This window comes from Lissotriton vulgaris, chromosome 1_1 (assembly GCF_964263255.1).
Source record: "Lissotriton vulgaris chromosome 1_1, aLisVul1.2, whole genome shotgun sequence".
NCBI lineage: Eukaryota > Metazoa > Chordata > Amphibia > Caudata > Salamandridae > Lissotriton > Lissotriton vulgaris.
In genome coordinates this window covers 1,104,370,310-1,104,442,398 of record NC_141685.1, presented here as the reverse complement: position 1 = coordinate 1,104,442,398, position 72,089 = coordinate 1,104,370,310, and positions in this window count along the sequence as shown.

Below are 72,089 nucleotides of genomic sequence, written 5' to 3'. Positions count from 1 at the left end.
ATACGAATTGATACATTAAGCAAAATGAAATCTGTGCTTTTACAGACAACAGTGCCTATAACGTCATCTAAAGAGACGTATGATCTTCTAGTCGCAAGGACGGCTACTGAGGTCCATGACCTTTTATCAACAAATTGCCCCGTGCATTTCGTACAAATGCTCGAGCAACTCTTTAACATGTCTAGTGCCACGAGCATCCCAGGCATATTTAAGACAGTCTTTACGGGACTGCTAACACCCTTCCAGGCAATTTTGGGAATCTTTCCTAATTTTGTGCACTCCATCTTTGGTGGTATTCCACTATTTTTTGGACTCATCGCAGGGATTCTATTTTTGACCATCCTGCTACGTTATGGCAAGCCTCGGCTCAGACATAGCTCCCATGGGAATGGAAGAGACAATCCTAGCAATGCGCTACAGGGACAGGATAACTAACGTCCTCGGATTGGCCAGGCTGAGAGATCTAAACATGACCTGGTTCCTTTCATTCAGACCAATATGGCACAATTGCATTTTACCTGTGCTACGGTGTATGCTTTGCGGCGATGAATGCGTGTTGGACATCTGTCTTTCACTTCCATCAGCAGTACCAATGGACGTCGATACTTTGCTAAGTCCAATAACGGCTCACGCATTGTGTTGTCCCCAGCGGCTACCAATCCTGATGACGGCATTCGTGGAGACTCCTGTACTACAGCCAAGTGGTAACAGTGGAGCGAGTGACAAAAGCAACATCATCCAGGTACAACGTTCTGTGAGCATTGCTGATCCTGTCTTCGATGACAGCAATCATTCTCACACCTGCCAAGTTTCAGCGCTATCTAATTTGGTTGAACTATCACCTGATTTTGTAGACCAATTCTTTGCGAGCCTGTCTGATACGATGTTCTCACCCACTGAGAAACAATAACTTTTGAGAAGCTTTCCGACACACAGCGTTCCCATGAACTCTGAATTCGGCCTTCAGTTTTGATCAACAAAAAACTGCCAGGAGCTTTGGTAAACTGATTTTTTCTTTGAATTGGACAATTCTTTAATATTGACCCTTTCCTTTTTGGCACGAACAATTCTTTGCTTAACGTAAAAACTATTCTTAGAGAACAGAAGCTTCACACTTCTATTTCTAAACACATCTAGAGACATAACAACATAACACCAGCCTCTAGCACACATATTATTACAATGCATTTTTATGTGATGATTTATCTCGCATTTCTTCTGTCAGAGATACTTCATGTGTAATTCTTTATGCATAATCGTTCATTGATTTCATATGCAATAATTTTTGAATGATTACTATGCTTTTAAAACTACATACAGTACCTATATTCCATGTATTACAAGTACGCCTATTTCGAATGCATTTTTGTATTTTGGGGTGGGCTATGTTACACAATGTTACACATGCATCTAATTGCTTAGTTTTAGTAATTTTGATGGACATGAATTCGTGGAGTGGGTGTCATGTGCTTATCTAGGTTCCTGATCGATACTGTGACCTTATGCCCCTATTCGGCTATAAAGCCCTTTGTTCCCTATATTGGCATAACCGTTCAAGTACGATTTTCTGTAAAGTCATCTCTGGCCTCACACGAGCAGAGCCACAGAGCCACATTCCAGCATGACTCTCTGCTACTTCCTTTGCGACCAATTAGTGCAATGACAGAGCAGCAGTCACTATCTGATATTCCTAGATAACACTCCGAGTTCTTCAACAAGATAAAAACTTAGCAAACCTGGAAATCCCCGCTTGCTATGTTTTGATTAGTAATAGAACTCTAATGAGCAACTGATAGCTGCCACTTCCTAGTGACATCTTTAATTGACGTCTTATGTCCAGCAAACTTGCGTCAAACCCGGCACCTGTCAGGTATAAATATTACCAACGTTGCCTTAAGCAAGGAGCGAACATGTTGCTGATGCCAGCTGCCTGCATGACCCCGTGTTGGTAAAAACTAGCACTCTGTCGCTGCAGCCTGCTATCCTGTGGTGGTGAAGCTACTGATTACCATTATCGCCGCTACAGCGCGACCTATGGTGCAGTACGCTTGAGGAGCCGTGCAGCCGTCCTCTGCGAAGACATCCAGCCCAGCTGCCCGCGGACGCTGTCACCCCTCCTTCCTCCAGACGCGCTGAGAGAAGCCGCTGCATTTCTCGTGCAGAGAAATCCAGTCCCGGCGCTTCCAGTTTACCCTCGCAGGTGACTGGGATATCGAGAGAGACCCCTGAAGGAGATACCAATCCTCCATCATTCTATTCAGAGGTATGGTGTTGACTAAACCCTTAGACGAGAATTCTTGAAACAAACCTTGGCAAAACCAACTTAACTTAAGCTACTTACTTACTCCCCTTCTCACGTGTTAGGCCTAGGTCAGGCACACTGGGGTAGGCTTAGTTAGAAGCACCAGTTGAGTATGTTAGCCTAATGTATATATGACTGTATAAATGTTTTATTACTTTTAAACCATTGTATGGCTAAGAAACCATATCAATGCTTTTACAGTTCTATTTCGCAATTCTTATCTTACTGTACGTACTTTTTATAATAACAGTTATTGCAATTGTGGCAATACATTTCTCTTGTACGAAAAGAAAGACTGTTCAATAAATGTTACCCTTTATTGATACACGCCCGTCTCTCTATTCTCTACATACTGTGAAAGTAAACTGCACTAGACTGACTGAGTGAAATCTATGTCTATTGTTTCACACGACCCTAGAGATCGACTCTTGATCTGAGGAGCAAAGTTGTCATGTTGCACGGTTGTTGGAAAGCTGAATCCCTTCTTGTCTGTGCCAAGGAAGCTGATCACTTCCTATGCAGAGAAGAAAGTTTCCAGTGACCTCTGAGCTAGTTGGTAACACAACCCAATTAAGTTTAGCATAGTCAGTGGAGGCCTGGAATATAGCCAGTTCCACGTCGATACTACTGTTTATGTTATTCCAATGCGCAGGGCCTAGTGGGAAACTAGGAACTACACTACAACAGGGGTATTTTTAGGGTTCAGGGTCAGTTTTCAGTTCATGGGTACAGGGGTACTTTTAGGGTTCAGGGTCAGTTTTCAGTTCATGGGTAAAGTGGTATTTTTAGGGTTCAGGGTCAGTTTTCAGTTTTTGGGTAAAGGGGTATTTTTAGGGTTCAGGGTCAGTTTTCAGTTTTTGGGTAAAGTGGTATTTTTAGGGTTCAGGGTCAGTTTTCAGTTTTTGGGTAAAGGGGTATTTTTAGGGTTCAGGGTCAGTTTTCAGTTTTTGGGTAAAGTGGTATTTTTAGGGTTCAGGGTCAGTTTTGAGTTTTTGGGTAAAGGGGTATTTTTAGGGTTCAGGGTCAGTTTTCAGTTTTTGGGTGAAGGGGTATTTTTAGGGTTCAGGGTCAGTTTTCAGTTTTTGGGTAAAGGGGTATTTTTAGGGTTCAGGGTCAGTTTTGGGTTTTTGGGGTACAGTCGTACAGGGTAAAAATAAAATAAATTTTTAAATTAAATTTAAATGAAATTAAAAAATATAAAATTACATTAAATTATTAAGTTTTTAATTTATTTTAAATGTATATGTATTAGTTTTAATTTTTAAATTATGTTTTAATATTTTTATTTAATATTTGTAACATTATATGTATTTTATAATTATTTTTACATTATTATTAATACATTTAAAAAAACGATATTTTTAATTTCGATATTTTTGTACTACGATATTATTTTTTCGATATTTTTGTACTTACCTTGTTATGGATAGGATTCCTATATTTTTGACTTCGATATTTTTGTTCCGATATTTTTGTATTTCGATATTTTTGATTTCGATATTTTGTCAGACATTCACATGAAAGATTGTAACAGTACTTTGTGGGAGCATTTCCCAAATGTTTGCCATAACTCTTTTCCCCAAAGTTCTTTGGAATGCAATTCCCAATTATGAGAATGCCAAGTTGGTAACCAAACCGCCAGTCCATTAACAGTGGACCAGGAATCAGTAAAAAGATGACATGTACCAGGTAACTCTTGTTTTAAAACTTGGTAAACAGCATATAATTCAGCAAATTGACTACTCTTTCCTTCACCAGTTGTACTCAGCAATTTTTGTGTGATGGGATTATAGGACACTGCCTTCCAATGTCTTTTCTCTCCTATGTACCTCGCTGAACCATCAGTAAACCACACATGGTTTCTGTCCTCCGCGGACAGATCATCAAATGGCTTACCCCACTTAATAGGGGATTCCTGTACTACAGGTACGGAGCAATCACTCCCAGTCTCAAGCGATGGCGCCAGCGCCACTTGCTCATGTAATGATGCCACACCTTTCGGTCCCACACGTGCCCTGTCTTGTATGTACCATTTCCACTTAATCACACTCGCCTCTTGAGCATGTCCAATTCGATGAGTTTTCGGCGAACTCAAAACCCACTGCATCATAGGAATCTCAGGTCTCAAATTCACATCATGCCCCAAAGTCAATTGCTCGGTATTTACCAGAGCCCAATAACATGCAAGTAGTTGTTTCTCAAAAGGTGTATAACGCTCACCAGCATCAGGTAACTTTTTAGTCCAAAAACCTAATGGTACTTTATTTCTGCCTTGTTTTTGCCAAAAACTCCAATTTGCATAAATAGCTTGCACGGACACATTCAAATCCACATCACCATCACGCACAGGCCACAAATCCAAAGCGTACTGAATCGCTTCTTTCGCCAAGTCAAATGCATCCTGTTGCGGTTTACTCCATTCAAACACATTCTTTTTACGAGTAACTTTGTATAAAGGGGCCAATATCTGACTCAAATGTGGGATATGTTGACGCCAAAAGCCAAATAAGCCAATAACGCTTTGAGCTTCTTTTCTGTTTCTTGGAACTGCAAAATCAAGAATTTTCTGTTTTACTTGTGGAATCACCTCTCTATGACCTTCATGCCAATTAATGCCTAAAAATTTCACATTTTGGGATGGACCTTGCAATTTATCGGGATTGATTTCCCAACCTTTTTCACATAAGTGATCAATAATTTGATCTAACTGGGTTTGAACTTGATCTTGTGTCTCACCTTGAATTAAAATATTGTCAATATAGTGACACATCTGAATTTGCGGATGTACGGGTACTTCAGACAAATGTTCCGCCACCAGCCGGTGACAAATCGTAGGACTGTGTACATAGCCTTGGGGAAGACTTCTAAACGTCATTTGACGTCCATTCCATGTAAAACTGAATTGTTCCTGACACTCAGGGGCACTCGGGATTGAAAAGAAAGCATTGGCAATATCAATAGACGCATACCATGTTACTGGATGCTTTTGAATTCTCTCAATTAAAGTAATTATGTCTGGTACTGCAACAGTCAAAGGGGGTGTATGTTTATTCAATTCACGGTAATCAACAGTCATGCGCCAGGAATTATCACTCTTACGTACGGGCCAAACGGGATTGTTCCAAGCAGAAGTAACCGGAGTTATAACTCCTGCATCCACCAAATCTTGAATTGTAGCACTAATTTCTTCATGGCCACCTGGGATACAATATTGCTTTTGGGAAACGACCTGTGTAGCCTGGGGAATTCTTATAGGGGGCATTCTTAAGCGACCAACTCGTACAGGTCTGGATTAAGCATGAGCAGATTTTGCGGATTGGCAATCCGCGAATTTGCGGATTTGCGAACTCGCAATCCGCAAAATCCGCGAATTCCCGCGAATTTGCGGATTTTTTTTTTTTGTGTGTTCGCAATTGTTTCTGCCAGTTCGCGAGGATTTGGTACTAGTTCGCAATTGCGAACTTACTTGTCGGCTCGCAACGGTCGCGACTATGTTGTTTCTACGTCTGGTTCATCATCACAGCCTCCCAGCACCCTCTGTTTTACCACTGGCACCCTCTCTTTGACCCATGCCACCCTCTGTTACATCAATGCCACCCTCTGGTTCATCATCACTGTAGAAGATGGGGGGAAAAGCAAGCCCACCTGCCCTGCTTGAACTGACATGAATTAATTTGGGGTTAGTTTATTAACAGCACCTGCCCTGCCCCAACTGACAATAATGAATTAGGGGCTAATTAATGTGTCACTGAAAGAATTTAAAGTTCCAGCCTGGCACCTGCTTGTCTGCTCCTTTAGCTGTAAATCAGGACCTTTGTGGCATACAGTTAAGGTCAGAGCAGGGTCACACAATATAGTTGCAAGCAGGCAACCGAATTCTGGAGGGCCCCCTCAGGAAGCACTACAAAGAATCGTTACAAATCATGAGGTTGACCTTTTGCACCTGCTCATTGCTTTTGCTTTTGCTGAAATCGTTTTTCGGTTTTTTTCGCGCTATTCGCGGGGCGCGGCGTCGTGCGAAACCGACCGCGGAAGCCGCCAATTCGTGCGAATGAGCATTTTATTTTTTTGCGGCTTGTTGTTTCGCGAGTTTTTTTGCAGTATTCGCGAGCCGCTTGCAGCGCAACACGCGAATTTACCCCAAGGTCGAGTACGGGCGCGGCCATTTTGTTTCCGTGACGTATTTCCGTTTCCGCCCGCTATGTATAATCTCGCGCAGTAAGCGCATTGCGAGTAGAGGTTCGCACGAGATCGCGCGGGAAATCTACAGGTTCGCACGAGATCGCGAGGAAAATCTCGCGCGAACTTTCTTTCGCGCTCGTGAACGGGCGCCGGCCATCTTGTTTTTCATTCATTTCCTGTGTCTGGGCATGGTGTTTAATCCTCTTGGTATCTTTGCCATCCTTTGCTTGTTTTCAGTTTTTTTTTACGATTTTGCTTCTTATCTATCCCTCTCTTTTCCTAGCTGTATATTTTTGTCTTTTCTGCTATTTTTCTTTACTTTTAAACTACTTTTTTAAACTCTTTTCTTTTCTTCTTCCCTATCCTATTCTTTCTTAATTTTCTACTTCTTCCTACCTTACCTGCCCAGACCATGGTCAAGCCAGGCGCCGTGAAGCTGCCCAGGCACTTGAGGGCCGCAGCGGCGGCGGGGAGTAGTGCTGGACCCAGTGGCAGGACAGCATGCGGGAGATTGAGGGGGGAGCAGGTGACGCGACGGGAGATATTCAGCCCGGAGGAAGTGGGCGCGCTGGTCTACTTCGTCCAGCGCCGCCTGCCCAGGACCATCGCGGGAGGCGGCAGGATCGCGGCCGGCGGCTACAACATGCGGGAGCACCGGAAGCGGTGGGAGAAGGTGTGCTGGGCCATATCCCACCTCTACGGGGTCCAGCGCACCTACAGCCAGGTCACCCATCGCTGGACGGACCTCCTGGACCGCGAGCGCGACCTGCTGGACCAGCTCGGCTTGGAGATCCCCGGGCTTGGTGAGTAGTAGTAGCCATTTAATCACTCACTACTATGATGTTTTCTCCTGCTCTGTGTTGTTGTATTGCAAATATTTGTTTTTTACATGGAGCAAGCCAATAATGCCGCTGATGACGATTACATTGTAGTTAAATTATATTTCAAAATCTTCTGTGCATTACAGGTGCACTGCTCTCCTTCTCAGTGGCGTTGCTACTATGCTTATTTGTTTTCTATTTCGTGGTCTCATTGGCCTGAGTAACTATTATGTATGAGTGTACTTTACAGAACTGCGTAATGCTAGACACTAGGGGGCAGATTACATTTACAAGCCCCTTGCGCCACGTTTACGTTGCCTTGCGTGCCGCATCCCTGCGAGTCATTTACAGCATGACGCATCTAGGGAGATGCGTAACGTTATAAGGCCTGCACCACAATGGGTGCGTTCCTAGTACGCAGGGTGGGCGGTCCAGCGGCTGTGCGCCTCGCAAAATTGCCTGCGTGAAATGTACAAGATTTAACGCAGGCACTTCTGCGACGCTGCTACGTCAATTCAATTCCTTATGTCTGCTCGAAGCAGGCGAAAGGACTGACACAGCATGTTAAGTATTGGGTGGCCCTGAGCATTACTGGAGTTGCATTGCGTTGGCGACGTGACTCCAGCGATGCGCCGCTCTTACGTGACGAGATGCGTCACGCAAGTGCCTACCCTTGCGCCAGGGCGCGCCGCATTGTAAATGAGGCACATCTGCCGTGTCGCAAGGGTAGTTTTGCGTGACGCATTTGATCTGGCGCATCTCTGGAGATGGGCCAGAACGCGTAAGTAAGTATGCCCCTAAGGGGCAGAATTGCAATTACCGTCGCATCCCTGCAAAGTAGCAGGGATGCGCCATTAATTGTGCGGCCCGCTACCACCACCAAACATGGTGCGCCGTATTTGCAATGCGGCGCACCATGGGCCCAAAACGTCACCGAAGCTTTACTGCTGGAGTTGCGTCGCAACGATGGCGCAGCTCCATCAATGCTCTGGGGTACCCTATCTCCCCAATGCTGGGTCAAGCCGTACGTCAGCTTCAAGCAGGTGCAGGGTTTGTGTGACGCATCATTGTCCTAAAGGTGACTGATTGATATTTTGTAGATTTCCCTCAGCCACTATTAGGATGTGTTCCAGCGCAGGAATGCCCTCCCTTGCGCCGGAACGCCCCCTGATGGCGCAGGGCTTTATAACGGGATGCATCTCCCAAATGCGTCACGTTGTTATAATATTATACGCCGCACCATGGCGCCCTTTTTTGTTTAGCTGCTGCGTCACAAAAGTCACGCAAGAACGGCGCAAAAGAGCCGCAAGGGCTTAAATCTGCCCCTTCCTTTGTAACCCTGACAATAAGAAAAATAGTGGCGGTGGATTGATAGTTTGACTATTTAAATGACTGGTAATGTAGCAGGCAACTGTTAGTGTTGTCACTGATCTGACTGAAATCACAATGGAGTTTGTCTGTCACTTTGCGTCTTGCCTGCGGACTGCTGCCTGCCAGTCCTAGGTGAACGTTTCAGTACTTTGTTTAGTGAGTTACGTGACTTTCGAAGTCACAGGTCCGCAAATAAATGAAAAGTAACCATAATCAATATAATTTCGCGGAAATATTTTGTTATTGTTCTTTTGAAATGTTTGATTTGGTTGACATTGACAAGCAACAATCATCCATGTTTTCTGTTCTTTCTTTCATGTTGTACGTCAGCTCCCCCCAGGGGCGAGAGGAGGACACAGGAGCAGCAGGCGGCGGATGCTGTTCAACAGGGCCAGGATCGGGCAGGCGAGGGCTCCTCTGCTGGCCCCAGTAAGTTTTCATTTTAGACTAGTACCTATTTTTCCTAGCGTTCCTCATTTGACTTTTTTCAAAATTGTCTTTGCTCTTCTTGTAGACTGTATCTAAATTCTCATCCTGCCTCTACTATGACTCCCTGTGGTATTACTAGATTATTCTTATTAGTCTGTCTGTGTAGCTAACTAAGATTGCACGGTTGGCGAAACTCCCATGATTCTAGTCAGCAATAGCTCTATCAACTTAGTGCAGTCCTCTGGGATTGTCCATAATGTCTTTTGAAGTGTTCTATCTGGACTCATGCTTGCAAAAATTGCAAAACCTTTCGCTCAGTCACTCTAGTCTGGACCAAAAAACACAGATTGTATTTAAGTTTAAAAGGTTTATTAAAAGTAAACACATTTATTAAAATGAAGTCATAATAAAACTAAACGTTTAACTGATAATGGAAAAGTGGTTAGTGCTGACGATTAATTGAAGACATTTCTTGTGGTCGAGCCGAGCTCTCACCTGGTTTCAACTTGATCTTGTTGTTAGAAGTCCATCTTCTGTCTGTGTGGAGAAAAATGGTGCGTGTTAAAAAAACAGCCTTCATCAGTTGTGCCAAAAAGTGCAGCAAGACAACCTTCCCTGGAAAAAGGGACATTTTTTTTTACTTTAACGTAGACAGTCACAAATTACATTGTTTTCACATGTCTTCATTCCTAGACCAAATACTAGTGACTAGTGAGTGCTTTATTCTAACATTCTTAAATGTACTTTGTAGGTGGAACATCTGGTGGCGGGGCCAGTGTGGAGGTGGTGGTGCTCGACACGGAGGCGGAGGGCGATTCTTCAGGGGAGGAGGCGGCGGCGGCGGCTGTGAGAGTTGAGAGGGTGGTGGTGGCGGCCAGAGGTAAGCTCTTATATATTCCTTACTTATTGAGATTGAAGACTAGCTGGGAAGGCAAGAATATGAGATGCATGGCTGGGTGAATGATGAAGCAATGATGGGTGGAAGGACAACAGCCTGGGTGGGTGACACAGAAACTGTATGTGTCCATATACCTGGATCATGCTACTATCTGACTCTTAGATAGCATATGTGTATCTAGAGCAGGGGTACTCCTAGTACGGCCCGCGGGCCGGTGGTGGCCCGGCAAGCCTTCCTTGGCGGTGCGCAGACCTTGCAGACAATCACTGCTCCCCCGGCCCCCACAGAGCAGAGGCTTTTTTGTATTTCACCTGTTAGCGCCCCTGCATCTCCACTCTGACAATCACTGCTCCCCCTGCCCCCACAGAGCAGAGTGGAGATGCAAGGCCACAAAGAGGTGAAATAGAACAAAGCCTCTGCTCTGTGGGGCCAGGCAAGCAGTGATTGTCAGGGTGGAGAAGCAGGGGCGCTAAAACAAACAAAGCCTCAATAATATGTTAATGGTCTTTTAAAGACCTGTTAAGTACTTTGGTGTTGTTGTCTGTGTGTGCGCGTTGAGGAAGCGGTCTCAACCCGGGCTGAAGGCTGACACAGATAGACACACACACAGTGAGATGACAGAGGGGGAGGGAGAGGGAGGGCAGGAGGGAGAGAGAGATGGAGGGAGGGCAGGAGGGAGAGCAGGAGGGAGAGAGATGTATGTAAATGCTGGGTCTGGTGGCTCAGTGGATGAGGGCATCTGCTGCAGGGACCTGTGTGCAACCTCATGGTCACAAGTTATCGTTTTGCTTTAGCCCCGCCCCCTCTGACTCCGCCCCCACCAGTGCGGCCCTCGGCCCCAAACTACACTGTAAATGTAGCCCCTGAGAGAAAGTTTGTGAGTACCCATGATCTAGAGAGAGTAGACGGTCAGTGGATGAACTAAGTGTAACTTTGAAGAGCATGTAACACTGCACCCGCACGTCCGTTCCGGTGTAGGAAAGGCAAGGAAAAGAACTTTTAATTTTGTCCAAATACTACCACAAATAGTAGCAGTAGTTTGTATTGCAAGCACTGCATAGATCCGGTTATTATGGTGGCCACTCCCTACCTCTCTTAATAAGTTTAGTAGTACTCAGTCATTCATGTGTGGATGTATCACTGGTCACTCAATAAAAAGCAAAGCACCTAAAGTCATCCCATATATAAGCAAAAACATCCCATGTGAAGTGATAGATAATCAGATTATTTATCTTCTTCAATTTTCCATTTCTAGTACTCATTTCCACTGTAGGGTGAAAGTTAAATTAATTAAGCAGTATCCCTTGAGTTGTAACAGAGTATTCTCAGTGCCACCCATAATAGAAAAGTAAGAGCTTCACCACCTGCATGTACTGGACGGGTACAGTAACGCAACGGCAACGCAAGTCTAGGTCACTCCTCATGGCGTGCGTCTCTTTTTCTCGGGTGCAAGTTTACTGCGCTGGCATTATGCCGGCTTGCAGAAAATAACGTACCAATTTTCCAAAACAAGAGATAAGAAGAAGAATAAGACTGGTGTACTTTCATAGTCGACTCCAATGGAAGTCCACAGTGCTCGTAGAATTTGTTCCTTAAACTCCCACTAATGTTAGAGCAAGGATGAAGAAGTGTGAGGTTAGATAGATACTGGCCTCAATAGTTATGTAATGCGCTTGCAAGTAGCTAGTTGTACTGCAACACAAATTTCTGCTGAATGATTGAGTTAATCTTAAAGAGCATTGGTTACAGACTATGTCTTTCTTTCTTCATATAGGTTCTCCTTCCAAACGAACAAGGAGGAAGGAGCTGGCTAGAGCGGCCCGGCAACGGAGGATCGAGGCCACTGTTGCGGAATATCGGCGGCTGGTGGCCCTGGAGGACGTGGAAAGTGTGCAGTCGACAACTACAACAACGTCGTCTGCATCGGCCTCCGTGGCCCCACGGGCTGCCACCCAGCACAGTGGTCCACCCAGACTGAGCCGGGCTGCCAAAGGCAAACGCCACCGCCGAGCAGCAAGGCCAACAGCTGCCTCTCACAGGCATTGCACCTGCAAGGCAGTGAAGGCACGCCTGCGCCGCACTACCCTGATGGTGTCCCGCCTTCAGCAGGAGCTCGCCTTGCTCCGCGAGGAGCATGATGCCCTGGCCCAAAAAAGTTAACAGCATCCACCCATAGTGTCCCTTGCCCCTTTTTTAGAGACTTTTGGGGGGTGGGAATTGGGAGTTGGGTTTTTGGGGACTTTTGAAGGACAATCGTTGGGGTTAGGGAGGGTCTTGCGGGAGATTATTTTGTTAGGGATATAAATATACTTTTTCAAACTTTATCTGAGCATACCTGTTTTTTACTGCTTGCCTGGTGGGTGGGGGTTTAACGTTGACTGTTTTCCTGAAAGTTTAGTTCCATTTTCTTCCTTTAAGTGTAAATGCCCAAATGTTTTCAACACTAAGTGCCTCTCACAGACTAAGTGAAGTGAATCCAAGAGTCCTAGGACTTTAGTAGTACTACCTTCAGTCTCTCGTCTCTCGTACTAATACTCCATTATACCCCCAAACCACCAAACGCTTATCTTACCTGTAATTTGTGTTTGAAAGTAGGGCTAGACCCAGGGCTGGCTCCACGGGAAACACTGAATAACGTTGGCAATCTTGGTCGGATAAAATTTCCTCATAGCGGTGGTACTAGTGGTGTGACACAGTGGCAGTTGCATGCCTATGAAAAAAAAGAAAATGAAATCTGGTTTGTCCTCCTGAGCAATTCAACGGTACAACTGAGAATATAGCAGGTGACAGAAGTACAGTAGAGCAGTGCCACATTGTAGCCTAACAAATGGTAAAGTATAACTACTAATTCGGTTGAAGTTCTTTCACATTAGCAATGGTTCTTTGTCAAGCAGAGTAACAATATATCCTCGGATTTCTTCACCAGCCTGTTGCTATCACCTTATCCTCCCCACCCAGCAAGTGTGTGGATTTATTGCTGTAATAATAATTTAGTCACACATCAATCAAAACCACACAGCCCGGGGGAAGAGGGTTAGGGTTTGAAAAATGGATGGGTACGGGGGTTTTTGGGAAAGGTTTTGGGAGACAAGAAAAAATAGCACAGCATAGACAAACTATTGTGAACATAAACAAATCTTTGGGTACAAACCTATCCATCAATCTTTGAAAGTGCATGCACTACTGCATGCATGTCAGTGAAAAGTAAGTAGTACATTCGACAACTGTGGAAAGAAAGAATGCGACAGTACAGGGCCTGTGTGGAATTATTGATAACGATATTCAAGATAACGTCTCTGTAGCCAGATACCCGAGAGCCTTGCTGGTCACTATAAATCCATTCACAACAACACTCAATGGGGTTGGTCTGGAAGGTGTCAGGTTTACTCCCCGTGATCCAGTCGATGCAAATATGGTTCCACCTCCAAATGTCACCAACACCCAGAAGTGTAAACACAGGGTGTTCGAGCCATTAGGCGGGGGAGAAAAATAACAAACTAAAATAAAAAATGTGGGATGGGTAAAGGTAGGGTCAGCAGGGAAAGGATACCTGTAACAGAAGACAAGACAGGCATCAGTGAAGTGCTGTCCTAACATACAAGGGTACTCTCATATAGTCTCACTAAATAACCAAGGAAGTAGACAAGTACCTGAGCACCAAGAAAACATGACCTTGGATAGGAAATACTATAGCCCTTCTGCCACAATCTGTGAGGAAGGCCTAAGAAACACATAAACATATAGTTAACGAACACACTCCTGTCGCACCAAACACACTCGCGTTATACTAAGACATCAAACCCACTACTCACAACATACCACAAACTTGGTAGAGGACTCAATGTACAAAGGGGGTTCCAAATAGTCAAAGCAAAGATGTATGGTCCAACAAAAAGGAAGAGGGAAACGGTAGTGTGTAGGAAGCAAGAACTACAACACTGCGCTCTCTAAGTAATGACCCAGTAGAGAATCTTTGGTGAAGGTCAAACAGAAAAACGTAGTTGCGACCACCACTGAATTCTGCCAACAACACACCCCACGGTGCACTACACAAAGAGAACTGGGGTAGCCTGTAGTTACCTCACTACATGCCCAGTTATGGAGGTCCTTTGAAATACACAGTTATACAACGGAGACGCGTAGTTGTCCTTACTACCACGCTCCGTTTTAATAGTACAAAAACGATCCCCGATGTGAACGCTAACACGTGGTATAGACCGCCACTGTGCTCCGCCACACACAATTCAACCAAACAGGAATTCATCAAAGGTAGAATTCTGTTAGAAAACAGTCACAGAACCTCCCTTAACAATCCGTTCAGGCAGTAATCAGCTGACCGCACGGGCGGCCGAAGAGTTTAGAGCGGCTTTACCTGAAGACGCGTGAAGTCCGTCTACCGCCAAGGACAGAACACGGAAGCGCTCCCCACTGAGCCTCAGGGGGGGGGGGGGGGAGGTGATAGTCCACAGGAGACACGATAGAAAAGCATGCAGAGCGTCCGCTCTCATGCCGGTGCAGAACAGAAACCAGAATAACGCGCAACAGGAAGCGCGCCTGTTCCCCAGATAAACTTCCTGCAAGTCTCCCGCCTACTCATGGGAAATGTAGTTTCATAGTACGGTAGGCGCTTAGGGGCTGCGTAACCTGACAGAAGGTATAGTAGATAGAAAAGGAGAAATTGCTTTTTTTCTAGGTGTCCCCTCACTCACCAGGGTTGCCCCTTGGCGACATGCTTCATCATTGGGGCCATCCCAGTCCTCTACGGCCTGGGGCGTGCTGTGACTTGCGAATTACGTAGGAGCACTTACAAATGACTATGTGTGGTGCAGATGTGATAGTGGAGTGGACTAAGTGATGTGTTAAGGGATCAATTTAGAAGCCTAGAGAGAGCCAAGAAATGCAGTCACAGTCAGAGAAAAAGGCAAGGGATACTGTATCTATGTGGTTGTAGTGGTCCTGTTGGAAGTGGTAAGTAAGTTGCCTGCAGAAAAAAAATCCTCCTATTAGCGGCACTCCTCCATTGCAGCCGACGCTTCGTCCATCGATGTTGGTCACCAGAAGACACCCTGTAAAAAAAAGCACAGCATAGACAAACAATTGAACATAAACAATTCTTTGGGTACAAACCTATCCATCAATCTTTGAAAGTGCATGCACTACTGCATGCATGTCAGTGAAAAGTAAGTAGTACATTCGACAACTGTGGAAGAAAGAATGCAACAGTAAAGGGCCTATGTGTAAATTATTGATAACGATATTCAACATAAGGTCTCTGTAGCCAGATACCCGAGAGCCTTGCTGGTCACTATAAATCCATTCACAACAACACTCAGTGGGGTTGGTCTGGAAGGTATAGTAGATAGAAAAGGAGAAATTGCTTTTTTTCTAGGTGTCCCCTCACTCACCAGGGTTGCCCCTTGGTGACATGCTTCATCATTGGGGCCATCCCAGTCCTCTACGGCCTGGGGCGTGCTGCGACTTGCGAATTACGTAGGAGCACTTACAAATGACTATGTGTGGTGCAGATGTGATAGTGGAGTGGACTAAGTGATGTGTTAAGGGATCAATGTAGAAGCCGAGAGAGAGCCAAGAAATGCAGTCACAGTCAGAGAAAAAGGCAAGGGATACTGTATCTATGTGGTTGTAGTGGTCCTGTTGGAAGTGGTAAGTAAGTTGCCTGCAGAAAAAAAATCCTCCTATTAGCGGCACACCTCCATTGCAGCCGACGCTTCGTCCATCGATGTTGGTCACCAGAAGACACCCTGTCCACTGCCTGCCTGATGCTGAATTGTGGCTCGCTACTGTGAAGCCTGACTCCATCCTTTTTTCCCCATTGCAGAGACTGAAACCCGGCCTGTAATTATTCAACGAAAAACAGGAAGTGATATAATATTACAACACCACTGATAAATAAATATAAGGTATGTAGGCTGTGGAGTGCAAAAAGTCACAATTTGATTTTCCTAGTAGACAGTACAATATTTTTGAAAGTGCGTACTCTGAGTCACCTTTTGAAGGATAAATAAGTATGGGCAAATTAATGTAGCGGATCTTGCCCCTCAAGCTAGGTGTACTGTAAACTGTGTTTTAGAACAAAATTAGATCTTCCTAGCAGTGCTCCCACCCAGACCCTTACTAAAGCCAGTCGCAAAAATGTAGAAGACCCCCAATCAAATCTCAAAAAACGAGGCCTAGCAGAAAACTGGTGACAAAACTTACTTTGAAAGTAAAAGTAGGCCGAAGTACCCCCTTCCTAATTACCCATTACCCACCGTGGATTGCATTCAAACCACTTGCAAGCAACCAAGCAAAAGTAGCCATAGCCAGCATCGCTCCAAGACTCGAAATCCCCCCCACTCAAACACATGCAATAGAAATACTGCTAACCCTAACGAACCCTAAGTTAAGAATAGTGGCAAAGGCTTTCTTTAACTATGCCAAATCCCCCCTTTCCCACCATGGATTTTCTTCAAATGACTTGCAACCAAAATTACACATTCTCACGAGTGCTCTAAGACCCCAGAACTCAGTTGGAAAAATCTAGAACACCCCGAAACACATGCAATCCTGCTGCTAGGGCTAACCCTAACGAACCCTAAGTTACAAAAAGTGCCAAAACTAAAGGCTTTTCCGCGCTGATTTTGTCCCAACCACTTCTACCCGGTATTAGACCTTCCCAGGAATGCCCTAAGACCCGGCAACCCACCAGCCAAGAAGCGTAACACCCCCAAACAGGCCAAAAGCAAAATCTCATACTTGCAATATTTCTGGGCCTTCGGTCCAAACGCGCTGCGTAGCTAGGCCATAAGTCGGGGTTGGCACGACGGATTTCCTGAAAAGCAAATGCAATCAAGATTAGAGTGTCCCAGCAGTGCTCCCAGACCACGAAACTCACCCACAAACACCAGGAAGCCCCCCAAACAGGCCCCCGAAAACGCTACATAGAGCAAAATGTCAGAAATAGCCAAAAAAAAATCGGCCTGGATTTTGTCCCAACCACTTCTACCCGGTATTAGACCTTCCCAGGAATGCCCCAAGACCCGTCAACCCACCCGCCAAGAAGCATAACACCCCCAAACAGGCCAAAAGCAAAATCTCATACTTGCAATATTTCTGGGCCTTCGGTCCAAACGCGCTGCGTAGCTAGGCCATAAGTCGGGGTTGGCACGACGGATTTCCTGAAAAGCAAATGCAATCAAGATTAGAGTGTCCCAGCAATGCTCCCAGACCACGAAACTCACCCACAAACAGACGGAACCCCCCCTAAGAGCACCTCAAAGGCAAGCAAGTCATCAAAAACACAAAAAAAATTCCGCCTGGGATTTGGTCCAAAACACTTTTATCCGGTATTAGAGTTTCCCAGCAATGGCCCCAGAGCCGTCAACCCAGGAGAAAACGAGTAGAAGACCCCCAAACAGCCAAAGAGCAAAAGTACAAAAATGGGGACTTAGTCAATTTTTCACAAATTTCCCAAATCACTCCGCGCGCGCTCTGCAGCTAGGCCCTAAGTCCCCTCTGGCACCATGGATTTGCTTCAAACCTCTTGCAAAGTAAAGTATATATAGCCAGCAGTGCTCCCAGACCACGAAACTCACCCACAAACACCAGGAAGCCCCCCAAACAGGCCCCCGAAAACGCTACATAGAGCAAAATGTCAGAAATAGCCAAAAAAAAAATCGGCCTGGATTTTGTCCCAACCACTTCTACCCGGTATTAGACCTTCCCAGGAATGCCCCAAGACCCGTCAACCCACCCGCCAAGAAGCATAACACCCCCAAACAGGCCAAAAGCAAAATCTCATACTTGCAATATTTCTGGGCCTTCGGTCCAAACGCGCTGCGTAGCTAGGCCATAAGTCGGGGTTGGCACGACGGATTTCCTGAAAAGCAAATGCAATCAATATTAGAGTGTCCCAGCAATGCTCCCAGACCACGAAACTCACCCACAAACAGACGGAACCCCCCCTAAGAGCACCTCAAAGGCAAGCAAGTCATCAAAAACACAAAACATTTTCCGCCTCGGATTTGGTCCAAACCACTTTTAGTGCTTCCCAGCAATGGCCCCAGACCCGTCAACTCACCTGCAAAGAGGTAGAACAACACCCCCACAAGTGCTGAGTCTTTCTTCATTGGGCGTAAACCAGCCCTCTGCTTTGATGGAAATAGGAGTCTGGAGGAGGAGGATAGAGGAGCATGTTCTTCTGAACTTGTGAACCTGAGGATGCAGACTGCGGCACCTTCAAATAAATTAGCAAACAAGTGAAGACAGTTCTGCTGATGGGCTTGTTTTTGTGATTATCTGATTAAAGTTTGAATTATATTAACTGTGCACAACAAAGAAAGACAGACACACAGGAATAAAAGTGAATAAGGATGAAAAAGAAAGTTATTGATTCGTTGTCTCATTTTCAGGGCTCGAAGTCGGTATCACGGTCCAGGAATAAGAATAAGGCTTCGTCATCATACTCTGCGAATTCAGACAGGGAGAGCTCAGTGTCACCTGACAGAGTAGAAATTCCCTCATCTATGTTGCTGGCCACCTCCTCTTCATCCGGCACGCTCTCTCGTACTCTGAAATCTGGTGGTATGAGGTGCTGATTCATCTTGATCATTGTTAACCTCTCCACATTTTTGGGCGAGAGGCGGCTCCGTTTGGGAGTTACAATCCCACCAGCCGCACTGAAAACCCGTTCAGAAGACACGCTTGCGAGTGGGCAAGACAAGTAGTTTAAAGCCAGGTTGGTGAGCTGTGGCCACAATTCTTTTTTCCCATGCCAATACGCCAATGGGTCAGAATTAACATAGACCTCTGTTGAGTCATTCAGATAGTCCTTCACCATCGACTCAAGGTCCTCATCCAAGGTTCCTCCACTTTGCTTAGCTCTTGCTGTGCCTCTGACCTTTTGAGAACCAAACCCACGCAGAGCTAGCCAATCCTCTTCAGCCTCCAATGTTTCTGTTGTCTTTCGTGCAGATGATCCGGTTGCCGGTGTCTTTAACGGCTGAGAGGTCACTTGTGCCACAGCCACAGGTGCAGAAGTGGATTGTTTTGACTGGGGATGGCCTGCTGATGTACTGCCATTTCCTTCAATTTCCAGCCGTTCTGTTTCAAACTTCTTGGCTGACAAGGCTAGCCAACGTTTGTACTTTAGAACATGTTCATCATCAAAAGGAAAGAATGCTTGGCCTGCCAGCGCCTTTTTGTAGCGTGGATCCAGAATAGTAGCACAAATGTAATGCTGTTCTGAGTGGATCTTTTTAAGACGTTCATCACCTTGTAGGAGCTCTAATAATTGCTCGGCCAGAAGCAAAGAGTCTTGGTTTTTATCTTTTCTAAACACAGAACACACCTCCTTCAGTTGGTCCTCCAGCATGTACAACAATGGGATAGCTTTTCCCAAATTAGAGTCCTCCTTGCTGACTGCACGCGTGAAGAACTCAAAAGGACGAAGCATGCGTGTCAGGCTTTCAACTATGTTCCATTGCGGCCCACCCATCCTCAGCTCCTCTGCACCCTCTTTAAGGAAATATTGATCGAGTTCCGTATACTGCTCATACAGACGCTCAAGCATGTAGAAGGTTGAGTTCCAACGTGTTACCACCTCCTGGATGAGTGCTTTCACTGGCATTTGATGTTGATATAGCAGGCTCCTCAGCTGCTTCCGGGCCTTAAAAGAATGGCTGAAATGCTTGCACATTTTTCGGCAGGTGTCCAATACACCGTACGCTGCACTGCCTTTATTACCCAAGAATTTTTGGACAACCAGGTTTATACAGTGCGCCAAACAGGGCACTCTGAAATAGTAACCGTCCCTCATGGCCTTAACTATATTGGAGCCATTGTCCGTGGAAACATAATCAACCTTGCGTTTTAGTGGGGACAGACAGTTAAGGACCTTTGTGTTAAAGACATCCAAAATGTTTTCTGCTGTGTGACGTTTCTCCAAACCAAACATGGCTAGTGTTGCATATTTCCGAGCACCTTTAAAAACAATGTTAGTGTCAACACCTGAGTTTAGCTTTGCTTTAGCCCCTGAAAAAGAGACCCAGTGTGCAGTGATGCACATGTAATCAGCGCCTGCGCCACTGGTCCACATGTCTGTTGTCAGATGTATAGTGTGAACAGCACTCTTCTGCAAAGCTGCCCCAATCACCTTCAGAACATCTTCATGTAGTGCTGGAACCGCAACTCGGGCAAAATAGAACCGGCTAGGAACCTTCCATTTAGGGCAGAGCGCTGTCACTAATCCTAGAAAACCAACCCCTTCTACAAAAGAAAAAGGGAGAAGGTCCAGAGCTAGCATTTTAGCCAGCTTAGTGTTATACAGACGGGTCATTGGGTGGTTGCGTTCATATTGCGCTTCTGTAAACAACATCTTTTTAATGTTGCCCTGGACCAATGATTTACGGGATGATGATGATCTCTTCGACCCAGTTACGCTCGCTGATGAACTTTTCCGCATTGATGTCTCACTCTCTCCCACACTCTTAGTGTGGCTCCCATGGGGTGTGCTGCTGACATGGGAACTGGGTGTAAGTGAAGTGTTTGAATCGTCTTCTTCTACCTCCTCGTCATCAGCAGATGAAAAATCAACGTTTTCATTACGTGCAATTCCGGCTTTCTTGACCGCCTCTAGGTGCGGAAACCATTGGACAGCGTGCCTTCTCTCAAGATGACCTCTCTGGCCTCCGGTACCATAGTTAGAACCAAGCTTACCACGACTAACTCGAAGCTTACAAAGGCTACAAATGGCTACGTTTTCCTTTTTTGGGCAAACACTAAAGAAGTCCCAAACTGGAGACTTGAAATGTCTTTGGGGGCCGGAGGAGGCGGCGATACTGGTGGTGGTGGTCCTGCTGCTAATGCCAGATGAAGTGGAGGATGTGGATTGCCGAACTTCAGTACGTTTTGCACTTTCACCACCACGAATTGAGGTCGAGGACGAGGTGGGTACCTTCTTGCGAAGAAATATGGAAGCGGTAGGTTTTGGTGTACTACTTAACTCCAAATCTAATGATTCCATTTCCATTGCCTCCTCGCCGACATCATCATCACGCTCAGCAGCTTCTCGGGATAGGGTCAAAATGTCTCTTTGCTGCATGCCCGGTGGGGCTGCAGTGACCTTTGTGATGACTGGCTCATCGTCATCGTGAGAGGCTTCATCACCAGCAGTATCTGTCACTTCTTGTTGAGCCTCATCACACTCCATAGGTTTGAGTTTTTGGACGACCTTCCTTTTACGCTTAGGTACTGGTGTCAGATCATGGTGTGCCTCACTGTCAGACCGCAGTTGTGGTTCCCAGGACGGATCACTTGCATCTGAAGGAGGTGGGCTTGAAGAAGATGTAGACACCCCCCTTGATCTTTTCCTTGCTAGGGATGTGGAAGACAATGAATGATCATCAGGAGGAGTGGCTTCCAATGATACCTCGGCTTCATTGTCGATTTCCTGATGTGCCCCTACTTCGGGAGGAACAACTATTGTGGGCACTTGTGAACCTTCATGCACCTTTGCTTGCGCATCTCCTTTTGCTGCCTCTCCTTCCACATGTACTTGGGCGTGTACTTGCACATGGTGTTGTTGTTGCGGCTGTGGTTGTTCAACACTTGTCAGATGAGTTACAACAACCTGTGTTGATTCAGGGACATTGCTGCTACTTTCTTGCAATGAGCCAACATCACTGGTCGATGGTGATTGGAGAAGTACACTGACTGCCTCTGAAGCACTCAAGGGCTTTGACTTAAGTTGGCGTGGTGGTGGAGGCACTGAACCCAATGGAGCAGGGGTGCTGCTCCCAGCTTGGTCCCCAGCAGATCCTGCTGCTGCAGGCGTACTTTTTTTTTTGCTCCCAAAAAAAGTGGCGGGTGGCACACCAGCCTCCTTGGTAACTTGCTTCTTCTGCTCCTTACTAGCAACTTTCTTGCTAGAGGAGCTACGGAGAACTTTCTTTGGGGGCGGGGCCATCTTCTTCAGAGCAGGTCAGACAGCAGGCCGCAGTTGCACGAATTGTAGAGTTGTCTGAGGCCAGACGTGACGTCGCGTGACGTTATGCTGCACACACACACCGCTGCAGGACTTCTTCCAGGCACTGGTGGTTCTCTTGAGTCTTGTGCACCTAAAAAAAATGGAAGACAGAGGAACATCAGTTCAGTTATAGAGCACAAAAAAATCGAAAAACACTGCAAAATCAGCACAATCCCAATCCATCCATGCGCTCCATAATGTTTAAATTCAAGACAACCCACAGAAAGACTAGGCCCATGCAAGACTCACTACCCCTGGGCATAAATAAAGGTTGAAAAGTAGGCAAAATGGTTGGAGGCCTAACAACAAAGCCTGCATTTAAAATGGCCACTTGCCTGCCAGCACATGGCCAGTGCCTGTAGCTGCACTCAAAATGGCCACCAGCCACATGGCATGTCCCTCCCCATGAACACCCCCAAAAATCGAAAAACACTGCAAAATCCCATTCAATCCATGGCCTCCATGATGTTTAAATTCAAGACAACCCACAGAAATACTAGGCCCATGCAAGACTCACTACCCCTGGGCATAAATAAAGGTTGAAAAGTAGGCAAAATGGTTGGAGGCCTAACAACAAAGCCTGCATTCAAAATGGCCACTTGCCTGCCAGCACATGGCCAGTGCCTGTAGCTGCACTCAAAATGGCCACCAGCCACATGGCATGTCCCTCCCCATGAACACCCCCAAAAATCGAAAAACACTGCAAAATCAGCACAATCCCATTCCATCCATGGCCTCCATGATGTTTAAATTCAAGACAGCCCACAGAAAGACTAGGCCCATGCTAGACTCAAATACCCCTGGTGAAAAGGCCACAAGTACAGGCCCAAAAAACGAAAATCACTGAAAAATCTGCACAATCCCATTCCATCCATGGCCTCCATGATGTTTAAATTCAAGACAACCCACAGAAAGACTAGGCCCATGCAAGACTCACTACCCCTGGGCATAAATAAAGGTTGAAAAGTAGGCAAAATGGTTGGAGGCCTAACAACAAAGCCTGCATTTAAAATGGCCACTTGCCTGCCAGCACATGGCCAGTGCCTGTAGCTGCACTCAAAATGGCCACCAGCCACATGGCATGTCCCTCCCCATGAACACCCCCAAAAATCGAAAAACACTGCAAAATCAGCACAATCCCATTCAATCCATGGCCTCCATGATGTTTAAATTCAAGACAACCCACAGAAATACTAGGCCCATGCAAGACTCACTACCCCTGGGCATAAATAAAGGTTGAAAAGTAGGCAAAATGGTTGGAGGCCTAACAACAAAGCCTGCATTCAAAAAGGCCACTTGCCTGCCAGCACATGGCCAGTGCCTGTAGCTGCACTCAAAATGGCCACCAGCCACATGGCATGTCCCTCCCCATGAACACCCCCAAAAATCGAAAAACACTGCAAAATCAGCACAATCCCATTCCATCCATGGCCTCCATGATGTTTAAATTCAAGACAGCCCACAGAAAGACTAGGCCCATGCTAGACTCAAATACCCCCGGTGAAAAGGCCACAAGTACAGGCCCAAAAAACGAAAATCACTGAAAAATCTGCACAATCCCATTCCATCCATGGCCTCCATGATGTTTAAATTCAAGACAACCCACAGAAAGACTAGGCCCATGCAAGACTCACTACCCCTGGGCATAAATAAAGGTTGAAAAGTAGGCAAAATGGTTGGAGGCCTAACAACAAAGCCTGCATTCAAAATGGCCACTTGCCTGCCAGCACATGGCCAGTGCCGGTAGCTGCACTCAAAATGGCCACCAGCCACATGGCATGTCCCTCCCCATGAACACCCCCAAAAATCGAAAAACACTGCAAAATCAGCACAATCCCATTCCATCCATGGCCTCCATGATGTTTAAATTCAAGACAGCCCACAGAAAGACTAGGCCCATGCTAGACTCAAATACCCCTGGTGAAAAGGCCACAAGTACAGGCCCAAAAAACGAAAATCACTGAAAAATCTGCACAATCCCATTCCATCCATGGCCTCCATGATGTTTAAATTCAAGACAACCCACAGAAAGACTAGGCCCATGCAAGACTCACTACCCCTGGGCATAAATAAAGGTTGAAAAGTAGGCAAAATGGTTGGAGGCCTAACAACAAAGCCTGCATTCAAAATGGCCACTTGCCTGCCAGCACATGGCCAGTGCCTGTAGCTGCACTCAAAATGGCCACCAGCCACATGGCATGTCCCTCCCCATGAACACCCCCAAAAATCGAAAAACACTGCAAAATCAGCACAATCCCATTCCATCCATGCCCTCCATGATGTTTAAATTCAAGACAGCCCACAGAAAGACTAGGCCCATGCTAGACTCAAATACCCCTGGTGAAAAGGCCACAAGTACAGGCCCAAAAAACGAAAATCACTGAAAAATCTGCACAATCCCATTCCATCCATGCCCTCCATGATGTTTAAATTCAAGACAGCCCACAGAAAGACTAGGCCCATGCACCACTCACTACCCCTGGTCAAGGCCCCAACAACAGGTCAAAAATCGAAAAACACAGAAAAATCAGCACAATCCCAATTCATCTATGGCCTCCATGATGTTTAAGTTCAAGACAACCCACAGAAAGAATCAGTCCACCCACCACTGAGTACCCCTGGGCAAAAGGCCCCAAAACAGCCCAAAAATCGAAAATTCCAAAATTTTAGTTGCAGCAACTGTAATGCCCCAAACAAACTTACTTGTAAAATTTCTAATCCAACAGTGATCCAAAGAAAGTCAAAAAGGCCTCAAATCCAAAGATCCAGCAGCATCCACAAAAAGTAATCCTTCCAGCTCCACATCCAAATGAAAAGTGACCAGGAGATGGACAAAGCACTGGGAGGAGCCTGCTGAACAGGAACAGGAAGTTGAAGACTATGGGGCACTTCCTTCCTCCCACCCCCCTGCCCCCCTCCCCAAAATGGACTCCTCGCTAAAAAAGTGCAGGCAAATGTCAAACTAAGGAGTTATTCACATAAAAATCATCATTTCTAGAAGGTTTATGCTGCTTGCTGGTGGATTTCTTGTGCAGAATTGCAAATTTATATTTTCGCTCGCCGCATCTCAAATCTCGCAATTGCGAAGTACCGCGAGACGTGATCTCGCTGTACTCGCGTTGACAAACTATCGCTGGCAAGCCGCGATGACGTAATCGCGCTCGCCAATTCCCGCGGGATCACACAGCAAGATCCAAAATGGCGCAGCACTCGCAAACTATCGAAAAAAACAACTCGGCAAACGATGATAAACGCCGCGCGCCGCAAAAATTGTATCACCAACGCCGCGCGCCGCCAAAAAAATCCGCTGCGTGCGAATTTGCGGATTTTGCGGGAAATCCGCAAATCTCGCGGATTGCGGATTTCCCGAAAATCCGCAAAATCCGCGAGCGTAACGGATTTTCCGCCCATGCTTAGTCTGGATGATATATAACTTTTACTTCCAAATTGATAACAGCCGTCATCTAAATGCAATACCATTCCTTTCAAAATATCAATTCCAATTATGTATTCCAAAAGTGGCACAACTAAAACAGAATATTCTTTTCGAGGAATTCTACCTATTCTCATTTCAAGTGTAGTTTGCACTGCCGGGGTTTCCTTTCCACCTAAACCAGTAATTGTGAAAAATTGACCTTTAAATTTCTTTGATTTTCCATGAATTAGAGTGGCCTCCGCTCCTGTATCTACCAATGCTCGGGCCCTTTGGATATTACGATGTTTCCAAAAAATTTCAATACCTACAATAGGTCTATTGTCTTTGTGAGCCCACCTGCGTACTGGAGCTTGACCTATTTCCTAGTCATTTTTATTGCGTTCTGATAACCAAGACAAAGCATGGTAAATGCTCTCATATTTCTTGGACGATAAAATGTCATGTTCATATCCATCCCCATTACGAAATGGATTCCTCTCATCTGCATGGTACTGTGAATTTCGATCGGAAAGTCTGTGTCGATCCTCTCTTCTACTCATCTCAGGGGACTGATCCCTTTCATCCCTATATCTGCTGTTAACACGGTCATCTCTCCCCCTTTCTCTTTCCCCCTCTCGCTCTCTCTCTTTTTCACGTCGAGGGGACACATCACGTTCATGCAGTCTACCATCACGACGATTAGAATCATCATGACGCCTATCGTCACCACTATCATCAGAATATTCACGATCACATTCATTCTTTCGCACACGTCGGGCACCCTCCTTCTGATCCAGACCACGCGTGCGAAATAAGTCCCACAAGCGATTATTAGGTTCACCATCAATGTCTTCCTTTTTCACGCCATCAGCCAACAGGGCAAGAAACATATCACGTCTAGTGAACTTATAATCCCCAGCAGTACAACCCTCAGGTCTGGACTGCCTTTCAGGTTTAAACCAGTCGCGCAACTCACCAAGCTGACGGACAGATTCAAGCACCATAGACAAAGCATTGCCAGTCTGATTGATCAACAAAGTCATCATAACTTGCTTACAAGCAACAGGGGAAGAACGGATAATGCAATTACGCACAGAAGATGTTAACAAACAATCCAATAATCTGTCAGCTGTACTCAGAAAAATTGCAGTTTTCATCACCTCCTCTTTCAGCCGTTGCGCCCATCGCGCAAGGTGTACCACGGCTTATTCACAGGCCAATCAGATTCAGTAGGGTATTTGTGATTACAGCCATCAGTCGCTAACTGGAGCAGACTAGTTTGACCAACACCATTGTAATTCCGAAAATGATCTTGTACAGTAGAATCGGAACTCAAAGAACAACATTTCAAGGCATCTCCTGCATCTAACATGATACCTGCAGCGCCTAACTCATAAAGGCGTACCATCCATGTAAGCAAGGCCTCACCAGGCCATTGCCGAAATCGTTGCAAAACGTCACTAACTTCCTGTTGTGTAAAATCTTCCAAACTATCCAAAGGAATACCATTTGGATTACCAGGAGCTTGTTGTAATTTTCGTCGAAAAACTGGATGCGCAGAAACCTCAGGACGAGCATCAGAAGAAGCTCGATCCATAGACTTAGAGGAACAATCAGAATGAGAAACGTCATTAGAATGGGAAGAGCGACCACGGTCGCCGGAATCATCATGTTTGTCACAAGAAGTAGATTTACAATCACGTCCGGAGCAAGAAAATTCACGCCTGTCAGACTCCTCAGCCGAGGAACCAGAATCATTCGAGCCCCAGATATTACCATCCCATTCATCAGGATTCTAGTCCAGTCCGGCTTTCGCCACGACCAGACGCACCTTCCGTTTACAAACACGACCACGACGATTCTTATATTTGTATTTCGCAATTCGAGCAGCAGCCCTTTCGGCTATTGTCTGATAAGTTTCAAGTTTGTCGGTAAGCAATTTATTTTGACATCGCAAAAGAGTATGAGCATTTTGCACTTAAACAAACTTCTCTTCCATATCCACATATTGTTTCTGCAATTTTAAAAACTTCTAATGTACAATCCTGTACGCAGTTAAAATAATCCAACCTCTGCGTCCCAAAATAGGAAGCTCCTCACCCTTCACTACCGGCGCTTTCTGCAAACAAGCAATCACATTAGCCGGCTCCACCATCTCCAAACAAGAACTCCAATTTTCACTCAAACCAGTAGAATCGGCCCACTCACGGGCCAAAGCCTCGTAAGACGTCGATTCCCAGCCGGGAATTTCAAGAGGCAATTTGAAAGTAGATTTAGACCTTCGCAAAAACATTTTGACAACTCAAAAAGATATATACAACTATAAACAAATAATATACAAAATAAACTTCGTATGAGCCGAGTGCAAACCAACAAGATAGAAACAATACAGCGCACACAGGCTTCGTAAACAGTTCGTGACGCCAGATGTAACGACCGGATTCTCGGACCAGATAGAATCAGCTCACCAAGACACCAAGACACCACTAACCCAGCCGAAATGTAACCACCTCCCTCCTTAGGACCTATTTACAACAGGTATCTATGTTTCCTACCCAACGATGGGGAATTAGCAATATACATGCTTAGATCTTCTAAAATACCACACTCATACAATATCGTCTCGCGGTCACATGGGCCCAGACTAATCAACCCTGGGGCAGTTCTGATTACTTACCATTACACACTGGCTACAACCAGTGCTCTCTCAAGCCACAATCCTGTGGGTATACACACCAGTTTCCCCCCTGGTGCTCTCTCTCTGTCATACAAGCCACAATCCTGTGGGTATACACACCAGTTTCCCCCCTGGTACTCTCATTAACGCCGCCTTACAACTACGATCACTTTCCTATGAATACCGTTAGCTCTCCATGTTGGGGAATCTCTCGCTATCCACTAGAGGTACAATACTACAATATTATGGGTCACACAAGAATGGCCGAATTACACGATGTACAACTTATTCTCTATTTCAAGGGCTCCTCTCTCCCTCATTGTTCAGTTACCATTTACCTGGACTGGGGTAGCATCTGTTCATGTCACAGCATCTGACTAGAAGAAAGGTTAACTTTACTATATGAGAATAAAATTTACGCACTGGTTTACTAAGAACTGGGGTATCTTTATTATGACAATATCAACAATAACAATATAATACTATACTATAACATATAGCCTGAAAAGGAAAAGGAAAGGTTAGAATGTGTGTGCACGCTAATAAGAAAGGGTCGACGTCACCTTATTAATATGAAGTCTGGACTCAGCAGACATCTGGGTTCCCTTCTCGTCTGTGCCTTGGCTCGTCTTAGGGTCACACCTCTGCAGTCACGGATACACGTCTGCACCGCTATGCTATGTCTCCTCCGCTTCCCTCCAGGTCACTGGAACCTTCCTCTTATCAGCTGCTTTCTCTCTGGCTGTTCTGCACTACTCCTCTCCCCTCTCAATCACGGACTGCCTTCACTTCCCAGCCTCGATCTTATAACTCAGTTTCTACCACTCTGGTATTCGTTCCCTCAACTAACTGCTTCACTCTGTATGCTCTGATCTTAATGTCAAAGCTCGCCAGCTGCTCCAACTAAAATAACTTCAATCTTTCTAAGAGAGTATCAGCTTCTCGGTCTTTCTCGGACTCCAAAATGGCGACTGTCTGCCTTGAAATAATTAATTGCATTGATGCTAACGACTAGCTGCCGCCTACAGACTGACTGACTCACTGCCTCATGCTTTCGCTAATATGGAAGCTTGTCCCTTCATGGAAAGTTACGGCCAGTAACCTGCCGCCCACCAAATTCTTGTACCTCCCCGTACCAAGGACACGTTCTCAGCTGGCCGGCCTGATGTTATGTCTTTGACACGAAGAAAAATACAGTCTAACATAACATAACATAACATTTCGATAAGTACCAGCCTGAGCTGGTTCTCTCCAAGCGAACAACACCTCATAACTAAAACATTACATTTGACATAGAAGCATCTCAAGCTGCCGGGGCAGAAAGAAAGATGGAGTCTCTCCCGTTTGAGGCCTACAAGGCTCGAAATAAGCATAACTCCATGGAAAGTGTACTAGCACTCTTATAAAAGAACGGATTATCACTAATACTAAGGAATCTATCCCTTAACATAGATTTATAAGCCCTGATCTAAGGAAAAGGGTACGGGATTGTGTCAACCGCCTTGTGAATAGGCGCTATTTACGGTTCTAATCCTTCTATTACAATGATAGCAGACTAAAGTCACCTCCAATCACCTTCCCTCAAGAAAGGGCCGAAAAAGTCGGTCATAACAGGAGCAGCCGCAATTCACTGGAGAGTTGCGGCGGAGCCTGTGAGTATTGCAAATCCCGAGAATAGCCATTCAAATCTTCTTAGGCGTGTTATACATAACTTAGTGTCACCGGGGCTTCTGTATAAGCACTATAAAATACTGTATAGCACTCTTTTGGTTTCCACTCCCCGTATTCCGTACTGTATATATATAAATATCCTTCCCCCCCTTCTATCCCTCACAAACACCCTCCCTTTCTTTATACTCTTATCCTCCCAGACTGTCTTCCCGTACCCTACCTCCCCCATGCTCGCTTTTTATTCCCTCACCTCCCGGGTTACGGTGACGGTAAAACCACCCTCAGAGTCCGGTTGGACTAAGGGCTCCTTTCTTGTTTCCTTTTCCCCTACGACCTCCGAGGAAAACACCAGGATAATCCCACAGAGATACGGCATCCCGGAACCTTCACAGGGAGAAGACCAGAGACCCCATCCATTGGAGCCTAAAATATTGTTTAATCAGCCTATCCTGATATTTTGTCTGTACTGAATGAAATAAAAATATACAGACATTGCACACTACATTCGGCCTCCAAGCTTGTTATTCCAGCCCGCTATACCCACAAGATCACAGGGGGTTACCTGGGTTTTTGGCCCCCTGCTTGGCGGCCATCTATGGAAACCCAACAAACCTACACTTTTCTGAACACTATACATCCAGGATATTCCAGGGAGGTATGGCTTGGGTGGATCCCCCAAAGTCTTTTTACCCCGAATCCCCTGCAAACGTCAAATTAAGCTGAAAAAATCACTTTTTCCTCACATTTTTGTGTGGGAAAGTTGTGGTATCACAGGGCTGAAACAAATGTCCTACCACACAGCGTTCCCTCAGGTCTCTCAATAAAAATGGGGCCTCACTCATGTCGGAGGGTCAAGTACTTGCGACAGGCAAGGCCCCAAAACATATTGAGGCAACATCTAAATTGCCTATCACAAGACCTGGTTTTGCAAGTGGGTTCACCTGGGTTTTTGGCCCCGTGCTCGGCGGCCACCTAGGGAAACTTACCAAACCCATACTTTTCTGAACACTAGACACCTGGGGGATTCTAGCGAGGTATGGCTTGCGTGGCTCTCCCAAAGTTTTCTTACCCAGAATACCCTGCAAACCCTACATTTAGCTGAAAAAATCATTCATTCCACATATTTTTGTGTGGGAAAGTTGTGACATCACAGGGCTGACACAAATTTCCTACCACCCATCTTTCCCCCAAGTCTCCCGATAAAAATGGTGCCTCACTTGTGTGGGAGGCCCAAGTACCTGCCAAAGGCAAGGGACCAAAACGTATTGAGGCAACATCAAAATTGCCTATCACAAAGCAACCTGGTTTTTCAAGGGGGTTCATCTGGGCTTTGGTACCAGTGCTCAGCGCCAACCTAGGGAAACCTACCAACCCACACATTTTTGAAAACTAGACACCCCGAGGATTCCAGAGCGGTATGGTTTGCATGGATCCCCCAACATTTTCTTACCCAGAAACCTCAAATTTAGCTGAAAAAAACACTTTTTTCCACACATTTTTGTGTGGGAAAGTTGTGGCATCACTGTTCTGACAACCATTTCCTACCACCCAGCATTCCCCCAGGTCTCCCAATAAAAACGGTGTCTCACTCATGTCAGATCCTTGGCGGCCATCTATGGAAACCCACCAAACCTACACTTTTCTGAATACTATACACCCCGGGGATTACAGGGAGGTATGGCTTGCGTAGATCCCCCAACGTTTTCTTATCCAGAATCCCCTGCAGACCTCAAATTTAGCCGAAAAATTTATTTTTCAAAACATTTTTTGTGAGGGAAAGTTGTGGCATCACAGGGCTGACACAAATTTTCTACCACCCAGCATTCCCCCAGGTCTCCTGATGAAAATGGTGCTTCACTCGTGTGGGACGCCCAAGTACTCACGACAGGCAAGGGCTCAAAACGTATTGAGGGGATATCAAAATTGTTTATCACAAAACGACCTGGTTTTAGAAGGGTGTTCATCTGGGCTTTGGTACCCGTACTCAGCGACAACCTAGGGAAACCTACCAACCCACACATTTCTTAAAACTAGACACCCCGAGGATTCAAGGGCGGTATGGTTTGCGTGGATCCCCCAACATTTTCTTACCCAGAAACCCCTGGAAACCTCAAATTTAGCTGAAAAAAACACTTTTTTCCACACATTTTTGTGTGGGAAAGTTGTGGCATCACTGAGCTGACAACCATTTCCTACCACGCAGCATTCACCCAGGTCTCTCAATAAAAATGGTGTCTCACTCATGTCAAATCCCCAAATACCCGCGACAGGCAAGGGCCCAAAAAATATTGGGGTGACATCAAAATTGCCTATCATCAAAACAACCTGGTTTTGCAAGGGAGGTACTTTGTTTTTGGGCCCCGTGCTTAGTGGCCAGCTAGGGAAACCTACCAAACCCAGACATTTCTGAAAATTAGACATCCAGAGGATTCCAGGGAGGTATGGCTTGAGTGGATCCCCTATCATTTTGTTACCCAGAATCCACTGCAAACCTCAAATTTAGCTGAAAATATAACTTTTTCACACATTTTTGTGTGCGAAAGTTGTGGCATCACCGGGCTGACACAAATTTCCTACCACCCAGCGTTACCCCAGGTCTCCCAATAAAAATGGTGCCTCAATTGTGTGGGAGGCCCAAGTACCCGCGACAGGCAAGGGCCCAAAACGTATTGAGGCCACATTAAAATTGCCTATAACAAAATGACCTTGGTTTGCAAGGTTGTTCTCCTGGGTTTTTGGCCCCATGCTCGGAGGCCACCTAGGGAAATGTTAGAATTGGGGGTCTCTGGTTGGCACAGGTAATTACTTGTGACAAGCAGGGACCCTCTCCTCTAGTCAGGATAAGGGGATTACCCTCTTAAAATAACCCCTGCTCACCCTCTAGGTAGCTTGGCGCAAGCAGACAAGACTTATTCTCAGAGGCGTTATAGGTAAAGCTTTTGTGAACACACACAGTAACACCACAGATGGATACCACACTAGGTTTGTATCAAAAATAATTATCTTTTATGTAAAGGCTTAGCACAAGACCAAATAACGAAAAAAAGGAATGCCCACAATACTTTGTAGTCACCAAGAGTTCTTAAACAATGCGTAATTGAGAGTCCTGTGGGCTTCGCACTGTCTGTCTGGCTCGCCCGGTGATGAAACGTACCTAGCAAGAGTCAAACAGGCGCAGGGAACGCTCCGGTCCGGTGCGCACACAAGTGCAGCGCGAGTCTCACAGTACCTTAGATCGTTGTGTCCTACACGGACGATGCGGGGGAAAACAGAAGCGTTGCAGGCAGCGATGTCCTCCTTTTACGGTGCAATCTCCGGCTCGTAGACGTTCTGGGTGCGGATTGTAGACTTCAGAGTCATGTTGTGCGAGGGGATGGTGCCTTGTGCTGTGCGATTGAGTTCCGGTGCGGCGTACGAGCTGTAACTTGAAAGTTGGTGCTCGGGTAATCCTTTGAGCACGGTGCGAAGCGGGCTGTACGCTGCGGTGGTGCGAGACGTACCCAGCCGCTCTACGTGCCGCAGCCTTTCCACATCAGCAGCAGGGTGCGTGTTGAGCAGTGCCGTTCGAAGGGGGGGGAGCGAGGTGCGGTGCGAGGTCCTTCCTTCACGTTGCGAGCTACGGCTCGTGGGGGCCACAAAATCGCATTGTTCGGGCCGGACAAGATCTTCCTTTACGTTGCGAGCTACGGCTCGTGGGGGGCCACAATGTCGCGGTGTTCGGGGCGGACAGTTGGGCACGGGCTTCCCTAGTGTACGCGTCGACCTTACGAGGCGCACGCTTCTCTCTGCTTCAGCACTACGGGGAGAACGGCGTTTTTCAGCAGCTCCTTTCAAGGCGGGTGAAGTCCACTGGTCCTGGGACTTCCTTCAGGGGGTAAGCTCACTCACAAGCCCTTGGAGATCTTTTTAAAGCACAAGTTGAGCAAAAGTCTTTTCCAGTCTTTTCCTCTCCTTCAGTAGTAAGGCAACCACTGCAGGCCAATCCCCCAGGTCAGGGACAGTACTCCTCGTTACTGCTTTCACAGTTCCTTCTCGTCGGGCAGAGGTTCTTCTTGTTTCAGAAGGATCTAATTTCTTGGGAGCAGGGTCCCAATACTAAATCCTTTGTTCCTCTGGGGTAGAGGGGCCTGTGCCCAGCCAAACCCAGTTCTTGAGCACTTTGTTGACAGGACTCTAACTTTTCATTCAGGGAGCAGGCTAGAGACATCAGACACTCCACAGGGGGTGGAGCCAGCATTGTGGTGGAAAGGCACAGTCCTATTCAGAGCCCAGGTGTACTCCTCTGACCCATCTGGATGTAAATCTCTCTATTCACCACCAGGCTACTTAGCCCTGCCCTCTGGAATTCCCCAGCCCTGTCACTCACAGAACCCAGACAGTTACACATCCTAGCAGAGGTGGGTTGAAATGGTTAGGCAAGCAAATACCTACTTTCTAAAAGCGGCATTTGCAAACACAGAATATTAAAATAAACTTTACTAAAAGATGTATTTTATTATTCTAAGTTCAGGCATACTAAACTCAAATTTCTATCATGTTCCCTGAGTCTGTTAGAATAATAGAATGTAACAATTCTAACAGTCCATTCTGGCCTATGGGAACAGGTAGCCTTGCAATAGTGAAAAACAAAATGGCTGCAATTCACTATTAGGACATGCCACACACATCAGGGCTTGTCCTACCTTATACTTACAATGCACCCTGCCCTTGGGCCTACCATAGGGGTGACTAATATGAAGTCAAGGGAAGGTTTTAGGGACTGGCAAGTGGGTGCACTTGCTCAGTCAGCATGACAGTACCAGACTGCACGCAGGTTCTGCAATGGCAGACCTTAGACACATTTTACAAGGCTGCTTCTGTGGGTGGCACTACCAGTGCTGCAAGCCCACTAGCAGCATTTGGATTTACAAGCCCTGGGCACTCCTGGTGCACTTTACTGGGGTCTGACAGTAAACCAAATAAGCCAATCATGGAATCTAATCAACATATACATTTTATACAGGGAGCACTTGCACTGTGGCACTGGTTGGCAGTGGCACAGTGCTCCGAGCAGCTAACACCAGAAAAACACATAAGGCACAGTAACAAAAAGTGGAAGGGAGACCAACGCCAAGGTGCCAGGTCTAACACCTGTCCCCTCCAGCTGAAATGTGGGGAGAACTACCCTACCCCAGGGAGGTCTCATCACTAAGGCAGAAAAATCTGGACAGACCTTCAGCATTGGAGTGATCTGTACCAGGGCGATGTTCCACCGTGAAATCCATACCCTGTAGGGAAATGGCCCACCTCAACAGCTTTGGATTCTCACCCCTCATCTGCATCAACCATCTGAGGGGCGTGTGGTCTGTCTGAACCCGGAAGTGAGTCCCAAACAGGTAGGGACTTAGCTTCTTCAGTGCCCAGACCACAGCCAACGCCTCATGCTCAATTGCACTCCACCTCTGTTCCCGTGGAAGTAACCTCCTACTGATGAAGGCTACAGGTGGGTCAAAGCCCTCCTCAGTCATCTGTGAGAGAACTGCCCCTACACCATGCTCTGAAGCATCTGTCTGCACAAGGAACTCTTTGGAGAAGTTGGGTGCCAGGAGCACGTGCGCCGTGCACATGGCAGTTTTCAGGGTCTCAAAAGCTTTCTGACAAGTGTCAGTCCAAATCATTTTCTTTGGCTGCTTCTTGGAAGTCAGCTCTGTCAAGGGTGCAACAATGATGCCATACCCCTTGACAAACCTCCAGTAGTACCCGGTGAGTCCTAAGAAGGACCTCACCTCTGTCTGGGTTTTGGGGGGGTTCCCAAGCCAGGATGGTTTCAATCTTGGGCTATAGGGGCACCACCTGGCCGCTCCCAACTTGGTGTCCCAAGCACACCACAGAACCCTGCCCGATCTGGAACTTACTCGCCTTGATCGTGAGGCCTGCCTTGCGCAGTGCCATCAACACTTCCCAGAGGTGGCGCAGATGCTCCTCCCATGTGACACTGAACACTGCGATGTCATCCAGGTAGGCAGCACTGAACTCATGACGTCCAACCAACACCTGGTTGACAAACCTCTGAAAGGTCTGTGGTGAAATGGTCTGGAATCTGTATGGATCCACACAATTCCACCCACCCTGTGTTCCCCAAAGTCTTCTGAGAAAAAGGGTTCCTCACTTGTGTGGGTATGCCTAGTGCCCCTGACAAGAAACAGACCTAAATGCAAGGTGGACACACCACATTCTGAGAGTGAAATATAACCCTTTTTTTGCAAAGTGCCTAGCTGTCGTTTTTTAACCCTAGCTCTGCCGGCACCTAGGGAAACCTAGCAAACCTATATACTTTTTAGAATTAGACACCCAGGGGAATCCAGGATGGGGAGACTTGACTGTCTCTCACCAGGATCTGTTACCCAGAATCCCTTGCACACCTACAAAATTATTTAAAAAAAACAAATTTTCGTCAAATTTCTGTGATGAAAAGTACTGGAATCTACATGAATCCACAAAATTCGACAAACCCTGTGTTCCCCAAAGTCTTCAGAGAAAAAGGGTACCTCACTTGTGTTGGTAGGCCTTGTGCCCATGACAGGAAAAGGCCCAAAATGCAAGGTGGACACACCACATTTTCAGAGTGAAAAATGACCCTTTTTTTGCAAAGTGCCTAGCTGTAGTTTTTTTATCCCTGGCTCTGCCGGCACCTAGGGAAACCTAGCAAACCTATAATTTTTTTTAAGCTAGACACCCAGGGGAATCCAGATTGGGGTGACTTGACTGGCTCTCATCAGGTTCTGTAACACAGAATCCCTTGAAAACCTAAGATATTGTCCAGAAAAACAAATTTTCCTCACATTTCTGTGGTGGAAATTTCTGGAATCTGTGTGGATCCACAAAATTCCACCCATGCAGCATTCACCAACGTCTTCTGAGACAAACGGTACCACACTTGTGTGGGTAGGTCTAGTGACCGCGACAGGAAATGGCCCAAAATGCAAGGAGGACACACCACATTTTCAGAGTGAAATATGACCCATTTTCTGCAAAGTGCCTAGCTGTAGTTTTTGAACCCTAGCTCTGCTGGCACTTATGGAAACCAAGCAAACCTATACATTTTTAAAAACTATACACCCAGGTTAATCCAGGATGGGGTGACTTGAATGGCTTTCACCAGGTTCTGTTACCCTTATTCGCTTGAAAACCTTTAAACATTGTCAAAAAACCACATATTCCTCATATTTCTGTGGTGGACAGTTCTGGAATCTGTGTGGATCGACAAAATTCCACCCGCCCTGTGTTTCCCAAAGGCTTCCAAGAAATAAGGTAGCTCACTTGTGTGGGTAGGCCTAGTGCCCTTGACAGGAAATGGCCAAAAATGTCCTACGCCGCTTAGCTCCACCTGACTGCGCCCGTGCTGTCCTCCAGCTTCTGCCGAGTTCTAAGCCTGCCCGGTAAGACTTGGTCTGCCTGTACTTTCTCTCAGATGTGTTTTCTCAACCACTGTTGTTTAGCTGTTTTTGTAAAGTGTGCCTCCTGCCCTGTACTGTTCTCCTGTAAATTGTGCTCCCTGCTTGTATCTTGCCCTTCACCCGTGCCCCCTCGACGATCCCGCTTCCCACCGCTGCGTCCCCACCCCCGCTCCCATTCGTCAGTCACCCCACACCCAGCTGCTCCTCCCTCCCAACTCCCCTTCTTATGGTGGCTGCTACGCAAAACTAGGATGCCAGCACCCTCCACACACTCAACACCAGCCGAGAAACACGCCTGCTACCGGGTCACCCCGAAGTGCACCCAAGGACCCTTCACCTGCCAGAGCTGCAGCTTCACCAGCATCTGGCCAGTCAAACCGCCAACCAAGGAACCCAACTACCTCACATGCATCCTTCTCAACACCCGCTCTGCCCACAAACACGCCGTCGAACTCTGGGACCTTCTCGACTCCACCACCCCGGATGTCGCCTTCCTGACAGAGACCTGGTTGAACCCCTTCTCAGCACCTGACATCGCCAATGCCATCCCGGAAGGCTACAAGATCACCCGCAAGGACCGCACCAACTGGTAGGAGGAGGAATCGCCATTGTCCACAGGAACACTCTCAGACTCTCCAACAACACCTACGACATCCTCAGCATCGCTGAACACATGCACTTCCAGATCCACATCGACCCCAACACCACCCTCAGAGGAACCCTCGTCTACCGACCCCCGGACCCTGACCGCAGTTCAGCGACTCCATCGCCGACTTCATCAGCAAGCCAGCCCTCGCCTCCACAGACTAAATCCTCCTAGGAGACCTTAACTTCCACCTTGAGAACAACAACAACGCCAACTCCACTACCCTGATCAACAACCTTGCCAACCTCAGACTCAGACAGCTCTTGACAACACCCACCCACGCCGCCGCCGCCACACGCTCGACCCCATCTTCACCGCAAGCCCCCACGTCTCCTTCAACCACATTACCGAACCCTACTGGACAGATCACCACTGCATCCAATTCACCTTCAGGAAGCCCACCACGCACCACTGCACTCAACAGGAGCCTCAACGCTGCTGGAGTAAAGTCACCGAAGACCAGCTAAGCGCTACCCTCATTCAGAACCCGCCCTTCGACTCCACCAATCCCGACACCGCCGCCCGCAACCTCAGACAATAGATTGACGACTGCACCAACACCCTCGCCCCGCTCAAGACACCCTCTAACAGTCGCACCAGGAAGAAAGCAACCTGGTTCACCAAAGACCTCCAGGCCTCCAAAAGAACATGCCGAAAATTGGACAAGAACTGGCTCCGCGAACGATCACCGGACAGCAACACAGCCCACAAGAACGCCACCCACAGACACCATCAGCTTTTCAGAGCCACCAAGAGGGCCTCCTTCAAGGACCGCCTAGATAACAACGCACACAACAGCAAAGAGCTCTTCAACATTGGGAAGGAACTCTCCAACCCTTGCTCAAAACAAATGACATCCCGCCTTCACAAGACCTGTGCGACACACTGGCCACCTTCTTCCACCACAAGATCGCCAACATCTACGACAGCTTCAGTGCCATGACCACCCCGACAATCACCACCCTGCGACCACCAGCAGCACCAACTGCCTGCTATCCTGGACCAGCGTCTATGACGAGGCCACTAGCAAGATCATGAACACCATTTACTCCGGATCACCATTAGACCCATGCCCACACCACATCTTCAATAAAGCCAGCACAGCTATCGCACCCCATCTCCGGAGAGTAATCTACATCTCCTTCGAGACAGCAACCTTTCAGGAGAGCTGGAAGCACGCCGAGATCAATGCCCTACTCAAGAAACCCAAGGCGGACCCCAAAGACCTCAATAACTTTCGACCCATCTCCCTGCTTCCATTCCCAGCAAAGGTCACTGAAAAAATCGTCAACAAATAACTGATTCACTACCTCGAGGAGAACAACATCCTTGACCCATCCCAATCCGGTTTTCGCAGCAACCACAGCACCAAGACCGCCCTCATCGCCGCCACTGATGACATCAGGAGCCTGCTTGACAACGGAGAAACAGCTGCCCTCATCCTCCTGGACCTGTCAGCCGCCTTTGACATGGTCTGCCACAGCACACTACGTACACGTTTACATGACACCGGAATCCAAGGGAAGGCCTTGGACTGGACCGCATCGTTCCTCTCCAGCAGAACTCAGAGCGTACGCCCCCCCCTTCGGCTCCAAAGCCACCGAGATCATCTGCGGCGTATCCCAGGGCTCTTCCCTCAGCCCGACACTGTTCAACATCTACATGGCACCCCTGGCCCACGTCGCCCGACAGCACGACCTCAACATCATCTCCTAGGCTGACAACACCCAGCTGATCAGCTCCCTCACCAAAGACCTCCACACCGCCAAAATCAACCTCCACAAAGGAATGAAGGACGTCGCGGACTGGATGATGAACAGCCGACTGAAGCTGAACTCAGACAAGACAGAGGTCCTCATCCTTTGCCCCACCCCCTCAGCTGGTGGCCAACATCACTAGAAACAGCACCAACACCCACCGACCACGGACGCAATCTAGGGGTCATCCTATATGCCACCCTCTCAATGACTAAAAAGGTCAAAGTCGTCTCCTCATTGGGCTTCAACACCCTCTGAATGCTCCACAGGATCTTCAGGTGGATCCCCACCGAAACAAGAAAAACAGTCACCCATGCCTTCAGCGCCAGCAGGCTGGACTACGGAAATGCCCTCTACTCAGGAACGTCGGCCAAGCTCCTGAGACGACTGCAACGCATCCAAAACGCCTCAGCACGCCTGATCCTCGACATCCCCCGCCACAACCACATCACCCCCAACCTGAGAGACCTGCACTGGCTCCCCGTCAACAAGAGGGTCATCTTCAGGCTCCTCCTCCATGCACACAAAGCTCTCCACAACACCGCCCAGCATACCTCAACAGATAGCTCAGCTTCTACATCCCCACCCACCAGCTCCGCTCCGCAGGCCTCACCCTCACCACAGTCCCTCGTATCCGAAGAACGACCACCGGCGGCAGATCCTTCTCCCACTTAACTGCCAAGGCCTGGAACACCCTCCCCACTAAACTACGGCAGACCCAAGACCTACTGGCCTTCAGAAGACTCCTCAAGACCTGGCTCTTCGATCAGTAGCTTCTCCCGCTCACCCCACCCCCGCCCCCAGCGCGGGTATGTAGTGCTCTCTGTAAATGTCCTGATTCATTGATTGATTGAACGCAAGGTGGACAGACACACGACATTTTCAGAGTGAAAAATGCCTAGCTGTAATTATGAACCCTAGCCCTGCCCACACCTAGGGAAACCTAGCAAACCTATAAATTTTTTAAAGCTAGACACCTAGGGGAATCCATTATGGAGTGCTCTATAAATGTCCTGATTCATTGATTGATTGAGCGCAAGGTGGACACACCACATTTTCAGAGTGAAAAATGTAAAATGACCCTTTTTTTGAAAAGTGCCTAGCTGTAATTATGAACCCTAGCCCTGCCCGCACCCAGGGAAACCTAGCAAACCTATATATTTTTTAAAGCTAGACACCTAGGGGAATCCATCATGGGGTGCCTTGACTGGTTCTCACCAGGTTCTGTTACCCAGACTCCCTTGCAAACCTACAAAATTGTCAAAAAGACACATTTTCCTCACATTTCTGTGGTAGAAAGTTCTGGAATGTGTGTGGATCCACAAAATTCTACCCACCCTGCGGTCTCCAAAGTCTTCTGAGAAAAATAGTACCTCACTTGTGTGGGTAGGCCTAGTGCCCATAGCAGGAAATTGCCCAAAACACAAGGTGGACGGACCACATTTTCAGAGTGAAAAAATTCCCTTTTCTTGCAAAGTGCCTAGCTGTAGCTTTTTTAACCCTAGCTCTGCCGACACCTAGGGAATCCTAGCAAACCCATACAATTTGGAAAACTAGACAAGTAGGGGATGCCAGGGAGGTATGACTTGTGCGGATCCCCAAATGTTTTCTTACCCAGAACCCCCTGCAAACCTCAGATTTAGCTGATAAATTACTTTTTCCACACATTTTTATGTGGAAAGGTTGTGGCATCACTGGGCTGACTAAAATGCCCTACCACCCAGCATTTCCCCGGATCTCCCAATACAAATGGTGCATCACTCATGTGGGAGGCCCAAGTACCCGCGACAGGCAAGGGCCCAAAACAACCTTGTTTTGCAAGGGGGGTCACCGGGGTTTTTGGCCTTGTGATCGGCAGTCAGCTACGGAAACCTACCAAACCCAAACATTTCTAAAAACTAGATACCCGGGGGATCTCAGGGAGGTATGGCTTGCATGGATCCCCCAACGTTTCCTTCACCAGAATCCCCTGCAAACTTCAAATTGTGCTGAAAAATCACTTTTCTCCCACATTTTGTTTAGGAAAGTTGTAGTATCACCGGGCCGAAACAAATTTCCTACCACCCAGCATTCCCCCAGGTCTCCCGATAAAAATGGAGCCTCACTCATGTGGGAGGTCTCAGTACCCACGGCAGCTAAGGACCCAAAACGCATTGAGGCAACATCAAAATTGTTTATCACAAAATGACCTTGTTTTGCAAGGGGGGCGTGATCCGGTGACCTCACCTGCCTGTCCGAGGTGGCAACCCGACGAGTTGCGCCCTTCCTCGAACAAGGATCACGAAGCGTCCCTAACACCCAGAACTCCACCCCTCTGTCCTTTCTTCCAGGAACCAATCCCGGACGAAGACCCACCGGAAAAACATCTGGTTGACCCCGGAAGTACCTCCCTGATCCCGGATCCCGGACCCGGAAAAGACGGACGCGGAGAGAAGAACGTTGTCGGAGCAGAGAACTCGTGGCAGGAGGCTCAGACTGAAGTGGAACCAGAGACAGTGACCAGAGAAGAGGAAGACGTATGGAGTGAGGACTGGTGGAGTCCGCAGGAGGTGGCTGGGGAGCGGCCGCAACTCACTGGAGAGTTGGGGCGGAGCCTGTGAGTATTGCAAATCCCAAGAATAGCCATTCAAAGCACCTTAGGCACATTGTGCATAACTTAGTGTCACCAGGGCTTCTGTATAAGCACTAAAAATACTGTATAGCACTCTTTTGGTTTCCACACCCTGCATTCCGTACCGTTGTATATATATAAATATCCTTCCCCCCCTCCTATCCCTCACAAACACCCTCCCGATCTCTACACTCTTATCCTCCCAGACTGTCTTCTCATACCCTACCTCACCCACGCTCGCTTTTCAGTCCCTCACCTCCCGGGTTACGGTGACGGTAAAACCACCCTCCGAGTCCGGTCGGACTAACGGCTCCTTTCTTGTTTCCTTTTCCCCTACGACCTCCGAGGACAACGCCAGGATAACCCCACAGAGATACGGCGTCCTGGAACCTTCACAGGAAGAAGACCAGAGACCCGATCCATTGGAGCCTAAAATATTGTTTCATCAGCGTATCCTGATATTCCGTCTGTACTGAATGAAATAAAAATATACAAAAAAGATTTTGTCTCACTTGCACTCCGTATCTCCTTAAGTTTAAAGTTGTTGCGTGTCCCAGGGCGTACCCTCCTTCAGAATACTTTGACAACAGTAACAGTAGATGCGTAACCCTCAACTGGGTTACGTCCCCTGGTCACAGCGAAAACCCATGTACTGGGCTGTAATTGTTCCACAAATTATATTCCAAAATAAGTTCAAATTCTCTTCTTAAATCTTTGTATTTATTTTTTCATTATTTCAAAACATTGTGTCTTCAAAATCAAAAATCAATGATCCAGCCTCGTGAAAATTATTCAGTGAGCGTCCAATGCATTTCGGCCATATGCTGGCCTTCATCAGGGACTGGATTCTAAAAGTAAATATGAGGATGTGTCAGGGACTACTATGCATTGATCACAATTGTATATAAGACGATCAGCGACAAGAATAGATTAAACCGATAGGAGCCACCAAGTGAATCAATAAAGTCCAAAAATACACCGCAAAAATACATCATTTAGAATGGTCTCGTATGAACTAAGGGCACCTCGGTGTGAAATGAAGAAGTACATGCAAAGTGAAACGTAAGCGCGGAGTGCAGAGTAAGCCACCACCAGAGAAGCATACCCGTGGTTAAAGAAACGAATGCTATCGGGTAAAGATGTCACGTAAACAATTAACCGCTATAACGTGGAACCAACCCTGCGCGTGCAAGATCAGGGGGAAACAGTCTCTCCGCTTACCGGAAAAGTTACGAAAATGCACCCATACGTTGCTTCAGAAACGGGTTCCTGTTGTGTGCTTGAAAACCCGCGTTCAAATGTTAGTAAAAGGTAAACATAAACAACAGACCAAGTCCCTCTAAAGATAGTAGAGATAAAGAAAAGGTGAAAACGATGGGAAGAAAAGAGTCGCCATGACGGAAAAGGGTTACACAGAGAACCAAAATGTATGGTAATAAAGTGAAATGAAACAAGACTGTATGGTGACAAAACGTCATTAACTCCTAGGTGACTAAACATGTTCAAGTAAATAGAAAGATGTATATAAATACCTAGTTAACCAAAATCTCTATAAATAAATAAAGGGGTCAATAAATGCTAGCATGGTAGTAGACAGGAAACAGTCGTGTGTAAAGAAAAAAAAACATTCAAAATAAGTATCACATGATCGTTCTCATAGGTAAGAGAAAACAGGCAATTATAAGAAAACATGCAAGATGTGATTCAGAATATCATAGGTAACATTTGAATTCAATTCTCTCATTCATTCCAGTAGGCTTCAGTGTTTCAAGTTTGAACATCCAGTAATTTTCTCTACGTAGCAAGTTGTTATGGTTGTCAACGCCCTCGCGTTTCTGGACAATTTCTAGGATGGTAAATCTAAGTTGGCTTACTTTGTGCGAAGCTTCGCAAAAGTGAGTTGCAACAGTAGATTTAGTCTGTTTGTTGCGAATGTTAGACTTATGCTCGTTAAGTCTCACCTTCATCTTTCTCTCAGTCTTACCCACATAGCCTTGTCCGCAGGGGCATTTTAAAAGGTATATAACGTTCATGGAATCACAGGTTGCTGAAACGCGTAATTTAATCCTGTAACCCTTGCTAGGATGAGTGATGACATTTCCTCTGATAATGTTATTGCAATGACTGCAGTTGTGACAGGGTAATGTGCCATTGAAAACTTTCTCAGGATTACTCGTACCAGATTTGATCATGTTACCCAAATTAGTACCTCTCTGGTAAGCAAAAAGGGGCATTTCATTAAAGATCTTGTTGAAATCAACCTCTTGGGCTAATATAGCCCAATGCTTGGTGATAATGTTTTTAAAGGCTTTGCTTTTTGTAGAATATTTCGATACCACCACAGTTCTTGTGTTCTCTTTTTTCGGAACTTGAATCAACAGATCTTTCCTGTCTTTTTGGGTGCATCTTAATTTCGCTTCATCCAATATTTTTTGGGGATATCCTCTTTTTTTAAATCTCTCTTCCATTTCTTGGATTCTGATCTCTGATGTTACTGGAGATGAAACAATCCTTTTCACTCGCAACATTTGCGAGTAAGGTAAGTGAGTTTTCAATGGGTTGTTATGAAAACTATTGTAGTGCAACAGGTTGTTGCGGTCTGTATGTTTGCGGTAAAGATCAGTTTCGAAAAGTAACCCATTCCTGCGTATTTCTACATCAAGAAATGTAATTTTGTTGGCATCTATTTCTGATGTAAATTGTATGCGTTCATCGCGTGTGTTGAGTTCGATAATGGCGTTCTTTAGTTCAGGTTCTGAACCTGACCAAATCACGAACATGTCGTTGATATACCTCAATATCATTTTTGCCTTGGACTTCCATGGTTCTCTGTTAAGGATATATTCAGTTTCAAAGTATTCCATATACAAATTCGCGTAGACCGGGGCCGCCGAATTTCCCATGGCCGTCCCGGTTAACTGCAAATAGTATTTGCCTTTCCATTCAAAGTAGCTATGAAAAAGAGTAAAGTGAAGTAGTTCCATGAGGAACACTTTAAAGTCAGAGTCCATTTCTGCGTTGAGCAATATATGTTCTATCGCCTCAATGCCATCCTGGTGAGGAATGGAAGTATACAAGGATTTGACATCCATGCTACATAACAAGATTTCTTCATTTTCTTCCAATTGGACCATGTCCAGTCTTTCCAGGAAATGGGTTGTGTCTTTCACAAATGTTCTCATCCTCATCACACTTGATTGTAAATGTCTATCTAGCAGTTGACCAATGGGCTGGTGTATGCTTCCAACAGTCGATACAATGGGTCGAAAGGGGGGATGAACCAAGTCTTTATGAATCTTCGGCAACATGTGTATTGCCGGACTCCTCGGATGGTTCATGATGAGAAACTTCTTAGTTTTTTCATTTATGGTACCATCAGTGAAGGCTTTGTCAATGATGCCGTTTATGATCTTTGCAAACTGGTCTGTCGGATTATAATCCAAGAGCAAGTATGTGTGAGTGTCCCCCAAATGTCTTTCCACCTCCTGCTCATAGTGAGAGGTATTCATTACCACAATTGCTCATCCCTTCTCAGCTTTCTGACAAATGATATGTGGATTATTCGCAATGTTCCGAAGTATCTGGATCTGCTTCTGTGTCAAGTTGGGTTGTCTTGTTTTATTCCTAAAGCTTAGTTTTGACAACTCTGCTCTCACTAGGTTTTCAAAGGAATCCAATGTTTTATGTGTTATGGGTGCCTCATAAGTACTGTGTGGTGTCAGTCCCAATAGCTGATCTTCTTTCATATCTCTTCTTTCTGTAACCACGTTATCAAAAAAATGCCTCAAGCGCAGTTTCCTCATCGGTTTATATAGAGAAATTTCTAACTCCAACTTGCTTGTTTCGGTCGTGGGGACAAACGACATTCCCTTCTGTAAGGTTTCCACAGTGATGCGGTCCAGTTTGGTATTAGAAATATTAATGACCAGATTATTCAGGTCGTGGGTTTTTTCGGTTTCTCCTTCTTTTTCTCTGCTGTTACACTCCTGGTAGTTGGTGGCTCCTTTTCTCTTCCCTTTGCCCCTCCTGGGTCTTCCTTTTCTTGTCGGCCCTCCTCTAAAAAAGGCTCCTCTCTGCTGGTGTGTGACAAACTTTGGCCAGATGCTGAACTTTCTTGGATCTGTTCTTCACCCGTTTGTCGTGGTTGTTGCTGTCGGAATCTTCCACTTGCTTTCGGTCTAGTAGACTGGTCACTACCAGTCGACGATGTATCTGTGCTTTGAGTGTATGGCCTATTTTGTCTGCGATGGGCGTACACCTCTGCCCAGGTGTACACCTCACCGAGCTTGTAATCCACTGTATCTCTTCGTAGTTTTCTAATTTTTCTCTCATTCACCTCCTGTGTATGTTTTGCTAATTGGACCTTGATGTCCTCCAGTATCTTTGCCCAATCCTCAGGTGGCGTGCTCTTAGACAGTTCTTCAGTGACTGATTCTATTTATTTTTGCAATTCCTCCAAGATACTGGATAATTCCTCTATAATAAGAAGAATGAGGTCCAGAGAGCACTTGTTCAAGATGGCGAACCACTTCTCCTTGAACTTTACTGAGTTTTTACAGAGAGAGGGCTTAAGGGCAATCCTTAAGCCCCGAGGAATTCGAAGCGCTCTGTGGTACTTTACCAAAGTACTCTACTGTTGCAACTCACTTTTGCGAAGCTTCGCACAACGTAAGCCAACTTAGATTTACCATCCTAGAAATTGTCCAGAAACGCGAGGGCGTTGACAACCATAACAACTTGCTACATAGAGAAAATTACTGGATGTTCAAACTTGAAACACTGAAGCCTACTGGAATGAATGAGAGAATTGAATTCAAATGTTACCTATGATATTCTGAATCGCATCTTGCATGTTTTCTTATAATTGCCTGTTTTCTCTTACCTATGAGAACGATCATGTGATACTTATTTTGAATGTTTTTTTTGTTTTTTTTCTTTACACACGACTGTTACCTGTCTACTACCATGCTAGCATTTATTGACCCCTTTATTTATTTATAGAGATGTTGGTTAACTAGGTATTTATATACATCTTTCTATTTACTTGAACATGTTTAGTCACCTAGGAGTTAATGACGTTTTGTCACCATACAGTCTTGTTTCATTTCACTTTATTACCATACATTTTGGGTCTCTGTGTAACCCCTTTCCGTCATGGCGACTCTTTTCTTCCCATCGTTTTCACCCTTTCTTTATCTCTACTATCTTTAGAGGGACTTGGTCTGTTGTTTATGTTTACCTTTTACTAACATTTGAACGCGGGTTTTCAAGCACACAACAGGAACCCGTTTCTGAAGCAACGTATGGGCGCATTTTCGTAACTTTTCCGGTAAGCGGAGAGACTGTTTCCCCCTGATCTTGCACGCGCAGGGTTGGTTCCACGTTATAGCGGTTAATTGTTTACGTGACATCTTTACCCGATGTATACAAGGGTGAGCAACCCAATATACCCTTGCGGGCTTGGGCAAAGTTAATATAAGAAATGGCCAGCAAGGGATTTTGTTTTTTAGGATTTTTTACAGCACCTTTAGGACTTGTTGTTAATCACAGTACCCAAAAGAAAATTAAATCAAATGGCTGTTCAATTCAATTACAATAAACATAGGATGTTACCACACTAACATCATGATAGAGCAAAAAGTGCTCAATAAAACAAGGAACCAGGGTGTATTGTCTGAAAAATTATTATTAAATTTCAAGGCAAAATATCTGTACAAAAACAATAAATGATCATAGAAAACAGGGTGCATACATGGATATACAATCAGGATATTCAAGGTCTTGGTCGCTTTTCCTTGGACATATCCCAATTAGAGTCCAGACTGCTGTATTTCAATAGCTGATTGATAATAACCCAAGGTCAGAAGAAAATCAACAGATGACTAAGGGACAAGCTAAGCAGAATTGGACTATATAAGTCGACGTTTCGGTCTTGTTGTAGTTATTCCTAAGACCATCATCAGGACTACAAAGTAGTATATACAATTGTTGACCCTCTGTAAAAAAACAACAATCAGTTATAATATATACAGTTAAATCAAATACCTGGTTAAAGACGTATAATAGTTATGACATAGCGAGATATATTTACTTTACATATTTACATTCAACAAAATAGCATTGAGTTTCATCTTATGATAAAATTGATCGGTGTGGCGATCATAGCATAAGAAGGATTAGGGAAGTTAGAAACAAATTAAATTCAGTAAACTGAGTCTACACCGCATGTTATTCTTCAAAAGGTGAATTTGCACTTACTTATAGCAATGTAGATGGTATCAGTATTATGGGTCTTGATGGCACCGGTGTTTAAAAATAATTACACTGGAGTTATACACAGGGATGAATCCAATGTGCCGCAAGTGCGCTAAAAGGAATAATGTGTCACTATTAGTTCCTCATAAGTGTGCCCGTATTATTTTATTCAGGACTATAAAGGTTAGAGTATTTACCTTTCAACACTTTAGGCGCAGGAATTGATGGAACACGATAAACGGTCAAGTGTTGGTTGTTGATCAGCTTTCAATCAATGTAAGCTGGGTGAAACAAAGAAAAAGCAATCTTGTGGCTTTTTGTGATGGACAGTGAGCACTCCTAAGTCACAGTGATTGCTGTGGTTTGTGAATATATAAAAAGTTAAATTTAAAATTACAGCGTTTTGAGGCATGGGACAAAGTTTGTCGGAAAATGTGTACACAAGGGGGAGTGACCCATAGTAAAAGGCCTTGGGGCTTATCAAACTCAAACAGAAATTTAATTAGATATAGAATTACAGCTTTAACTCGATTAACCTATGTTTCTAACAAAGGGTTTGCATTTATATGGGAACTCGGATTTGGTTTTAGGTGCAACATAGTTGCAAAGTCATATGCTGGCTTTAAGGCAACTTTAAGATTCACAGGGTTTTAACGAAGGAGAAAAGCTCCGAGGCTATTAGTTGCAGCAGCACGTGTCAAAAGGTCGCGTTTGACTTCTAAGCACAGACGCGCATGTAACGGAGACTAGCGGCCGGTTCACTTACTTGGAAATAATCCTCCGGAAAACATCAAGGCGCATACCATCCGAGCGATGTAACAGTGTTGCAGTTACACGCTCGTTAAATACTTATCTGATTGTGCTAGACCCTCGCGTAGTCTTGCGATGTTTCGAGCGAGGAAAAACGGCACTGATGTTTTGTGACTAAACGCGGCGGCCATCTTAACATGTCCACAGTACGTGGTACAGATGCAAGTAATGCATAATATAGTATTTAGGTAGGACTATTCAAGATGAGAATATCATGTAGTCAAACTAACATTCCTTTCTATTGTGATAGTTTACGTGTGTCCAAAAGATGTAACAATATTTGGTTGAGGAATCAGGTTCATACAGTACATTATTTTACAGTTTGTTGTAAATCAGCATGTATTAATCCTTATACAAAGTCTTATGAAACAATATGCTCAGTAGTAGTTGTATCTGTCACTTGTTAGGTGCTCACACTCTAGAAAGACCCAATAGTTCAACTTCCAAATATGTCAACACACATATAGTTTTCACATTCTAGACAATGTTAATATTTGGATTTAAAATGTTAAGGCAGAGTGTATAAGATGCTACTACGATAGTGACAGAGAAACTAAGGAGTGTGCACATGTGGTTGAACAGGGTTTAGAGAGATTACATCAGACAAGCCAGCGTGTGCCACTCAGTGCATGAATTGAGTCCATTTTTAACACTGTTAGCCATTTCGATCCAACGGTTTTCTTGGATTATCAGACTTTTGTCGCAGTTTTTTTGTCTGATTGTGGGTTTGACCACATCGATCACCCACCCTGTCATATCTTTTTCTGAGTGTTTAGTCAGGGAGTAGTGGTCAACTAATGGAGCATTGTCCACTTTGCAGCGAATTCTAGATTGATGCTGCAGAATTCGCTGCTTAATCATTTGGGTAGTTTTCCCTATGTATACCTGACCACATGGGCATTGGATACAGTAGATGACATTACTTGTTCGACAGTTGGAGAAATGTCTGATGTTGAATTCACGTCCGTTGACTACAAAGGTTTTGATGTTTTTAGTTGTTGAACAGGCCCTACAGTTATTGCATCGATAGTGACCAAGGAGTGGTGATAGCTGCTTCATATTGTCAACAGTATTAGTGTCTTGTTTTTCATAGGCATGGACTAAGTGGTCTCTGAGGTTTCGCCCACGTTTGAACGAAAACATTGGTTTGTCACTGAGTTCGGGCAATTCGTGAAGGAGAGACCAGTTTTTGGTGACAATCTTTTTTAGTTGTTGACTATGTGTTCCAAAGGTGGTAACACATACTAATGGGGTCTGGTTGCATTTGATCTTGGTTTGCATCAGAGCTTCCCGGTCATTATACCATGCACGCTTCATGGAGTTCTTCAACAATTTGTTGGGATAACCTCTTTCTAAAAGTTTAATCCTCAGGATCTTAGCCTCGTGAAAGTAATCACAGCGTTTGAAACAGTTTCTCCGAAGTCGCAGAAACTGCCCAAATGGTAGTCCATCCCGAAGAGATTTAGGATGGTGACTACTGTACTTCAGTAGGGTGTTACGGGTGGTGGGTTTAGTATACAAGGATGTGTATATGGTGTTCTCCTCACTCACTTTTATTGTTAGATCCAAAAAGTTCATTTCCTGGGAATGGTAATCCAGGGTGAATTGTAAATTCGGGTTTCTCTGGTTCAACCATCCGTGAAATTCTTTCAAAAGTTCTTGTGGGCCTTTCCATATTAGGAAGACGTCGTCTATATATCTTAGCCAACATGATATATTGGCTAAGAATGGATTGAGATTGTTGTAGATATACTCATTCTCAAAGTGGTTGACATAGATATTTGCTATGTTGGGGGCATATACAGCCCCCATTGCCACACCTTTTAGTTGCTGGTAAAACCTTTTTTCAAAAAGGAAAAAGTTTTGGCACATTGAAATTTTTATGCAATCGACTATGAATTCGCTTGGGACAGAGTGGGGTCTTTCACGGCTGTTGAGAAGATTGGTGATAAGTTCCAATACGTCATTTTGTGGAATGTTGGTGTATAGACTATTTATGTCCATGGTCACCAAATATTCACATTCAGGGTCATACACATGATTTTCTAATTTGGTAATGACAGTCGTGGTATCTCTGATGTATGTTTCAGATTCAGTGACAAAAGGTCTGATAAAAAAGTCTGCGTATTGGGCTAGTGGTTTAAGAATGGAATTGCAACCAGCCACAATAGGTCTCCCTGGTGGTTTAGTGGCGTTCTTGTGGATCTTAGGGAGAATGTAAATGGCAGGCACAGTTGGTGATTCATTGATGAGAAAGCTGGCTTCTTTCTGGCTAAGCCAACCTCCTTTGAATCCTAGTTCACTAAGTTGTTTGATTTCTTTTTCTAAAAGGGGGGTGGGATCAGATTTAAGTAATCTGTAGTTATCAGTGACAGAGAGTTGATCTAGCATCTCTTGCCTGTAAGCTTCCCTATCCCACAATACCAGGCCGCCCCCTTTATCTGCGGGTTTAATTACTGTGTCCTGGAGAGATTCAAGTTTTTTGAGGGCTAAATGTTCCTCTTTGTTAAAGTTGTTTCTACAAAAGATTTTTTCTTTGAATAGTGACTCAGTTTCAATTAATACCGCATTCTCAAAAGTTAAAATGTTTTTAGAAACCATGTTGTTAGGCGGAAAAAAGGTCGAAGGGGGTTTAAGACCAGTGATATTCCTTTCTGGCAAGTTGTCTTTCAGGGCAAAGTAGTTTTTTAATCTGATTGTTCTGAAAAATTTGTACAATTCACATTTTGTCACGAATTGATTGTTCCTATGAGTGGGGACAAATGATAAACCAGATGAGAGGACAGATATTTCGGCCTCAGACAAGATGTGTTTGGACAAATTAAATATTGGAATGGTAGATGAAATGCCTACCATTGGTAAAATTGGTTCCGCGTTTGTCTTTGACCTGGAGTGTACTGGTTTCTGTACCATCCTCTTTTGGCACCCCTGGGCTTCGGAGGTTGACCCCTACCTCTCCTGTTGTCCTGTCCTAAAAAAGGACGTGAGGTGGATGGCTGTTGTTCAAATTGGGGTCTATAATGGCCAGTTGGAATTTGGTCTCCGTCTGATTCTGAGCCTGTCTCAGAGAAGGTTATTCTTTTCTGTTGTTGTGGGTTGGAATTCAAATTGGGGCCTCTAGAGTTGTTTTGGGCCAAGTAAAAGTCTTGTTGTAAATAGGGATATGTTGTCTCTTTATTGTATTTGCGGATGTCCTTCTGGAGCTTATCCGTTTTCCTTAAAGAGTTAAACTCTTCGAAGTCTTTTATTGTTTGTGCTACTTTGTCTAAAAGAGCTTTAGCGTTGGTGACACTCGAATCACTGTTGATTTTATTTTCAAGTGTCTCAATTTCTTTTAGAAGAATTTTAATCTGTTTGGCCGCAGTTTCAATGCTGAGCACCATCCAGGTGCGTGAGCACTTATTAGCTGCGTGACTAAACCCAGTTTTAAATTCACCGTCTTCGATGAAGATGATGGGAATGTTGCGGATCTGCAGGCCAGTGGGAATTATATTGGCACTAAGGCAGTCAGTCAAGAACTTGGCATGGAGTTCAGTCCTTACTAATTTCTTTTTAAGACGTTCCAGTTGATTAAGGTCAGATTCTAAGGGTGAATTTACTGGTGTACTTCTATTGCCCAATAAAGATGGTCCAGAGGCAATCTTCTGGATATAGTCGTCAGTGTAAGACAAAGTCTCTGCTTCAGCCATAAAAGCACGGCTGATGGAAAGAAAGAGGACTATTTAAATTATCGAACTGTTCACTAACAGTTTTACCACTTTAAAAAAATGGCTCACAGCAGAGGTTTTCTGCGCAAATACAATGTATACAAGGGTGAGCAACCCAATATACCCTTGCGGGCTTGGGCAAAGTTAATATAAGAAATGGCCAGCAAGGGATTTTGTTTTTTAGGATTTTTTACAGCACGTTTAGGACTTGTTGTTAATCACAGTACCCAAAAGAAAATTAAATCAAATGGCTGTTCAATTCAATTAAAATAAACATAGGATGTTACCACACTAACATCATGATAGAGCAAAAAGTGCTCAATAAAACAAGGAACCAGGGTGTATTGTCTGAAAAATTATTATTAAATTTCAAGGCAAAATATCTGTACAAAAACAATAAATGATCATAGAAAACAGGGTGCATACATGGATATACAATCAGGATATTCAAGGTCTTGGTCGCTTTTCCTTGGACATATCCCAATTAGAGTCCAGACTGCTGTATTTCAATAGCTGATTGATAATAACCCAAGGTCAGAAGAAAATCAACAGATGACTAAGGGACAAGCTAAGCAGAATTGGACTATATAAGTCGACGTTTCGGTCTTGTTGTAGTTATTCCTAAGACCATCATCAGGACTACAAAGTAGTATATACAATTGTTGACCCTCTGTAAAAAAACAACAATCAGTTATAATATATACAGTTAAATCAAATACCTGGTTAAAGACGTATAATAGTTATGACATAGCGAGATATATTTACTTTACATATTTACATTCAACAAAATAGCATTGAGTTTCATCTTATGATAAAATTGATCGGTGTGGCGATCATAGCATAAGAAGGATTAGGGAAGTTAGAAACAAATTAAATTCAGTAAACTGAGTCTACACCGCATGTTATTCTTCAAAAGGTGAATTTGCACTTACTTATAGCAATGTAGATGGTATCAGTATTATGGGTCTTGATGGCACCGGTGTTTAAAAATAATTACACTGGAGTTATACACAGGGATGAATCCAATGTGCCGCAAGTGCGCTAAAAGGAATAATGTGTCACTATTAGTTCCTCATAAGCGTGCCCGTATTATTTTATTCAGGACTATAAAGGTTAGAGTATTTACCTTTCAACACTTTAGGCGCAGGAATTGATGGAACACGATAAACGGTCAAGTGTTGGTTGTTGATCAGCTTTCAATCAATGTAAGCTGGGTGAAACAAAGCTGGTTGCAATTCCATTCTTAAACCACTAGCCCAATACGCAGACTTTTTTATCAGACCTTTTGTCACTGAATCTGAAACATACATCAGAGATACCACGACTGTCATTACCAAATTAGAAAATCATGTGTATGACCCTGAATGTGAATATTTGGTGACCATGGACATAAATAGTCTATACACCAACATTCCACAAAATGACGTATTGGAACTTATCACCAATCTTCTCAACAGCCGTGAAAGACCCCACTCTGTCCCAAGCGAATTCATAGTCGATTGCATAAAAATTTCAATGTGCCAAAACTTTTTCCTTTTTGAAAAAAGGTTTTACCAGCAACTAAAAGGTGTGGCAATGGGGGCTGTATATGCCCCCAACATAGCAAATATCTATGTCAACCACTTTGAGAATGAGTATATCTACAACAATCTCAATCCATTCTTAGCCAATATATCATGTTGGCTAAGATATATAGACGACGTCTTCCTAATATGGAAAGGCCCACAAGAACTTTTGAAAGAATTTCATGGATGGTTGAACCAGAGAAACCCGAATTTACAATTCACCCTGGATTACCATTCCCAGGAAATGAACTTTTTGGATCTAACAATAAAAGTGAGTGAGGAGAACACCATATACACATCCTTGTATACTAAACCCACCACCCGTAACACCCTACTGAAGTACAGTAGTCACCATCCTAAATCTCTTCGGGATGGACTACCATTTGGGCAGTTTCTGCGACTTCGGAGAAACTGTTTCAAACGCTGTGATTACTTTCACGAGGCTAAGATCCTGAGGATTAAACTTTTAGAAAGAGGTTATCCCAACAAATTGTTGAAGAACTCCATGAAGCGTGCATGGTATAATGACCGGGAAGCTCTGATGCAAACCAAGATCAAATGCAACCAGACCCCATTAGTATGTGTTACCACCTTTGGAACACATAGTCAACAACTAAAAAAGATTGTCACCAAAAACTGGTCTCTCCTTCACGAATTGCCCAAACTCAGTGACAAACCAATGTTTTCGTTCAAACGTGGGCGAAACCTCAGAGACCACTTAGTCCATGCCTATGAAAAACAAGACACTAATACTGTTGACAATATGAAGCAGCTATCACCACTCCTTGGTCACTATCGATGCAATAACTGTAGGGCCTGTTCAACAACTAAAAACATCAAAACCTTTGTAGTCAACGGACGTGAATTCAACATCAGACATTTCTCCAACTGTCGAACAAGTAATGTCATCTACTGTATCCAATGCCCATGTGGTCAGGTATACATAGGGAAAACTACCCAAATGATTAAGCAGCGAATTCTGCAGCATCAATCTAGAATTCGCTGCAAAGTGGACAATGCTCCATTAGTTGACCACTACTCCCTGACTAAACACTCAGAAAAAGATATGACATGGTGGGTGATCGATGTGGTCAAACCCACAATCAGACAAAAAAACTGCGACAAAAGTCTGATAATCCAAGAAAACCGTTGGATCGAAATGGCTAACAGTGTTAAAAATGGACTCAATTCATGCACTGAGTGGCACACGCTGGCTTGTCTGATGTAATCTCTCTAAACCCTGTTCAACCACATGTGCACACTCCTTAGTTTCTCTGTCACTATCGTAGTAGCATCTTATACACTCTGCCTTAACATTTTAAATCCAAATATTAACATTGTCTAGAATGTGAAAACTATATGTGTGTTGACATATTTGGAAGTTGAACTATTGGGTCTTTCTAGAGTGTGAGCACCTAACAAGTGACAGATACAACTACTACTGAGCATATTGTTTCATAAGACTTTGTATAAGGATTAATACATGCTGATTTACAACAAACTGTAAAATAATGTACTGTATGAACCTGATTCCTCAACCAAATATTGTTACATCTTTTGGACACACGTAAACTATCACAATAGAAAGGAATGTTAGTTCGACTACATGATATTCTCATCTTGAATAGTCCTACCTAAATACTATATTATGCATTACTTGCATCTGTACCACGTACTGTGGACATGTTAAGATGGCCGCCGCGTTTAGTCACAAAACATCAGTGCCGTTTTTCCTCGCTCGAAACATCGCGAGACTACGCGAGGGTCTAGCACAATCAGATAAGTATTTAACGAGCGTGTAACTGCAACACTGTTACATCGCTCGGATGGTATGCGCCTTGATGTTTTCCGGAGGATTATTTCCAAGTAAGTGAACCGGCCGCTAGTCTCCGTTACATGCGCGTCTGTGCTTAGAAGTCAAACGCGACCTTTTGACACGTGCTGCTGCAACTAATAGCCTCGGAGCTTTTCTCCTTCGTTAAAACCCTGTGAATCTTAAAGTTGCCTTAAAGCCAGCATATGACTTTGCAACTATGTTGCACCTAAAACCAAATCCGAGTTCCCATATAAATGCAAACCCTTTGTTAGAAACATAGGTTAATCGAGTTAAAGCTGTAATTCTATATCTAATTAAATTTCTGTTTGAGTTTGATAAGCCCCAAGGCCTTTTACTATGGGTCACTCCCCCTTGTGTACACATTTTCCGACAAACTTTGTCCCATGCCTCAAAACGCTGTAATTTTAAATTTAACTTTTTATATATTCACAAACCACAGCAATCACTGTGACTTAGGAGTGCTCACTGTCCATCACAAAAAGCCACAAGATTGCTTTTTCTTTGTTTCACCCAGCTTACATTGATTGAAAGCTGATCAACAACCAACACTTGACCGTTTATCGTGTTCCATCAATTCCTGCGCCTAAAGTGTTGAAAGGTAAATACTCTAACCTTTATAGTCCTGAATAAAATAATACGGGCACACTTATGAGGAACTAATAGTGACACATTATTCCTTTTAGCGCACTTGCGGCACATTGGATTCATCCCTGTGTATAACTCCAGTGTAATTATTTTTAAACACCGGTGCCATCAAGACCCATAATACTGATACCATCTACATTGCTATAAGTAAGTGCAAATTCACCTTTTGAAGAATAACATGCGGTGTAGACTCAGTTTACTGAATTTAATTTGTTTCTAACTTCCCTAATCCTTCTTATGCTATGATCGCCACACCGATCAATTTTATCATAAGATGAAACTCAATGCTATTTTGTTGAATGTAAATATGTAAAGTAAATATATCTCGCTATGTCATAACTATTATACGTCTTTAACCAGGTATTTGATTTAACTGTATATATTATAACTGATTGTTGTTTTTTTACAGAGGGTCAACAATTGTATATACTACTTTGTAGTCCTGATGATGGTCTTAGGAATAACTACAACAAGACCGAAACGTCGACTTATATAGTCCAATTCTGCTTAGCTTGTCCCTTAGTCATCTGTTGATTTTCTTCTGACCTTGGGTTATTATCAATCAGCTTTTGAAATACAGCAGTCTGGACTCTAATTGGGATATGTCCAAGGAAAAGCGACCAAGACCTTGAATATCCTGATTGTATATCCATGTATGTACCCTGTTTTCTATGATCATTTATTGTTTTTGTACAGATATTTTGCCTTGAAATTTAATAATAATTTTTCAGACAATACACCCTGGTTCCTTGTTTTATTGAGCACTTTTTGCTCTATCATGATGTTAGTGTGGTAACATCCTATGTTTATTGTAATTGAATTGAACAGCCATTTGATTTAATTTTCTTTTGGGTACTGTGATTAACAACAAGTCCTAAAGGTGCTGTAAAAAATCCTAAAAAACAAAATCCCTTGCTGGCCATTTCTTATATTAACTTTGCCCAAGCCCGCAAGGGTATATTGGGTTGCTCACCCTTGTATACATTGTATTTGCGCAGAAAACCTCTGCTGTGAGCCATTTTTTTAAAGTGGTAAAACTGTTAGTGAACAGTTCGATAATTTAAATAGTCCTCTTTCTTTCCATCAGCCGTGCTTTTATGGCTGAAGCAGAGACTTTGTCTTACACTGACGACTATATCCAGAAGATTGCCTCTGGACCATCTTTATTGGGCAATAGAAGTACACCAGTAAATTCACCCTTAGAATCTGACCTTAATCAACTGGAACGTCTTAAAAAGAAATTAGTAAGGACTGAACTCCATGCCAAGTTCTTGACTGACTGCCTTAGTGCCAATATAATTCCCACTGGCCTGCAGATCCGCAACATTCCCATCATCTTCACCGAAGACGGTGAATTTAAAACTGGGTTTAGTCACGCAGCTAATAAGTGCTCACGCACCTGGATGGTGCTCAGCATTGAAACTGCGGCCAAACAGATTAAAATTCTTCTAAAAGAAATTGAGACACTTGAAAATAAAATCAACAGTGATTCGAGTGTCACCAACGCTAAAGCTCTTTTAGACAAAGTAGCACAAACAATAAAAGACTTCGAAGAGTTTAACTCTTTAAGGAAAACGGATAAGCTCCAGAAGGACATCCGCAAATACAATAAAGAGACAACATATCCCTATTTACAACAAGACTTTTACTTGGCCCAAAACAACTCTAGAGGCCCCAATTTGAATTCCAACCCACAACAACAGAAAAGAATAACCTTCTCTGAGACAGGCTCAGAATCAGACGGAGACCAAATTCCAACTGGCCATTATAGACCCCAATTTGAACAACAGCCATCCACCTCACGTCCTTTTTTAGGACAGGACAACAGGAGAGGGAGGGGTCAACCTCCGAAGCCCAGGGGTGCCAAAAGAGGATGGTACAGAAACCAGTACACTCCAGGTCAAAGACAAACGCGGAACCAATTTTACCAATGGTAGGCATTTCATCTACCATTCCAATATTTAATTTGTCCAAACACATCTTGTCTGAGGCCGAAATATCTGTCCTCTCATCTGGTTTATCATTTGTCCCCACTCATAGGAACAATCAATTCGTGACAAAATGTGAATTGTACAAATTTTTCAGAACAATCAGATTAAAAAACTACTTTGCCCTGAAAGACAACTTGCCAGAAAGGAATATCACTGGTCTTAAACCCCCTTCGACCTTTTTTCCGCCTAACAACATGGTTTCTAAAAACATTTTAACTTTTGAGAATGCGGTATTAATTGAAACTGAGTCACTATTCAAAGAAAAAATCTTTTGTAGAAACAACTTTAACAAAGAGGAACATTTAGCCCTCAAAAAACTTGAATCTCTCCAGGACACAGTAATTAAACCCGCAGATAAAGGGGGCGGCCTGGTATTGTGGGATAGGGAAGCTTACAGGCAAGAGATGCTAGATCAACTCTCTGTCACTGATAACTACAGATTACTTAAATCTGATCCCACCCCCCTTTTAGAAAAAGAAATCAAACAACTTAGTGAACTAGGATTCAAAGGAGGTTGGCTTAGCCAGAAAGAAGCCAGCTTTCTCATCAATGAATCACCAACTGTGCCTGCCATTTACATTCTCCCTAAGATCCACAAGAACGCCACTAAACCACCAGGGAGACCTATTGTGGCTGGTTGCAATTCCATTCTTAAACCACTAGCCCAATACGCAGACTTTTTTATCAGACCTTTTGTCACTGAATCTGAAACATACATCAGAGATACCACGACTGTCATTACCAAATTAGAAAATCATGTGTATGACCCTGAATGTGAATATTTGGTGACCATGGACATAAATAGTCTATACACCAACATTCCACAAAATGACGTATTGGAACTTATCACCAATCTTCTCAACAGCCGTGAAAGACCCCACTCTGTCCCAAGCGAATTCATAGTCGATTGCATAAAAATTTCAATGTGCCAAAACTTTTTCCTTTTTGAAAAAAGGTTTTACCAGCAACTAAAAGGTGTGGCAATGGGGGCTGTATATGCCCCCAACATAGCAAATATCTATGTCAACCACTTTGAGAATGAGTATATCTACAACAATCTCAATCCATTCTTAGCCAATATATCATGTTGGCTAAGATATATAGACGACGTCTTCCTAATATGGAAAGGCCCACAAGAACTTTTGAAAGAATTTCACGGATGGTTGAACCAGAGAAACCCGAATTTACAATTCACCCTGGATTACCATTCCCAGGAAATGAACTTTTTGGATCTAACAATAAAAGTGAGTGAGGAGAACACCATATACACATCCTTGTATACTAAACCCACCACCCGTAACACCCTACTGAAGTACAGTAGTCACCATCCTAAATCTCTTCGGGATGGACTACCATTTGGGCAGTTTCTGCGACTTCGGAGAAACTGTTTCAAACGCTGTGATTACTTTCACGAGGCTAAGATCCTGAGGATTAAACTTTTAGAAAGAGGTTATCCCAACAAATTGTTGAAGAACTCCATGAAGCGTGCATGGTATAATGACCGGGAAGCTCTGATGCAAACCAAGATCAAATGCAACCAGACCCCATTAGTATGTGTTACCACCTTTGGAACACATAGTCAACAACTAAAAAAGATTGTCACCAAAAACTGGTCTCTCCTTCACGAATTGCCCGAACTCAGTGACAAACCAATGTTTTCGTTCAAACGTGGGCGAAACCTCAGAGACCACTTAGTCCATGCCTATGAAAAACAAGACACTAATACTGTTGACAATATGAAGCAGCTATCACCACTCCTTGGTCACTATCGATGCAATAACTGTAGGGCCTGTTCAACAACTAAAAACATCAAAACCTTTGTAGTCAACGGACGTGAATTCAACATCAGACATTTCTCCAACTGTCGAACAAGTAATGTCATCTACTGTATCCAATGCCCATGTGGTCAGGTATACATAGGGAAAACTACCCAAATGATTAAGCAGCGAATTCTGCAGCATCAATCTAGAATTCGCTGCAAAGTGGACAATGCTCCATTAGTTGACCACTACTCCCTGACTAAACACTCAGAAAAAGATATGACATGGTGGGTGATCGATGTGGTCAAACCCACAATCAGACAAAAAAACTGCGACAAAAGTCTGATAATCCAAGAAAACCGTTGGATCGAAATGGCTAACAGTGTTAAAAATGGACTCAATTCATGCACTGAGTGGCACACGCTGGCTTGTCTGATGTAATCTCTCTAAACCCTGTTCAACCACATGTGCACACTCCTTAGTTTCTCTGTCACTATCGTAGTAGCATCTTATACACTCTGCCTTAACATTTTAAATCCAAATATTAACATTGTCTAGAATGTGAAAACTATATGTGTGTTGACATATTTGGAAGTTGAACTATTGGGTCTTTCTAGAGTGTGAGCACCTAACAAGTGACAGATACAACTACTACTGAGCATATTGTTTCATAAGACTTTGTATAAGGATTAATACATGCTGATTTACAACAAACTGTAAAATAATGTACTGTATGAACCTGATTCCTCAACCAAATATTGTTACATCTTTTGGACACACGTAAACTATCACAATAGAAAGGAATGTTAGTTCGACTACATGATATTCTCATCTTGAATAGTCCTACCTAAATACTATATTATGCATTACTTGCATCTGTACCACGTACTGTGGACATGTTAAGATGGCCGCCGCGTTTAGTCACAAAACATCAGTGCCGTTTTTCCTCGCTCGAAACATCGCGAGACTACGCGAGGGTCTAGCACAATCAGATAAGTATTTAACGAGCGTGTAACTGCAACACTGTTACATCGCTCGGATGGTATGCGCCTTGATGTTTTCCGGAGGATTATTTCCAAGTAAGTGAACCGGCCGCTAGTCTCCGTTACATGCGCGTCTGTGCTTAGAAGTCAAACGCGACCTTTTGACACGTGCTGCTGCAACTAATAGCCTCGGAGCTTTTCTCCTTCGTTAAAACCCTGTGAATCTTAAAGTTGCCTTAAAGCCAGCATATGACTTTGCAACTATGTTGCACCTAAAACCAAATCCGAGTTCCCATATAAATGCAAACCCTTTGTTAGAAACATAGGTTAATCGAGTTAAAGCTGTAATTCTATATCTAATTAAATTTCTGTTTGAGTTTGATAAGCCCCAAGGCCTTTTACTATGGGTCACTCCCCCTTGTGTACACATTTTCCGACAAACTTTGTCCCATGCCTCAAAACGCTGTAATTTTAAATTTAACTTTTTATATATTCACAAACCACAGCAATCACTGTGACTTAGGAGTGCTCACTGTCCATCACAAAAAGCCACAAGATTGCTTTTTCTTTGTTTCACCCAGCTTACATTGATTGAAAGCTGATCAACAACCAACACTTGACCGTTTATCGTGTTCCATCAATTCCTGCGCCTAAAGTGTTGAAAGGTAAATACTCTAACCTTTATAGTCCTGAATAAAATAATACGGGCACACTTATGAGGAACTAATAGTGACACATTATTCCTTTTAGCGCACTTGCGGCACATTGGATTCATCCCTGTGTATAACTCCAGTGTAATTATTTTTAAACACCGGTGCCATCAAGACCCATAATACTGATACCATCTACATTGCTATAAGTAAGTGCAAATTCACCTTTTGAAGAATAACATGCGGTGTAGACTCAGTTTACTGAATTTAATTTGTTTCTAACTTCCCTAATCCTTCTTATGCTATGATCGCCACACCGATCAATTTTATCATAAGATGAAACTCAATGCTATTTTGTTGAATGTAAATATGTAAAGTAAATATATCTCGCTATGTCATAACTATTATACGTCTTTAACCAGGTATTTGATTTAACTGTATATATTATAACTGATTGTTGTTTTTTTACAGAGGGTCAACAATTGTATATACTACTTTGTAGTCCTGATGATGGTCTTAGGAATAACTACAACAAGACCAAAACGTCGACTTATATAGTCCAATTCTGCTTAGCTTGTCCCTTAGTCATCTGTTGATTTTCTTCTGACCTTGGGTTATTATCAATCAGCTATTGAAATACAGCAGTCTGGACTCTAATTGGGATATGTCCAAGGAAAAGCGACCAAGACCTTGAATATCCTGATTGTATATCCATGTATGCACCCTGTTTTCTATGATCATTTATTGTTTTTGTACAGATATTTTGCCTTGAAATTTAATAATAATTTTTCAGACAATACACCCTGGTTCCTTGTTTTATTGAGCACTTTTTGCTCTATCATGATGTTAGTGTGGTAACATCCTATGTTTATTGTAATTGAATTGAACAGCCATTTGATTTAATTTTCTTTTGGGTACTGTGATTAACAACAAGTCCTAAAGGTGCTGTAAAAAATCCTAAAAAACAAAATCCCTTGCTGGCCATTTCTTATATTATCTTTACCCGATAGCATTCGTTTCTTTAACCACGGGTATGCTTCTCTGGTGGTGGCTTACTCTGCACTCCGCGCTTACGTTTCACTTTGCATGTACTTCTTCATTTCACACCGAGGTGTCCTTAGTTCATACGAGACCATTCTAAATGATGTATTTTTGCGGTGTATTTTTGGACTTTATTGATTCACTTGGTGGCTCCTATCGGTTTAATCTATTCTTGTCGCTGATCGTCTTATATACAATTGTGATCAATGCATAGTAGTCCCTGACACCTCCTCATATTTACTTTTAGAATCCAGTCCCTGATGAAGGCCAGCATATGGCCGAAATGCATTGGACGCTCACTGAATAATTTTCACGAGGCTGGATCATTGATTTTTGATTTTGAAGACACAATGTTTTGAAATAATGAAAAAATAAATACAAAGATTTAAGAAGAGAATTTGAACTTATTTTGGAATATAATTTGTGGAACCATTACAGCCCAGTACATGGGTTTTCGCTGTGACCAGGGGACGTAACCCAGTTGAGGGTTACGCATCTACTGTTACGATAAAAAATATACAGACATTGCACACTACATTCGGCCTCCAAGCTTGTTATTCTGGCCCGCTATACTCACAAGATCACAGGGGTTACCTGGGTTTTTGGCCCCCTGCTTGGCGACCATCTATGGAAACCCACCAAACCTACACTTTTCTGAATACTATACACCCAGGGGATTCCAGGGAGGTATGGTTTGCGTGGATCCCCCAAAGTTTTTTTCCCAGAATCCCCTGCAAAAGTCAAATTAAGCTGAAAAAATCACTTTTTTCCACACATTTTTGTGTGGGAAAGTTGTGGTATCACAGGGCTGACACAAATTTCCTACCACACAGCGTTCCCTCAGGTCTCTCGATAAAAATGGTGCCTCACTCGTGTCGGAGGGCCAAGTACTTGCGCCAGGCAAGGCCCCAAAAGATATTGAGGCAACATCTAAATTGCCTATCACAAGACCTGGTTTTGAAAGTGGGGTCACCTGGGTTTTTGGCCCCGTGCTCGGCGGCCACCTAGGGAAACCTACCAAACCAAGCTTGGGCAAATTTTGCGAATTCGCGATCCGCGAATTTGCGGATTTGCAAATTTGCGATCCGCAAAATTCGCGAGTTTGTGCGAATTTCCGGATTTTTTTATTTATGCGTGTTCGCGCAGCGCTTGTCGTGTTCGTGGGGCGCTTTGCGTGTTCCCAGGTTTTTTTTGTGCGAGACCGCGATGCGCCCTCTGGTTCATCACTGCCACCCTCTAGTTTTTTGTGCCCTTCTGCCCTCTGCCCCACTCGTTTTCGTGCCATTCTGCCCTCTGCCCCACTTGTTGTTGTGCCCTTGTGCCCCTTGCCCCACTCGTTTTTGTGCCATTCTGCCCTCTGCCCCTCTCGTTGTTGTGCCCTGTCTGCCCTCTGCCCCATTCGTTGTTGTGCCCTTCTGCCCTCTGCCCCACTCGTTATTGTGCCCTTCTGCCCTCTGCCCCACTCGTTGTTGTACCCTTCTGCCCTCTGCCACACTCGTTGTTCTGAACTTTTGACCTTCTGCCCTCTACCCCACTCTGTGACCTTCTGACCTCTGCCCCACTCCTGTTTTATTTTAGAATGGTGCCGGCAAGCTGCCAGCGCCATTCTAAAATAGTTACTAAGTTAGCTTCATCAGGAAGCACTAATAGATAAAATAAAGCAGGTGCTCGAGCACCTGCATTTTATCTATTAGTGCTTTCTGTTGAAGCTAACTTAGTAACTATTTTAGAATGGCGCTGGCAGCTTGCCGGCGCCATTCTAAAATAGTTACAAGCTTGAAGCTTGAACTTTTGCCCCCCGGATCCGTTCCGCTCGCGGATTGCGGATTTTCGGCAAATTCGCGGATCGCGAATTTGCAGAAAATCCGCAAAATCCGCGAGCGGAACAGATTTTGCGCCTATACTTATACCAAACCCATACTTTTCTGAACACTAGACACCTGGAGGATTCTAGGGAGGTATGGCTTGCATGGATCTCCCAAAGTTTTCTTACCCATAATCCCCTGCAAACTTTACATTTAGCTGAAAAATCACTTATTCCACATATTTTTGTGTGGGAAAGTTGTGGCATCACAGGGCTGACACAAATTTCCTACCACCCATCTTTCCCCCAGGTCTCCTGATAAAAATGGTGCCTCTCTCGTGTGGGAGGTCCAAGTACCTGCGAATGGCAAGGGACCAAAATGTATTGAGGCAACATCAAAATTGCCTATCACAAAGCAACCTGGTTTTTCAAGGGGGTTCATCTGGGCTTTGGCACCGGTGCTCAGCGCCAACCTAGGGAAACCTAACAACCCACACATTTCTGAAAACTAGACACCCCGGGGATTACAGGGAGGTATGGCTTGTAAATTGTAATTGTAAATTGATACTTGTATAGCGTACTACTCACCTGCAAGGGTCTCAAGGCGCTTGTACGAATACCGCTGTGGAACCCATCCTAGCTTTCCCTGTGAGGCGTCAACTCCTGGGCACCCCCAAGGTGGAGGCCAGGCATCCTTAGTGTTGTAAAAGCAAGCTATTGCCCAGAGTTGCAGAGTGGGACTCCATGATTGGAATAGGCACCGAGGCGAGAATTATCAAGTCTGTGGAATTTTGAGCCCAAGACTCGCCGAGGCGGGGAATTGAACCCTGGTCCCAGGCTAGACCTCTGCATCAGGGTCTGCCGCTCTAACCATTGAGCCACACTTCTACACTGCGTAGATCCCCCAACGTTTTCTTATCCAGAATCCCCTGCAGACCTCAAATTTAGCCGAAAAATTTCTTTTTCAACACATTTTTGTGAGCGAAAGTTGTGGCATCACAGGGCTGACACAAATTTCCTACCACCCAGCATTCCCTCAGGTCTCCTGATGAAAATGGTGCCTCACTCGTGTGGGGGGCCCAAGAACTCGCGACAGGCAAGGGCCCAAAACGTATTGAGGGGATATCAAAATTGTTTATCACAAAATGACCTGGTTTTAGAAGGGTGTTCATCTGGGCTTTGGTACCCGTGCTCAGCGCCAACCTAGAGAAACTTACCAACCCACACATTTCTAAAACCTAGACAACCCGAGGATTCCAGAGCGGTATGGTTTGCGTGGATCCCCCAACATTTTCTTACCCAGAAACCCCTGGAAACCTCAAATTTAGCTGAAAAAATCACTTTTTCCACACATTTTTGTGTGGGAAAGTTGTGGCATCACTGAGCTGACAACCATTTCCTACCACCCAGCATTACCCCAGGTCTCCCAATAAAAATGGTGTCTCACTCATGTCGGATCCCCAAATACCCACGACAGGCAAGGGCCCAAAACGTATTGGGCTGACATCATAAAACAACCTGGTTTTGCAAGGGAGGTCACTTTGTTTTTGGGCCCCATGCACAACGGCCAGCTAGGAAAAGCTGGATTTCCCTGGGTGTCTAGTTTTAAAAAATGTAATAGTTTGCTAGGTTTCCCTAGGTGCCGGCAGAGCTAGGGTTCAAAAACTACAGCTAGGCACTTTGCAAAAAAAGGGTAATTTTTCACTCTCAACATGTGGTCTTTCCATCTTGCATTTTGGGCTGTTTCCTGTCACGAGTACTAGGCCTACCCACACAAGTGACGTACCGTTTTTCTTGGAAGACTTTGGGGAACGCAGGGGTTTGTAGAATTTTGTGGATTCATACAGATTCCAGTACTTTTCACCACATAAATTTGAGGAAAATTTGTTTTTTAAAATAATTTTGTAGGTGTGCAAGGGATTCTGGGTAACAGAACCTGGTGAGAGCCAGTCACTCAGAATCCCTTGCAAAGCTATAAAATTGTCCAAAAAAAAACGAATTTTCCTCAAATGTCTGTGGTGAAATGGTCTGGAATCTGCATGGATTCACAAAATTCCACCCACCCTGTGTCCCCCAACGTCTTCTGAGAAAAAGGGTTCCTTACTTGTTTGGGGAGGCCTAGTGCCCCTGACAAGAAACAGCCCAAAATGCAAAGTGGACACACCACATTCTGAGAGTGAACTATAACCCTTTTTTGCAAAGTGCCTAGCTTTCGTTTTTTAACCCTAGCTCTGCCGGCACCTAGGGAAACCTAGCAAACCTATATACTTTTTAGAACTAGACACCCAGGGGAATCCAGGATGGGGTGACTTGACTGGCTCTCACCAGGTTCTGTTACCCAGAATCCCTTGCAAACCTACAAAATTATTTTAAAAAACACATTTTCCTCAAATTTCTGTGGTGAAAAGTACTGGAATCTGCATGAATCCACACAATTCTACAAACCCTGTGTTCCCCAAAGTCTTCCAAAAAAAAGGGTACCTCACTTGTGTTGGTAGGCCTAGTGCCCATGACAGGAAAAGGCCCAAAATGCATGGTGGACAGACCACATTTTCAGAGTGAAAAATGACATTTTTTTTGCAAAGTGCCTAGCTGTAGTTTTTTAACCCTAGCTCTGCCGCCACCTAGGGAAACCTAGCAAATCTATAATTGTTTTAAAGCTAGACACCCAGGGGAATCCAGAATGGGGTGACTTGACTGGCTCTCACCAGGTTCTGTAACACAGAATCCCTTGCAAACCTAAGATATTGTCCAGAAAAACACATTTTCCTCACATTTCTGTGGTGGAAATTTCTGGATTTCTGTGTGGATCCACAAAATTCCACCCACGCAGCATTCACCAAAGTCTTCTGAGACAAATGGTACCACACTTGTGTGGGTAGGTCTAGTGACCGCGACAGGAAACGGCCCAAAATGCAAGGAGGACACACCACATTTTCAGAGTGAAATATGACTAATTTTTTGCAAAGTGCCTAGCTGTAGTTTTTGAACCCTAGCTCTGCTGGCACTTAGGGAAAACAAGCAAATGTATACATTTTTGAAAACTATACACCCAGGTTAATCCAGGATGGGATGACTTGACTGGCTTTCACCAGGTTCTGCAAACCTAAAATATTGTCAAAAAAACACATATTCCTCATATTTCTGTTGTGGACAGTTCTGGAATCTGTGTGGATCGACAAAATTCCACCCACCCTGCGTTTCCCAAAGTCTTCCAAGAAAAGAGGTACATCACTTGTGTGGGTAGGCCTAGTGCCTGTGACAGGAAGTGGCCGAAAATTCCCCTACGCCGCTTAGCTCCACCTGAATGCGCCTGTGCTGTCCTCCAGCTTCTGCTTAGTTCTAAGCCTGCCTGGTAGGACTTGGTCTGCCTGTACTTTCTCTCAGATGTGTTTTCTCGACCACTGTTGTTTAGCTGTTTTTGTAAAGTGTGCCTCCTGCCCTGTACTTTTGTCCTGTAAATTGTGCTCCCTTCTTGTATCTTGCCCTTCACCCGTGCCCCCTCGCCGATTCCGCTTCCCACCGCTGTGTCCCCACCCCCCGCTCCCATTCGTCCGTCACCCCCCACCCAGCTGCTCCTCCCTCCCACCTCCCCTTGTTATGGTGGCTGCTACGTGGCCGCACGGCTGGCGTGCCGAAGGCACACCTAAGGCAAGCCCATCTGCACCCGTCTGCGCCTGGACCGCGCCTAGCACCAGAACCCCTGGCCCCGGCAGATGCAACAACTCCCGACTGAACTACGACGCCAGCACCCTCCACACACTCAACACCGGCCGAGAAACACGCCTGCTACCGGGTCACCCCGAATCGCACCCAAGGACCCTTCACCTGCCAGAGCTACAGCTTCACCATCATCCGGCCAGTCAGACCGCCAACCAAGGAACCCAACTACCTCACATGCATCCTTATCAACACCCGCTCTGCCCACAAACACGCCGTTGAACTCTGGGACCTTCTCGACTCCACCACCCCGGATGTCGCCTTCCTGACAGAGACCTGGTTGAACCCCTCCTCAGCACCTGACATCGCCAATGCCATCCCGGAAGGCTACAAGATCACCCGCAAGGACCGCACCAACGGGTAGGAGGAGGAATCGCCATCGTCCTCAGGAACACTCTCAGACTCTCGACCAACACAGACGACATCCTTTGCATCGCTGAACACATGCACTTCAAGATCCGCATCGACCCCAACACCACCCTCAGAGGAATCCTCGTCTACAGACCCCGGACCCTGACCGCAGTTCAGCGACTCCATCGCCAACTTCATCAGCAAGCAAGCCCTCGCCTCCACAGACTAAATCCTCCTAGGAGACCTTAACTTCCACCTCGAGAACAACAACAACACCAACTCCACTACCCTGATCAACAACCTCGCCAACCTCGGACTCAGACAGGTCTTGACAATACCCACCCACGCCGCCGGCCACACGCTCAACCCCATCTTCACCGCAAGCCCCCACGTCTCCTTCAACCACATTACCGAACCCCACTGGACAGACCACGACTGCATACAATTCACCTTCAGGAAGCCCACCACGCACCACCGCACTCAACAGGGGCCTCAACGCTGCTGAAGTAAAGTCACCGAAGACCAGCTAAGCGACACCCTCACTCAGAACCCGCCCTTCGACTACACCAATTCCGACACTGCCGCCCGCAACCTCAGACAATGGGTTGACGACTGCACCAACACCCTCGCCCCGCTCAAGACATCCTCCAACATGCGCACCAGCAAGAAAGCCACCTGGTTCATCGAAGACCTCCAGGCCTCCAAAAGAACATGCTGAAAATAGGACAAGAACTGGCTCTGCAAACGATCACCGGACAGCTACGCAGCCCACAAGAACGCCACCCACAGACACCATCAGCTCATCAGAGCCACCAAGAGGGCTTCTACAAGGACCGCCTAGATAACAACGCACACAACAGCAAAGAGCTCTTCAACATCGTGAAGGAACTCTCCAACTATTGCTCCAACACCAACGACATCCTGCCTTCACAAGACCTATGCGACACACTGGCCACCTTCTTCCAGCGCAAGATCGCCAACATCTACGACAGCTTCAGTGCCATGACCACCCCGACAACCACCACCCAGCGACCACCAGCAGCACCAACTGCCTGCTATCCTGGACCAGCGTCAACGACGAGGACACTAGCAAGATAATGAACACTATTCACTCTGGATCATCATTAGACCCATGCCCACACCACATCTTCGAGAAAGCCAGCACAGCTATCGCACCCCATCTACAGAGAGTAATCAACATCTCCTTCGAGACAGCAACCTTCCCGGAGAGCTGGAAGCATGCCGAGATCAATGCCCTACTCAAGAAACGCAAGGCGGACCCCAAAGACCTCAATAACTTTCGACCCATCTCTCTGCTTCCGTTCCCAGCAAAGATCACTGAAAAAATCATCAACAAACAACTGACCTACTACCTCGAGGAGAACAACATCCTGGACCCATCCCAACCCGGTTTTCGCAGCAACCACAGCACCGAGACCGCCCTCATCGCCGCCACCGATGACATCAGTAGCCTGCTTGACAAAGGAGAAACAGCGGCCCTCATCCTCCTGGACCTGTCAGTCGCCTTTGGTGCGGTCTGCCACAGCACACTACGTCCACGCTTACATGACACCGGAATCCAAGGGAAGGCCCTGGACTGGACCACATCGTTCCACTCCAGCAGAACCCAGAGCGTACGCCCCCCCTTCCGCTCTAAAGCCACCAAGATCATCTGAGGGATACCCCAGGGATCTTCCCTCAGCCCAACGCTGTTCAACATCTACTTGGCACCCCTCGCCCACGTCTCCCGACAGTACGACCTCAACATCATCTCCTAGGCCGACAACACTCAGCTGATCAGCTCCCTCACCAAAGGCCCCCACACTGCCAAAATCAACCTCCACAAATGAATGAAGGACGTCACTGACTGGATGAAGAACAGCCGACTGAAGCTGAACTCAGACAACACAGAGGTCCTCATCCTTGTCCCCACCCGCTCAGCCTGGGAAGACTCCTGGTGGCCAACATCACTAGGAACAGCACCAACACCCACCGACCGAGCACACAACCTAGGGGTTATCCTTGATGCCACCCTCTTCATGACTAAAAAGGTCAAAGCCGTCTCCTCATCGTGCTTCAACACCCTCCGAATGCTCCGCAGGATCTTCAGGTGGATCCCCACCGAAACAAGAAAAACAGTCTCCCATGCCTTTGTCACCAGCAGGCTGGACTACGAAATGCCCTCTATGCAGGAACATCGGCCAAGCTCCTGAGAGGACTGCAACGCATCCAGAACGCCTCAGCACTCCTGATCCTCCTCATTCCCCGCCACAGCCACATCACCCCACCTCAGAGACTTGCACTGGCTCCCCGTCAACAAGAGGGTCATCTTCAAGCTCCTCCTCCACGCACACAAACCTCTCCACAACACCGGCCCAGCATACCTCAACATACGAATCAGCTTCTACACCCCCACCCGCCAGCTCTACTCCGCAGGCCTCACCCTCACCACAGACCCTTGTATCCGAAGAACGACCGCCGGCGGCAGATCCTTCTCTTACTTCACCGCCAAGGCCTGGAACACCCTCCCCACTTAACTACTGCAGGCACATGACCTACTGGCCTTCAGAAGACTCCTCAAGACCTGGCTCTTCCAACAGTAGCTGCTCCCTCTCACCCCCCTCAGCACCTAGAGACACTCTCGGGTATGTAGTGCGCTCTATAAATGTCCTGATTGATTGATTGAACGCAAGGTGGACACACCACATTTTCAGAGTGAAAAATGGCCC